The sequence below is a fragment of the Pseudophryne corroboree genome, chromosome 3 (genome assembly GCF_028390025.1).
Source record: "Pseudophryne corroboree isolate aPseCor3 chromosome 3, aPseCor3.hap2, whole genome shotgun sequence".
Taxonomy (NCBI): domain Eukaryota; kingdom Metazoa; phylum Chordata; class Amphibia; order Anura; family Myobatrachidae; genus Pseudophryne; species Pseudophryne corroboree.
Genome location: NC_086446.1, coordinates 21,915,937 through 21,988,025, shown reverse-complemented (window position 1 = coordinate 21,988,025; position 72,089 = coordinate 21,915,937). Strand labels below are relative to the sequence as shown.

At 45.7% G+C, this 72,089-nt stretch overlaps 1 protein-coding gene across 1 annotated transcript; it reads right to left on the bottom strand.

The window, feature by feature from the left end:
• Positions 1-28,506: 28,506 nt before the first annotated feature.
• On the bottom strand, positions 28,507-60,565 carry LOC135054554 (zinc finger protein 271-like). Its single transcript, XM_063957709.1, has 5 exons — positions 60,378-60,565; positions 59,659-59,737; positions 59,443-59,540; positions 58,335-58,911; positions 28,507-30,844 (listed from the first exon to the last, which is right to left on the bottom strand). The coding sequence occupies exons 1-5, from the start codon at positions 60,507-60,509 to the stop codon at positions 29,028-29,030; spliced, it is 2,703 nt and encodes a 900-aa protein (XP_063813779.1). The 5' UTR covers positions 60,510-60,565; the 3' UTR covers positions 28,507-29,027.
• Between the last annotated feature and the right edge of the window lie 11,524 nt (positions 60,566-72,089).

Sequence of the window (72,089 nt, the reverse complement as noted above, 5' to 3'; positions counted from 1 at the left end):
ATAAAGTGGGTCTTAAATGGTTGACAGCTAAAGTGCTCTTTCTACTGACTATGGCATCAGCTAGAAGAGTATCAGATTTAGGAGTGCTGTCATATCGTTCCCCATTTCTGATTTTTTTTATCCAGATAAAGCAGTTCTCAGAACTAGATCTGGGTATCTTCCTAAGGTGGTGTCTAAATTCCGCCTTAATGAAGAAATTGTAGTCCTGGCTTTTCAGGTACTGGGACTTTCTGCGGGAGATGCATCGCTGGACATGGTCCGGGCATTAAGGATCTACGTGGACCGTACCAGTGCCATCAGAAAGATAGATTCTCTCTTCATTCTCTACGGATTTCACAAGAGAGGATGGCCTGCTACTAAACAGACGCTGGCAAGATGGCTTCGAATTACGATTTCAGAAGCATACTCTAGAGCTGATCTCCCTGTTCCAGCTAATGTCTCTGCTCACTCTACTCATAAGGTAGGTCCTTTATGGGCAGCACAACATCGTGCTTCAGCAGAACAGATATGTAAGGCAGCCACATGGTCTTCCATTAACACATTCATTAGACATTATGCCTTGGATACCTTTGCCTCTCGTGACGATGAATTCGGGCGTAGGGTTCTCCTGTCCAATCAGGAGCGTCCCCACCACTAAGTTGCTTTGGGAAATCCCATTGTTATCCTGTGGATAACCTGTGGACCTGCCGGAGAAATATATGTTATGGTAAGAACTTACTGTTGATAACTGTATTTCTCCTAAGTCCACAGGATACTCACTAACCTCTTCCTTCTTGTATGGAAGGGTGTGCATGTGTGTTCTTATCGCCTGATTAGGATTCTACATGATGCTCCTCCCTTGTGCTTTGGAATACAACCCATTTGCCTGAGCTAGTAGGCGGGGATTTATGGAAGGGCCCATTGCATCCTGAGAGGCCAGAAAGCTTTGATCGATTGGTGCCAATCCACTGTCGCTCCATCATATCTCATTGTTATCCTGTGGACTTAGGAGAAATACCATTATCAACGGTAAGTTCTTACCATAACGTATATTTTTTCTTGCAGGTTGGTCTATAAATAGGTTAAAAAAAACTTTATTGAAAATACCAGAAATGCCCGGAACCAGGAGTTAAAATTGGTGGCAGCCTCATGTTTCTGATAATGTTGTGATATGCTTTTAAGGAAAGAAAAAAGTAGGTGGGAGAAATTAACTTAAAGAATGGAAATAAAGTGAGAAGAATGATGACACTGAGGAAACATATTTATCTTTCACTCATTTCAACCACCTATAGGCGTGGTGGTGAAAATGAGCCATATGTGGTGGAAATTAGTGAAAGATAAATAAAAATGAAAAAAGCAAAGTATAGAGAAGAAAAAAGTAAACATAAAAATGAAAAAATATAAACAAAGATAAAATAAAAATAATAAAAGATGAAAATAAAAAATAAAATTGAAGTAATGAATGAAAAAATAAGGTAGTGAAAATATGAATATGAAAATAAAATTTAAGTTCAAAATAAATAAAGACATGGGACAAAATATTGAAATAAGTAAACCAAAAATTTGGTGTTGCTGAGTGTAAAGGGCCCTACACACTATGCGATCCGCCGCCGAGCTGCCCGATGGCGGATACGGGCGACCCAGCGTTGGGGGGGAGGTGACAGGGGGAGTGAAGTTTCTTCACTGTCCCGTCACCCGGCTCCATAGCAGTACAGGCAAATATTAATAAAAGCGTCCATATTGGTCTGCATGCAAAAGCGACGGGGCACCAACGATGAACGAGCGCGGGGCCACGCATCGTTCATCGCTGGTGCCTCCACACTGAAAGATATGAATGGTATCTCGTTCATTAATGAACGAGATCGTTCATATCTTTCAGTAATATCGCCCAGTGTGTAGGGCCTATACGTGTTAAGGTTACATTTCTCAAATGATGTATGTGGGTTGCAGGATCCTTTAGTGGATTAAAGGAAAGTATTCGGCTTACTATCTATATTCAGGCCTTGTGTCGCCGTGAGACTCACACACCTGCGATTGAGTATGTAATGATATTTGCAATCTAGAAATGTTATACAAGAATGATAGAAACATCACTGTTAAACATCAAATCCACTTTACCAATGTTACTTCCCTAATTACACCCATATCAAACCAATTATCTAAACAACTGAAATTATTTTAATATCTAATCCCTTCTGTTTTTGTAAACCCAAATTGTATAAAAAAATTCATGTTGAAATATTTTTTTTTAATTTTGTAAAAACATTTTTAAACAACCCTAAGAAACACGTTACCTATGTACCTCCCCTATTAATACCATTAATGCTTTTTCTGTATACATTCTCACCTCTAATACCTTAACTAACAATGTAAATGTGTATATTATTTATGATGTCTCATGAAATGAGTAATGACTATGCATTGTAAAATGGAATAATAAATACTTTAACTTATAGGGAGGAATTCAATTAGCCACATAATTTACAATGATTTCTCTTCTCGCAGCTTTATTGCACCTTCTGCGATTCACCTATTGAATTGCAAATTCGCAAAAATGGGATTACTGCAAAATCGTTGGCGGCAGTGAAAAGTGAATATGGGTATATCTGCCTGTACCCCCCAATAAAGCTAAAGTAACATCAGATAACAGGATAGAAGTTTATTATTGGTTATATTAAAAGTCATTATGGTGCTTAAACTGGGTCACATGACTCTTGTATGCATTTTTGTGGCAGCAGAAATGGGGTGGTCATTATCATTGCCCCGCTTGCTTCTTCTACAGTGTGACTGTATACTGTATCTTATATTTTCTAGGTATAATGAGTGGTGGAGGCTGTGCCACTACCCACTGACATGCCGTGCAGTGCAGGCAGATCAGAAGTTATCTTCAATGGTTATGTGCAAATCGTGTAGTGTGTATGGCCAACCAGACATATATTGTTAATGATCAAATGACCAAACAATGCAAGATGTATCATTCGGTCATTTGAAGGATTGCACAGTGTGTACACACTGTAGGGGTCATTTCAAGTGCAAACACATAGATGCCGCCCACAGGGGAGTGTATTTTCGCTTTGCAAGTGTGTGAACGCCTGTGCAGCCGAGCGGGACAAAAACGTTTTTTGCAGTTTCTGAGTAGCTCTGAACTTACTCAGCCCTTGCGATCACTTCAGTCTTTTTGGTTCTGGAACTGACGCCCTGCAAACGCTTGGACACGCCTGCGATTTTACAAACACTCCCAGAAAACGGTCAGTTGCCACCCACAAACGCCTTCTTCCTGTCAATCTCCTTTCGATCGGCTGTACAAAAGGATTCTTCATTACATCTATCGCCCAGCAACGATCCATTTTGTACCCGTACGATGCACATGCGCAGTTTTGCAGAGTTTTGACCTGATCGCAGCAATGTTCTGAGGATGAAGGGAAATCAAGATGACCATAACGTCATTTGCACAATGTCTAGTGTGTTCCCACCTTAAAGGTCTGAATGATCCGAATAAAAGGAGGTCGGCCTTGCAATATATAAAGATAATCTCCTTACCTAGAAAAAAAACCACAGGTGCACTCTCCAAACATTACTAATCAGAATAATTGTAATACATTTTGCAATTTTACATCAAGTAAAAGTGAGGTTATTAGCATAATTTTGGCCAAAAGTATGAGCCTATCCACTGCGTCCAGGAAACCTCATCAGGTAGGTCCCGAACATTATAAAGGTTCAAGTCAAGGTGCAAGCCGCTCAGCCAAACCATACTAAGGCACCACACTAGAGAAAGATATCAAGTAAAGTGTTAGAGGGTGCAGATAATATGACATGGGTGACAGATAATAATAAATGTGTTAAAAATGATTAAAAAAACAAATCATTTTGCTGTAAAGTGCTAAATTAAGGGTTACATTGTGATGCCATGAAGCAGCATGGCCACACCAACCCAGAGGGTCCCACACCCCAAACTCATCCTCATTACTAACACTATATAAATGTATACAGGCCTTACCATTATTAATGACTTGTTCAATATCCATTCTGCAAATGCAAGGGTTCATAATTAAAATCACCCAGCGGTAGGTGGGAGGGGTCCCAATCCCGACTGAAGGAGTCTCCACCTTCAACTGTAGAATATTAAGGGCAGGGGGCCCTGAACTGCACACCCTAACTAAATATGAGGTGCTACCATGCTGAAACTTGTAGTGCCACACAGAAAAAAAGAATGCAGGTGCACTCTCCAAACATTACTAAAATAAAAATAATTTAAAAAAATTTGGCAATTGAACATTAGTAAAAGTAAGGCTCTTTAAATTCTTTTTTTCTGTGTGTGGCATGGTAGCCACTTTTATTATGTTTAGTTAGGGTGTGCAGGCCAGACCCCCCCTATATAATCTCCATACCTAAACTGAAGGCTTGTTTTGTTGCTGTACAGGAAATCCATCTGAATGCTGACTCTCCTATATTGCTATGAATACCACTGCTATGATGCTAGTGGACCCCATAAACATTTTGCATTTGCCATTTTGAGTGACTGTGATTGGCCTTTCACTTTGGTTACATTTTCTGATAGCAATGATCCCAGTGGGCTCTGTAGATAATCCAAGTACCTAAATCTCCATATATGCTCCAAACAAACCTCTCTTTTTCCATACCGGGACTAAGAATCAGTACCTGCATAGATACAGGCACAATTCCAGTGGACTGGAAATGAGCAAATGTAGTTCCACTGCACAAAAGTGGAAGCAAGGAAGAAGCAAGTAACTACAGACCAATAAGCCTTACATCAGTAGTAAGAAAAGTAATGGAAAAACTATTAAAAGAAAGAGTTTTTGACTCTGACTAAAATAATAGATTAACGGGGGCTATAGATGTAGCATAATCTAGACTTCAGTAAGACATTTGACACTGTCCTACATCGCAGACTGCTAACTAAACTCGAAAGTTTGGGGTTGGATTATAAAACAAATGGATAAGAACCAGGTTGCAGGAAAGGAAACAGACGGGATACATATGATATCCTGGCAGATGGGATGCCGGCTGTCATTATACCGTCTGCAGAACCCCGGCTCTGATGCATTGAGTGCACTCGCTGCGTTCACCATAGGTTATATTACCACTCGGTTGGTGGTGTGGACTCACCAACCGAGTGGGAATATCTGGCAGTTGGTAAAATGCAAGCTGTCGGGATTCCGGCATCGGTCTCCTAAACGCCGAGATCCCGACAGCCTGTAAATTGGCTGCATCCTGAAACAGACAGTTGTAGTAAATGGAGTCCATTTTATGAAGGGAAATGTTACCCGTGGAGTACCCGAAGAATCTGTACTTGGACCATTGCTGTTTAATATATTTATTAAAATTTGCCTTTTTCAGATGATACAAAGATATTATTATCCTTTATTTATATTGCGCCACAAGGGTTCCACAGCGCTCAATTACAGAGTACATAAACAAATAATCAAAACAGGAAAACAGTGACTTACAGTTGAAGACAATATTGGACAAGTACAGAGTAAATAAACATCAGCAGATGACACTGAAATAAGTATCAGGTGGCAGAAGACTGCTGGATTTTGTGCAGTTGAAGATTATTAAAGTAGGAAAAAGGATAAGCACATGAGGGAAGAGGGCCCTGCTCGTGAGAGCTTACATTCCAAAGGATTCTAATATGCAACAGGGTAGACACACCAGGAGGGGTAGAACAAATGATTGAAGATCTAGGTAGACTAGAGGAATGTCAAGAGTGTGGCAATTAAAGTTTAATGTAAAATCATGCACTTTGGTATAAAAAACCAAAAGGCTAAATATAGTAATGGCAATATACTGCAAACTACTGAGGAAAGTGATCTAGGAGTCACTATTTCATGTGACTTATATGCAGGTAAGCAATGTAACAAAGCAATGAGGAAGGCTAGTCAGATGCTTGGCTGCACTGGGAGAGGAATCAGCAGCAGAAAGAAGTAATAATGCCACTGTATAGGTCATTGGTACGGCCTCATCTGGAATACTGGGCCTAATTCAGACCTTATCGCACGATAGCTTTTTTTGCAGTGCTGCGATCAGATCAGAATTGCGCATGCGTATGCGCGTCGCATGAGTACAAAGCGGATTGTTGCTGTGCGATGGGTTTTATGAAGAATCCATTCACACAGCCGATCACAAGGTAAAAGGGTGTTTGTGGGTGGCAACTGACCATTTTCTGGGAGTGGTTGGGGAAGCACAGGCGTGTCCAAGCGTTTGCAGGGCGGGTGTCTGACATCAATTCCGGCCCCGGACAGGCTGAAGTGATCGCAGCGGCTGAGTAAGTTCTGGGCTACTCAAGAGACTGGACAAAGTTTTTTTGTACCGCTCGGCTGAACATGCGTTCGCACACTTGCAAAGCGAAAATACTCTCCTTTGTAGGCGGTGACTATCTGATCGCTGGACTGCAAAAAACTGCTAGTGCGCGATCTGGTCTGAATTAGGCTCACTGTGTCCAGTTCTGGAGGCCATATCTCCAGAAGGATATTAATACATTAGAGACTGTACAAAGAAGGGCAACTAACATGGTGCATGGCCTATATCACACAACATACCCAGAAAGACTAAAAAATCTTAACATGTATAGTTTGGAGCAGAGAAGGGAAAGGGGGGACGTGATAGAAACTTTCACATATACCAAGGGTTTTAGCAAAGTACAGGAGGAAAGAGAAGTATTAGAACATGAGGACATGCACTGAAAATATAATAGATTTTCCTAATTCTATATACATGCTTATTTTGTAGGTATACAGGTATGCCTATCATATAATATACAGTACCTTACATGAAAAGTGAGCATATTCCATAAAGGTCCCCTTGAATACACGTTGCACTAAAACATCTCATATCTGTGTAAAAGAATTGGAATTAAACCCAAATAAGGCTATATCTCACCAAGCCCAAAGTCCTAATATATATATATATATATATATATAAAAAGAAATATTCTAGAACGAATGATGTCAGGGTTACACATAACATAAGAGTATAAATTCAGGGACACACCCAGATTTGCTGTTGCTGTACTGTACCTGTTAGTTCTGTATATAACACTAAGAGATATACTTTCTCTTAGCACAAGGGTGAGTCTTTAAATAAATAAGTATTAAGCTGAATCTGATGCAATCTTTTACCTCATGCAACATGGAACAAACAGTATTTCACAAATTATACCAAACGTTTTATTTTTCAAGATTATTTTATTTTTCAAGAATATTCAGTGGGGGTTACTAAAGCCCATAAAGAATTCTCTCCCATTTGTTCCCGTCATATCAAATCAATTCTATAAAGGTGACATTTTGCGTTGCTGCATCCAGCATATCTGTGTATATATGATGGCTCGTCTTATAAAGATTTCCCCAGAGCAGTAGATGCGGAAGATTTTCTGAAGGAAGAACTGGCAGTTGGAGGTCAAGATACCACCTCTACATCTAATGAGGGTCCTGCTTCTTCATAACTTCTGGATATTTCCATGGCTATTTATGTGACTTTGTCAGCTTATGTTTAAATCACATTCTTCAATGCGATATTGTATTATTTATCAATGACTTGCTTGACTGCTTTTTATTGATCGTGTTTTTTTATTTTTTATAATTATACATTTTATTGAATAAAATTGAAGTTGACAGCAAATACAGAGTCTTTGCAAAAGTAAAGTCACAACAAAAACAATCAAAATCTGCAGTGACAAAGTTATAAAGAACAACAACATTTAGTTTTTTTTAAGTACAGGTATAGTAGCTGAGAGAATATATATGAGATGCGTACATAAGACCTACGTAAGAATGCAGCGGGATTTCCAGAGGACCAGCCAGTGGTACCCTAGGAAAAGCTATAGTGAACTACAAACATTATGAGGGAGGAGAGTGAGTGAGAACCGGATGTAGACTTGAACAGTAGAATCAACACTGAGGGGTAGAAAAGCATCAGAAGAGTGGTGAAGAAAAAAGGAAAAGAGTAGAAGAGTGTGTGTGTGGGGGGGGGGGGGGGGAGGGGCAGAGCTGGATTAAGGCCTCGGGGGGCATGGGGTACTTAAGACAGGGTGGCCCTAAGATCTAATATATCATATCAACTCCTGTATGCTTCTTCAAATTATTCAAATTGTCGTCAGGAAACATTTTTTTTTTCTGACAACAATTTGAATAATAAATTGAAACATTGAAGAAGCATACAGGACAGCTGTCCTTTTTTTTCATGAGACAAGCATGAGTGCCGCACCTATGGGACATTTTATATATATATATATATATAAAATATATATAGATAGACACACACATACACCCAAATGCTTGTTCCGGTATAAAAACCATGAAATGTCAATCATAACCTGTGGATTACAGTGTTATTTGCAAGATGCCTTGGAGTGCCACTTCAGAAGCAAATATATATATATATATATATATTACACATAATACCGTATATACTCGAGTATTAGTCGACCCGAATATAAGCCGAGGCACCTAATTTTAACACAAAAACCTGGGAAAACTTATTGACTCGAGTATAAGCCTAGGGTGGGAAAAGCAGCTCTAGCCGTACACAGCCCTCAGTGCCAGATATGCCCTCATACTACCAGATATGCCCCACAGTGCCAGATACGCTTTCATGCTGCCAGATATGCCCCACAATGCCAGATATGCCCTCATGCTGCCAGATATGCCCCCACAGTGCCAGATATGCCCTCATGCTGCCAGATATGCCCCACAGTGCCAGACATGCCCTCATGCTGCCAGATATGCCCTCATGCTGCCAGATATGTCCCATAATGCCAGATATGCCCCACAATGCCAGATATGCCCTCATGCTGCCAGATATGCCCCACAGTGCCAGATGTGCCCTCATGCTGCCAGATATGCTCTCATGCTGCCAGATATGCCCCACAATGGCAGATGTGCCAGATATGCCCCACAGTGCCAGATATGCTTTCATGCTGCCAGATATGTCCCACAATGCCAGATATGCCCTCATGCTGCCAGATATGCCCCACAATGCCAGATATGCCCTTATGCTGCCAGATATGTCCCACAATGCCAGATATGCCCCACAGTGCCAGATGTGCCCTCATGCTGCCAGATATGCCCCACAGTGCCAGTTTGTTACTTACCCTCCGTCGCTCCTGCGCTGTCTTCTGAAGGAGGGACACGGAGGGCACAGCGCTCGGCTCTCCTCTGTCCCTCCTGCGTGTGTGTGTTAAAGGAAGTGCCGGTTCGTGAACTTCGTTTAACACACACACGCCGGAGACGCAGGAGGGACACAGGAGGGCCGAGCGCTGTGCTCTCTGTGTCCCTCCTAAATACTCACACCTAAGCTGGGATGGGTGCAAGCTGGCTCCACAAGCCACGTCTTCCTTGTTCTCGTCGCTCAGCTGTCCTGCCTCCCTGCAGGCGGTGGCGGGAGCCGCCGGGACAGGCATCACTCAGCTGCCCCTGCGTGTGGCACTGCCGGCGGTGTTTGCCAGCACAGTGGGGAGCCAGGACCGGGAGCGCAGCCAGTACAGTGGGGAGTCGGGACCTATCTGTGGAGGTGGTGCCGGCAGGGGGCCCTTTTAAAAAAGGGGGCCCGGGGTACTTAACCCCAGGGCCCCCCTTAATCCGGCTCTGGGGGGGGGGGCAGAAGGAAAATGTAGAGTGAGAAAGGGAGGGAGCGAGCCGGAGAAAGGGGAAGGGAAAAAATAGGAAAATTGCTTCAATGAAGTCCTGGAAGCCGAGTTGTACTTTGCATACCAGGGAATCCAAGTGTTATGAAATTTGTCCACTGTGTTGTTCACTAGAGAAGACAGATATTCCATATTTGCCACGAACCAGATGCGGTTCACAAGTTCAGTGCTGGTAGGAGGGTGTATTTGTTTCCACGATTTGACGATTTGGAATTTAGCTGCACAGGCTATATGTAAAATTATTTTGTTCTCATATATAGATAACTGGCAAGCAGATACACACAGAAGAAGCAACGCCAGGGTTAGAGGAGGGCAATCAGATACAACTGAGCGTATGAGAATTTTGACCAGGGACCAAAAGGGGATAATCATAGGACAGCTCCACCAAATATGAAAAAAAGAGCCTATTTGGCCGCACTGGCGCCAACAGAGAGTCGAAGTGGCTTGGTAAATCTGATGCAATCATTCCGAGACTAGATACCAACGTGTGTAGACTTTATAGGAATTTCTGCAGCAGGGTACACTGTGTTCCACAGGGAAACATTGGGGTGTAGAGTAAATCTTGATCCAGAGGCACCAACAGGCTAAAGTTTTAGGCTGTCCCAGGATGCATTGGGGCCTCCTCCTATAACCCCGCCTCCAGGCACTCTGAGCTCAGTTTCGATGTTGGTGCCTGCAGCAACAGGTCACTTAATGGGGGCTGCACTGGGCAGTCCTGAAAAAGCTTTCTAAGAAGACTTCAAGAGCCGCAGCACTATGTCAGTGTGACATTCAGAGCTGCGGCTCCATCACCTCCCAAGCGGCATCGCATACTCCCGCGGCCTGTTCCCAGGTACTTGTGGTGGAGACGTTGCGGCTTTAGGAACACGGTCGCAGGTGCTCTCCTGGTTTGCGTGGCTGCTACAGGGAGGAGGTAAGAGTGTCTACCAGGCTGGATCCACCATTAAATCACGTTCCTGTCACGGTCTGGGGAGACGGACAGCGACGCTGGTGTTTACACGGTCACCAAGCAGGGACCCCACTAGACCAGCGGGGCATATTGAGTACAAGTCGGGTGTACTAACACCCCATTTAATAAGGCTCACAGTACCCGGGGTGGAAGTCCAGCATAGGGGAGTCAGCTCTTGACCTGTAGCCACTCCCCGGCCCATGGCACCATCTACTGCAGATTTTCCTGCCCTAGAGCTGCCTCACACTCTCCCTCACGCTGGACGCCATCTTCTAAGCATAGCTGTGGCTGGTCTCCAGGACTGCAGGGCTCGGTCTCCTTGTAAAGCCGCCTGTATACAGCGCTGTGACTTTACAAACATGTCTTTACAGAGATAGTGTTAGTTAAGAAAAAGTGTACCTAATACATGATATATTTGTACGAGCATTCTGATATATACCTCCGGTCTAGGACCGCGCTGTTATTTCCAACATATACTAGTCCAGTACAGTTTTATTGTCATACTAATAACTGTCTGCATTGCCAATGTTACTGTGTGTACCTGTATCTGCTGTGTGGTTTCACTTTTCAGTGTTTCCCAGATATCACTATAACTATATTCTGTACCCTAAAGGACTAGGTGCGTCAGGGTCATTATATAGTGCATCACAGTATTTACCAATTACGTGTAATCTACTGTGTACTCAGTCACATACCAGAATTAATCGCTGGTGTTGTGTACTGTGCATACAGTCACATACTATCTGATTTATTTGCAGGTATTATACTCTGTCTGGCTTAATCGTACTAAATCGCTCTATGTTACATTTGTACAATGTCTAACAAGAAGGGCAGTAAATCTGTGGATGCTCCTGCATCATGCAGAGTATGTGCCAAGGATTTACCAGAAGGAAACTGTGTATGATGGTCTGTGTACTGTGTCATACACCTAGTCAGTCCGTAGAACTGTACCCAATCAGGAGCCACCCTGGGCCACGTTCTCAAACCTACTTGGTACTCTGGTAGAACGCCTAACGCCCCCTATGGGACCACCTGTGCTATTACAGCCACAAATAGTCCCTATGGTTAATCCACCTTGGGCGGAAAACTTGTCTAACCAGTTGCAGCAGTTAAATCATTCCTTGGTCAGACAAAAATCTACTCCAGGTCACTCCCATGTCTCTGGGTCATCTAAGCAGGCTTCTTCCTCCTCACAATCCACGAACCTCTCAGATGTTTCATCTGAAGAGAAGGGGGAGCATACGGTCCTGTCAGACACTAATCAAGTGTTTCTGATGAGGATTCTCCATTGCAAATTGATGTCCCTGCTCTAGTGGTTGCTATTAAGCAGATCCTATAAATAACTGATGATAAGGAATCCACTACTGTAGCTAAAAAAACTGATATGTTTAAATGGCAGAAGGTGGTTAAAAATCTATTACCCCAATCTGACCATTTGGTGAACCCTGGTCTAATCCAGGGAAGAAATTCTCTGTCTAAACGGGCCTTGGCTCGCTATCCTCTCCTTGCAGAGTTATGTAGCAAGTGGGAAAGTTCACCGCAGGTGGATTCTCATGTCACCTGCCTAGTGGTGTCATCTACTCTGCCGGTCACCACTGTCACTTCACTGAAAGAATTGACAGATAAGTGTGGAGGGATGCCTGAAATGCATCTACTCCCTTATAGGTGCTGTACATAAACCCACTATTGCAGCCTCTTGGGCTGCTAAAGGTATTGAAGATTGGGCTCAGGCATTAGAGGAAGAGCTGCCCGAGGATATATCTGACAATACCAGCAAATACCTGTCTCACATTACCACCGCCGCCCATTACATTCAGAAGGCGTCCTCTGAGGCAGGTGTGTTGGCGGCCAAGGCGTCGACTACGTCTGTCCTGGCTCGCCATATTCTGTGGTTGAGGTCATGGAAGGTGGACCTAGACTGCAAAAATAAGGGGGACATTTTGTGTGGGCGGGCCCCCCCTAGGGTGGGAGGCCAACTTTTGCAGTTCACCCAGGTCTGGTTAAAGACCACTTCAGACGCATGAGTGCGATAAGTTGTCTCTCACGGGTACGCAGTTTCTTTCAAGAGACGTCCCCCTCGTCAGTTTTGCACCACGGAAACCCAATGGGTCTTTCCGGCCAATTCTCAACCTCAAATCACTATACAAGTTTGTGAGAGTGTCCAAGTTCTGCGCTCAATTGTACTGGCTATGGAACCTGGAGACTATATGGTATCCCTGGATATTCAGAATGCGTACCTGCATATACCTATTGCTAAGTCACATCAGCCCTACCTGTGGTTTGTTATTGGCAACCTACACTATCAATTCCAGGCTCTGCCATTTGGACTGGCTATGGCTCCTCAGATCTTCACCAAGGTCATGGCCGTAATGACGGCCCATGTCCGTCGCCAGGGAGTCAGGATCCTGCTGTATCTGGACGACTTGCCGATTCTGGTAAACTCCCACGATGTCCTCCTTAGTCATCTGCAACTGACGGTAAGCTTCCTACAAGCCTACGGGTGGCATATCAATTGGAAGAAATTCTCGCTGGTCCCAGCTCAGAGCATGGTGCACCTGGGGACACTCCTGGACACACAGAGTCAAAGTCTGTTTCTGTCTCCGGAGAAAGTCCTGAAGCTTCAGGACAGGATACAATACTTCCTTTGTCACCCCTGTGTCAATACACTCGACGATGCAAATACTTGGCCTAATGGTATCAGCATTCGACATGGTAGAGTACGCTCAATTTAATTGCTGCCCTATGCAGAGGTCAATCCTTTCAAAGTGGGAAGGCTTACCTCATCGGATCTGATCGCACATAATCACTTTGACTCCGGAGGTTTGTCTGTCACTGACCCGGTGGCTACAGGACCAGCAATTGAGCAGGGGCCGTCCCTTCTGGATCCCCGACTGGGTCCTGCTGACAACGGATGACAGTCTGTGGGGATGGGGTGCTGTGTTGGTCCAGCAACCCTGGAAAGATTGTTGCTCCAAGGAGGAATCACTCCTCCCGATAAACATTCTGAAGTTGAGGGCAGTGTTCAATGCATTAACTCTCTCCCTGTCTTTAATACAGAACAGGCATGTTCAAGTACGGTGAGACAACGCCACCACAGTGACATACATAGACCATCAAGGCAGCTCTCAAAGCCCAATGGCAATGATGGAAGTGTCAAGAATGCTTCATTGGGCGGAATGCCATCTGCCAGCAATATCAGGAGTGTTCATTCCAGGCATCCGAAACTGGGAAGCGGACTTCCAGATGTAGACCTGATGGCGTCTTGACACATTCACAAGGTTCCGATCTTCGGATCAAGGACCAGGGATTCTCAAGCAGTGTTCGTGGACTCACTAGCCATTCTACGGAACTTTCAGCTGCTTTACGTGTTCCCTCCAGTGTCACTCCTGCCCAGGGTCCTGGCCAGACTGGCTTTGACAGTGTGGCTCTTGAAACATCACTCCTGAGGGCCAAAGGATTTTCCAAGGTGGTTATACAAACTATGTTGAAAGCCCGTAAGCCAGCATCTGCCCGGATCTATTACATGGTCTGGAATTCTTACTTCACCCAGTGTGCTGATAAGAATTATGATGCATACAGAGTCAGAACTTCCAGAATTCTGGCTTTTCTGCAACAAGGCCTGGACTTAGGCCTTCGTCTGGCCTCCCTCAAGGTTCACATATCTGCCTTGGTATGATTTCAGAGAGAAATTGCATCTATACCGGACGTTCATGCATTCACTCAGTGTGTTATGGATTCAGCCTCCCTATGTCCCTCCTGTGGCTCCATGGGATCTATATATTGTCCTGAATGCCCTGCAAGAGTCTTCATTTGAACCTCTTGAGTCGATGGACCTTAAATGGCTCATGGCCAAGGTCCTGTTTCTACTGGCTATTGCCTCTGCTAGAAGGGTGTTGGACTTGGGCGCATTGTCCTGTCGTCCACCCTTTCTGATATTTCATCGTGACCGGGAAGTTCTTAGAACTTGTCCAGGTTATTTACCTAAGGTGGTGTCATCTTTTCACCTCAACCAACAGATTGTGTTCCCGGCCTTTATCTCTTCTGACTTGTCCCCCAAAGAGCAGTCTTTGGATGTGGTAGGGGCTCTCCGTGTATATATATATATATATATATATAAATATATATATATATATGGAGGACTGCCTCCATCAGGAGGTCAGATACACTTTTTGTCCTGTTTGGTTTCCGCAAACGTGGCTGGCCTGCGAATAAGCAAACCTTGGCCAGATGGATTAGAATGGTGATTGCACAAGCTTATGCGCAGGCTGGTCTCCCAGCTCCTGTTGCTATTAAAGCCCATTCTACTCGGTCTGTTGGATCTTCTTGGGCGGTCCACCGTGTCGCATCTGCAGAACAATTGTGCAAGGCGGCTACATGGTCCTCAGTGAACACTTTCATTAGGTTCTATGCCTTTGATATTTCCGCCTCCCAGGATGCTTCCTTTGGATGCCGGGTTCTCATACCCGCTAGGGCGCATCCCCTCCCTTGAGGAACTGCTTTAGGACATCCCGGATGTTTCCCTGTGGAACACAATATACCCTGCTGCAGAAAAGGAGAAATATGGTAGACTTACCATGGTTAACTCTTTCTGCGAGGAACATTGGGTTCCACAGGGCACCCACCCTTACGCACCTAGCCTCTATGGGTTTGTATGGCATTAGCCCCTGGTCCCTTCTCCTGTCATGAGAATGTGGTTCTATGTGACTAACATCTACCTTCTCTTTTGCCTGTTCCTGCATTGGACTGGTTATCAAAATTAAGCTCACAGTGCCTGGAGGCGGGGTTATAGAGGAGGCCCCAATGAATCCTGGGACAGCCTAAAGCTTTAGCCTGTTGGTGTCTCTGGATCAAGATCCACTCTACACCCCGATGTTTCCCTGTGGAGCCCAATGTACCTTGCAGAGAGTTAAACATGGTAAGTCTTCCATAACTTTCCATTTTTCCTCCTTTATGAGAAATCTCACATACCTAAACAAGACTTTTATAAGTACCTCAAATTGTGACACTGGCTCCAAGGTTGCCATCCCAAATGTCCCTGCCACATTGGTCTCCGTAAAATATTGATATCTCTTCTAACGTCCAGAACCAATAGAGGTGGGATTATGGGATCTCGAAGTGAGGTGTTTACTTCACAGACCAAAAGGGCAAAAGACATTCCTAATGTGTTTACACATGCTATTTAGAAAGACATTTAATGCCTGTTTTAAAATCTCCAAATGTGTGAATCATTCCGAAATGTACTACAAGTTGGAGCGACTACATAGGATTTGGCCTGATGTCTCTTCTAGCTGTTGGAGGAATTGTGGGATGGTAGGCGATATCCTACATATCTACTGGTTGTGTCCGGTGATACAGCCACGTTGGCGAGATGTATTTCTTTTTATTACCAAAGTATTAGGAGTGGTTATTTTAGCTGATCCCATCTTAGCGAGTTTCCATTACTACCCTGGTGAGATGTCTCGTGGGGATAAATACCTTCTGGGCCATATTCTGCTGGACTCTAAGGCCGCTATCGGCCAAATGTGGAAGTTTGCCCTAATTCTTACTATATTGATCATTGAAAATAAGGTCCATCAACATTTTGTTTTTGAAACGGCGGAATGTAAATATTCTTCGCTGGCTTCCGCTATTCACATGCAATGGTAGAAATGGACCCTATATAAAGAGAGATCAGGCCAATCCTATATTTATAGTGCTTTTGTGGACTTGTGTGCTAAGGCCTCCAAGGTCAGACTCGACCTTGAATCCTTAAATGTTGTAGACTTAATGTTATTTTAACTTACTATGGGTCTAATTCAGTCCTGATCGTAGCCGCGCGGCTACGTTTAGCTACTCAGGCATGCGGGGGGACGCCCAGCACAGGGCTAGTCCTCCCCCTGCACAAGTACAAAAGCAATGCACAGCGGCAATGCATCTGTACTTGAGTAGCTCCGTACCCGAGCAGCTCCTGTGCGCTGGCAGGGAGATACCTATCGCTGTCCGGGTCACATTGGCTGCGTGTGACGTCACGTAGCCGCCATGGCCCGCCTCCCACAGGGTTCGGTCACGCCTGCATTGCGCCCCCTCCCGCCGGGCTGAGATGGCCATCAGCTGTCTGGCATGCACCGGCGCATGCGCAGTTCAGACCTGATCAGCTGCTCTGTGAAAATGCACAGCAGCTGATCAGGTCTGAATTAGGCCCCATGTCCTAACTCTGTTAATGTATTCTTCCTTACCCGATATGTCCCCATCCCCCATGTCCCTATTGGTTTCCTTTTTTTTCTGCACCCCCCCCCCCCCCTTCTTGTTATGTAATTTGGTGTTTATGTAAAACCTCAATTAAAATGTAATATAAAAAAAAAAAAAAGAAGGAAAGTCTTCCGTCCAGCCATCTAGAGCACCCGTATGTACAGCAAATGCCTTGGTGTTTTACTTATTTATCAGAAATCCTGAAATACTCTGTAAAAGCTGCCGGAAGCCCGGGAATGCTTCTTGGGGTTTAATAAAATATAACAATAGATCGTCTGCATATGGTGAGACTTTCAGAGTATTTGGGCCCACCGATATTCCTCGCCAAGGAGTATGTAGATAAAAGTGCCTAATTAGGGGATCTAGTGCCAGGTTGAAGAGTAGAGGGGATAGTGGACAGCCCTGTCTGGTGCCACGATAGAGTGTGAGGTTAGTGGTGTTCAAAATTTGGTGTGTGTAAATGGGTCCAGGACACGGTCAAACGCTTCATCTGCGTCTCAGCTGACTTAGAGTGATGTGCCTGAGGGTTCATTCAGAGATTGAGTCAGCACCACCATTACCTGTCGAATATTATGCACAGACGATCGGCATTTCACAAAGCAGGTTTGAGAGAGATGGAGCTATTTTGGCAAGATGACCTGTAAACGCTGTGCCGCTATAATTGTTAGTAATTTAAGATTCATTAAGGAAATGGGTCGATATGATTGGACCTGTGTGGGGTCTTTCACAGATTTTGGCGGCATAATGATCCTGGCCTGGTTAAATTTCACCTGACAATATGGAAATTAAATTTTTTAGTGGATGCGGTAATAGATGAGGGGACAGCAGTTTACAGTATTCAGCACCTAGTCCATCAGGACCTGGGACTTTACAGTTAGCTAATCAACCAATAGTAGAACAAATTTCCTGCTCTGAACTAAGGCGTCATGTCCATCCTCTGTTAATGTCGGCGCTGCCGCCTCCCTAATAAATTCCATACCTGGAGACGGGTTAACAGGGGGAGCAGTATATAAACGTGTATAATAATATAAAAACAAATTATCAATGTCAGGAGCAGAGGTCAGTTGTCCTGTGTCTGAGGTGATTTTCAGGATGTTTACCGGGGGTTGTGGACTGTGAACCACGGAGGCTACTAACTTGCCAGCTTTATTGCCCCATGTAAAGTATCAGGGTTTTTGGTAGTCCAAGGAGTATTGGCTTTCTCTGTGCATAAAGTATCATACAGTGATTTAGTGTCTGTGTACACCTGATGGGTCTCCAGGGTGTTGCTATTCAGCAGGTCGGAGTAAGAATTTGAGACAGCTAAACTAAGTTCCTGCAGCCTCTTATTTAGTGTTATAGCGGTGACATATGCAATAACGTGACCCCGGAGTACCGGCTCGGATGCAGCTCAAAACAAATGTATGTCCTCTGTATGTTGGATATTGTCATCTGTATAAATTAAAAAGCGATGCTCCAAAGTCTGGTGAGTTTACTAAATAAGACGGAATCCTCCAATTAAAGGAGAGCAATCCTAGGGGAAGAGAGCGTCAGTGTGAACCTTGTTGGCGCATGGTCCGGGATAACAAAATTTTCTATCTTTGAACAATGTACTCTGGACATATTTGTGTATCTTATTATATCACTTTTGATGAGACTAAATAGAACATTGATGCACTTTCCATATTATTTGTGCTATTACATATCTTGTTACACCAGGAGTATTCTCCATAACATTGGCTTTAGAGAGGCTATAGGCTATAGGTCAGGGAGGAACAAGTTCCATTTTATTTGACCATACTTGTAAAGAACATATGGAGTTATAGCAATAGGTAGATCTACAAGGTCATGTGGTATTCCATATATTTCATTTGGGCACCACTATCTCCAATAAGACACACAACTTATGTGTTATTTCTGTAGCATCCATTAGGGATACTGGGTCTTAATACGATGGTGTATAGATGGTGTCCAAAGGAGCCGGTGCACTTTAAATTTCTTCAACTAGTTGTGCTGGCTCCTCCCCTATGCCCCCTCCCAGAGCCAGTTTAGAAAAATGTGCCTTTAGGGGAGGATACACACAGCAACAGCATACCTGCACCGTGGGAGTTAGGGGGGTCAGATGGTCACTGGCCTCTGTAAGGTGTCAGAGCCGCTTCCGCACTGCAGGACCACCATCCTGAGAGGTTGTGGTACCGCGTGCATGGCGCCTTAAAGAACACAATCACAGCACGCCGCACACACCTAACATTGCCTGAAGGTGAGAAGAGTGGTGATTACAAACCTCAGGCCCCGCTAGGGGGGGGTCTCCCAGTTCTTGGTGCAGTGCAATCACAAGGACGGCATCCAGACCCCCCCACCCCTGCGTAAACTGGGATCTAGAGACTTGCCAGTATAAATAAATCCACTGCACCGGTGCCATTACAGGGGGCAAAGCTAACTCAGAGCAGGACCAGCGTCTTCTTGGCATCTCCCTCTGCTTACAGCTGCAGCAGCAAGGTACACAGCTCCTCCAGAACACCCAGGATACGCAGGAAACGGCTACAGGTGTGTAAATAAGGGGGGGGGGGGAGCCGCTATTATACATAATATAGTGTCCTGAAAAAGACAAACTCTGGTGTTACACCATATAAATACAGCCTGCAGTCTTACGGAGTCTGCTAGGTTTGGGTGTGCTGGTCTTTCTCTCTCGGTCTCCTCCTCACATACCAGTCTGAGCAGGCTTGCTATATATACTTGTCTGTTTGTGTGTGAGTGTTTTGTCTCCTGTAAACATGGTTAAAACACCAATTATGTAAAGTATGTAATACCAGATTCTCTCCCTTCGTGGCTGGTTCCCTCTCATGTGAACAATGCAACCAGTCCTCCCAAGTTAGTGAGGAAGCTGGAGGTGGTGGTGGGGGGGGGGGGGGGGGGTTCAGGAGCCATCCTGGTTAGGTATGAAAAATCCATGATGGCTGATATGTCTTCTCAGGTCACTGCAAATAGTCAAAAGACACAGCAGTTGCAGCAGGCTGTAGCAGACCTGGCTGCAAAAGCTTCTGACAGACATACCCCTTTCCCTAAGCTCAGGGACACAAACATGGGATCCCTGACTTATTTTCTGAAGCTGAAGAGGGACTGGAGGAGGGGGAAGAGCTGGACCCTATTACAGAGGATTCATATCCAGCATAAGTGATTGAACCCCTCATGTTATCAGGGATGTTTTCAAAATCCAAGTGGAAGACGATGCAGCACAGCAGCCATTCTTCTCCCAGAAAAAGGTTAGCATCACTTTCCCTGAATCTAAGGAATTAGATGACATGTTCAAGTTCACCTGGACAAATCCCAGTAGGAAATTCCAGGTAACAAGGCGTTTTCCAAGCACTTTCCCATTTACTCCGGATGGCATGAAAAATTGGGAAGATCTCCCGGCTGTGGACGTGTCAGTCTCATACCTATCTAAAAAGGTATTACCAGTCCCTTGCCCCTCTGCCTTAAAGGGCCCTGGGGTTAGTAAAATAGAGACATTAAAGTCTATTTACACAGCGGCTGGTGTATCACAAAGACCTGTGATAGCGGGTTGCTGGATGACACATGCCATTTATACCTAGGTGGGCCAGATTCAAGAGGGCCTTGCTGGGGATATGTCTCTGGTGAATATGGTTACACTGATCAAACACATTCAGGAAACTGCACATGTCTTGTGTGATTCTATCAAGGAGATAACCGCTATTAATGCTAGGACTACTGCCATGGCAAAGTCTGTGCGTAGAGCTTTGTGGCTGCATCAGTGGATAGCTGATGCAGATTCCAAGCGCAGTGTGGAGTCTCTTCCTTTCTCAGGAGAGTGGCTATTCAGGGTTGAGTTGGATACATGGATTTCGAAAGCTACTTCGGGGAAATACACATTTCTCCCCTATGGGGGCCCACCGGCCAGGTGCTCTTACCCGGGGCCATGTACACAGTCCTTTCAGACCAATGGATTTAGGTCAAGAGCCAGAGGCACCTCAAACGCTTCAAGAGGCACCAGGGGCAAGACAAGAAAACCAGCCGCCGCTGGTTCTCAGGAACAAAGCTCCAGCTCTGCTTCCACCAAGACCTCAGCATGACGGTGTTCCCCCACCCCGAGGGAATCTCGAGGTGGGAGTTTGGTTATGTCACTTCAGCTGCATCTGGGAAAGCTCCTGCCAGGATGCCTGGGTAAAGGAGCAAATTTCTCATGGGTACAAGCTGGAGTTCGACAGTGCTCCTCCCCACCGATTTTTCAAATCAAGCTTACCAATTTTGGAGGATACGCGAGTTACACTGCAACATGCCATCCTGAAATTGGTCCAGTCCCAAGTCATTGTTCCAGTGCCACTACAACAACAGGGAAAGGGTTACTACTCCATCCTGTTTGTAGTACCAAAACCGGACGGTTCGGTAAGGCCCATTTTGAATCTAAAATCCTTGAACCTTTACCTAAAGGTTTTCAAGTTCAGGATGGAATCCTTGCGAGCAGTGATTGCAGGTCTGGAAGAATGTTCATGGTTTTGCTGGATAAAAAGGCAGCTTATCTCCATATCGCGAATTGGCTGCCTTGCCAGGCTTACCTACGGTTTTTCATGTTACATAGAAACATAGAATTTGTCGGCAGATAAGAACCACTTGGCCCATCTAGTCTGCCCCTTTTTTTTTTATATATTTTTTTTTTTATCACTAACCTTATTTGATCCTTATTTCTTTGTAAGGATATCCTTATGTCTATCCCATGCATGTTTAAATTGCTCTACTGTCTTAGCCTCTACCACCTCTGATGGGAGGCTATTCCACTTGTCCACTACCCTTTCTGTGAAATAATTTTTCCGCAAATTTCCCCTGAACCTCCCCCCCTCCAGTCTCAGTGCATGTCCTCGTGTCCTATTGCTTCTCTTCATTTGGAGAATGTTTCCCTCCTGGACTTTGTTAAAACCCTTCATATATTTGAAAGTTTCTATCATGTCCCCCCTTTCTCTTCTCTGCTCCAAACTATACATATTGAGATTTCTTAGTCTTTCTGGGTATGTTTTGTGATGTAGGCCATGCACCATTTTAGTTGCCCTCCTTTGTACAGTTTCTAATGTATTAATATCCTTTTGAAGATATGGCCTCCAGAACTGAATACAGTATTCTAGATGAGGCCGTACCAATGACCTATACAGTGGCATTATTACTTCTTTCTTTCTGCTGCTGATTCCTCTCCCAATGCAGCCAAGCATCTGACTAGCCTTCCTCATTGCCTTGTTACATTGCTTACCTGCCTTTAAGTCATCTGAAATAGTGACTCCTAGATCCCTTTCCTCCTCAGTAGTTTCCAGTATTGTGCCATTAATACTGTATTTAGCTTTAGGATTTTTGAGACCCAAGTGCATGATTTTGCATTTTTTGGCATTAAACTGTAATTGCCAGACTCTTGACCATTCCTCTAGTCTACCTAGATCCTCAATCATTTGTTTTACCCCACCTGGTGTGTCTACCCTGTTGCATACCTTTGTGTCATCTGCAAAAAGGCATACTTTCCCTTTAATCCCATTTGCAATGTCACCAATAAAGATATTAAAAAGCACTGGTCCAAGTACAGATCCCTGGGGTACTCCACTGGTAACATTTCCCTCCTGTGAATGCACTCCATTTACCACAACTCTCTGTTTTCTATCCTTCAACCAAGATCTTATCCATTCAATAATCCTAATATCCAATCCCAAACTTTCAAGTTTATTTAGCAGTCTGCGATGTGGAACTGTGTCAAAAGCCTTACTAAAGTCAAGATAAGCTATATCCATGGCTCCACCTTTATCCATCACTTTAGTCACACAATCAAAAAAGTCAATAAGATTTGTTTGACATGATCTTCCCCCAGTGAATCCATGCTGTTTGGGATCCAGTAAATTGCCGGATTTGAGATGATCTACAACTCTTTCTTTTAAGAGTGTTTCCATCAATTTCCCTACTACTGATGTAAGACTCACTGGTCTGTAGTTGTTTGCCTCTTCCTTGCTTCCACTTTTGTGCAGTGGGACTACGTTTGCTCTTTTCCAGTCCCCTGGAATTTCTCCTGTAGCTAATGACTGGTTGAATAATTCTGTCAATGGTGCTACCAGCACCTCTTTAAGTTCTTTTAGTATCCTTGGATGTATCCCATCTGGCCCCATAGATTTGTCCACTTTCAGCTTTGAGAGTTCTGTTAGGACCTTCTCCTCTGTAAATGTACTTGTTTCATTTTCCTGAATATCCCTGCAACTTAACTGTGGCCCCTTCCCCTCTCTTTCAGTAGTAAATACTGAGCAAAAATAATCATTAAGATGATCTGCTATTAAATTGTCTCCTTCAACAAGATTCCCAGTGTCCATCTTTAGTTTTATAATTCCGCCTTTTGTTTTTCTCTTTTCGCTTATATACCTAAAAAAAGTTTTGCCTCCTTTACCCACTGACTGGGCCATTTTCTCCTCAGCTTGTGCCTTTGCACATCTGATTACCTTCTTTGTCTCCTTCTGTCTAACAAGATATATCTTTTTGTCATCATTATTTTGTGTCTGCTTATATTTCCTAAAAGCCATCTTTTTTGCTCTCACAATATTTGCTACTTCTTTTGCAAACCACACTGGCTTCCTTTTCCTTGTGTTTTTCCTAACAGTTTTGATACAAAGGTCTGTTGCCTTCAATATTGCACATTTGAATGTTTTCCACCTCTCCTGCACTGTTTCCAAGTTCCTCCACTCTGCCAAAGAATCGCTTACACATTTTCCCATCCCTACAAAATCAGCCTTCCTAAAATCCAACACCTTTGTTTTTGTATGGGACGAGTCAGTCTCTGTCTTAATGCTGAACCATACTGCTTGATGATCACTGGATCCGAGGTTTTCACCCACTTTTACGTCTGATAATCTGTCTCCATTTGTAAGTATTAAGTCTAATATTGCGTCTTTCCGAGTGGGCTCCCTCACCAATTGGTGGAGGGATGCTCCCTGAAGGGAATTTAAAATGTTCCTACTTCTAGTGGAACTAGCAACAGACACCTCCCAGTTTACATCAGGAAGATTAAAGTCTCCCATGATTATTACCTCTCCTTTTAATGCCATTTTAGTTATGTCCTGCAATAGGTTCTTGTCAAGTTCCTCTTCCTGACCTGGTGGCCTGTATATCACGCCAATACGAATAATCAACTTTTCCCCTGTTTCTATGGTCACCCAAAGGGCCTCAGTTTTTTCTTCAATACTTTGTATTAATGTAGTATTTATGGCATTTTTTACATACATTGCTACCCCTCCTCCGATTTTTCCAATTCTGTCCTTCCTAAACAAAGTATATCCCGGTATAGCTACGTCCCAGTCATGATTTTCATTGTACCATGACTCTGTAATTGCCACAATGTCTAGATCATCCCTTGTCATTATTGCAGTTAGTTCTGGGATTTTATTTCCTAAGCTCCTAGCATTTGCACACATAGCTTTTAGAGTTTTGTTTGTGCTTTTTCTGTTCCTAGCTATGTTCTTCTCTCTGCCTATTTTTATTTGGTTTTGATCTGAATTATCTTCTGTTGCTGTGGATATGCTTCCTATTCCCTTTGCCTGCAGAAACAATACCTCTGTGTTGGGGGAGCAGATTTCTTTATTCCTATTTGGTTCACTGCCCCCCTTTGTTAGTTTAAATAGCTCTTGATGAAGCATCCAAACTGTTCAGTTAGTATTTTCGTTCCCCTTGAAGATGGGTGCAGGCCGTCACTTTTGTATAAGCTCCTATCTTGCCAGATGGTGTGACTATGGCCTATAAATCCAAATCTCTCCTCATTGCACCATGTCCTTAGCCAAACATTGAAGTTTCTGATGCAATGAGTTCTGTCTTCCCCTCTGTGTACTGGCAATACTTCTGAAAAAGATACAGTGGTTGCCACCTGCTTCAGAGCAGTCCCTAACTTCCTAAATTCATCTTTTACAGCCATGAGTTCTGCATTTGCCAGGTCATTTGTCCCTAGGTGGACAATGACATCCACCTCCCCATCTTTTCTTGCTGCCTTCACAATTCTTAGCATGCGCTCTTTATCCCTTGGAGCTGTGGCTCCAGGTAAGAACCTTACTTGTTTCTCTACTTCATTTGCATTTCCCAGATGTATTCCTCTAATAATGGAATCTCCCAAAAGAAGTGCAGTCCTTTTTGGAGATTCAATTTTCCTGTTCCATTTCCTGTTCCTATGGTTGGTAGATGTCCCCATATCCTCCTGTTCTGTAGTGCCTCTATTAGTTGTATCTTCCAGCCCTGCAAGAGTAGCATACGAGTTTTGCAGTGTCACCGCTTGCGGGAGGTGTCTGTGTCCCTCTGGAAACCTCTGCCCTTGAGAGCCCACAGTAGTCCAGGCAGAATGTCTTCTGGTGGCTCTCTGAGGCAGTGGAGGCTTCAAAGACACAGACATCTTACAAATCTCAGCATGCAGTTTTGCTATCTCCTCCTTCAGCAGAGAAAATTGCTCACAGATTGGACAGCAGCTGAGTCTCCACGCTGCCTCTTTCCAAACAAATGCTTTACATCCATTGCACTGCACAAGGCCAAACATTGTATCAGATGTGAATGGTATTGCAAATTTGTGTGTTACTTGGTGTATTTTAAAACTCACCTGTTGCTGTATTCTAACTCACCTGCTGCTGTTACAAACTCACTTAATAAGCCAAGCCTCACTTTATAATGCACGCCTCTCACAAAGAGCACGCTCACAGAGTCTGGTCACTGTTTATATAGTTTCTCAGGTAGCTGTTCTATTCAGCCCCTCCTCCTAATCACTTCACACCTAGATTCAGCCACTCCTCCTCCTAGTTTCTCTTCACACTCTGCTGCTGTTACAAACTCACTTAATAAGCCAAGCCTCACTTTATAATTGAACGATCACTACCAGTTCCGGGCACTGCCCTTCGGCCTGTCCACAGATCCGAGGGTCTTCACGAAGATGATGGTGGAAATGATGTTCCAACTCCAAGGGGTTAATATTGTCCTTTACCTAGACGATCTAAAGACCGCACTATTCAGCTTCTGTCACATCATGGCTGGATCCTCAATTTACAGAAGTCTCACCTGGAGCCTACTCAGCGGCTCCTGTTCCTGGGAATGTTTCTGGATACAGTGGCCCAGAAAGTATTCCTCTCAGAGGACAAAGAAAGGACGCTCCAAGAGATGGTCTGAGCGGTTCTACGACCGAATCGGATCTCCATCCATCTTTGCATAAGATTGGGAAAGATGGTAGCCTTATACAAGGCGATCCAGTACGGAAGGTTCCATACCAGAACTTTTCAATTGGATCTCCTGAGCAAGTGGTCCGGATCACATCTTCAGATGCATCGGATCATACGTCTATCACCTCAGGATTTCCCTCCTATGGTGGCTACAGTCCTCAAACCTGCTGGAAGGTCACAGTTTCGGGATTCAAGATTGGATACTCCTCACAATGGACACAAGTCTGAGAGGATGGGGAGCTGTCACCCGAGTGGCTCAGTTCCAAGGCAGGTGATCAGCCCACAAAGCCCTACAAAGATCAACATTCTGGAACGTCGGGCGATCTACAACGCTCTGCTTCAGGCCTATCCTCTACTCCGAGATCAGGACATTCAAGTTCAGTTGGACAATGCCACGGCCGGGGCATACATCAATCGACAAGGGGGAACAAAGAGCAGAGCCTGCATGCGAGACGTGTCAAGGATACTCCTCTAGGCAGAAAGAAATGCAAGAGCAATGTTGGCCATCTTTATTCCGGAAGTGGACAACTGGGAAGCAGACCTCCTCAGTCGTCACGACTTACACCCGCAGGAGTGGAGCCTCCTCCCACAGGTATTTTGTCAGATCACTGATCTGAGGGGCTGCCCGCAGATCGACTTAATGGCATCTCGGCTCAACAAGAAACTTCACCAGTATTGTTCGAGGACCAGGGACCCTCAGGCGGTAGCAGTGGATGCACTGACAACCCTGTGGCGTTACAGGTTGGTCTACCTGTTTCCTCCGATTCCGTTGCTTCCGAAGGTGCTAAAGAGAATCAGGCATCAAGGAGTCCAGGCAATTCTGATTGCCCCAGACTGGCCTCAGAGGGTATGGTATGTAGATCTTCTGGACATGTCCGTCGAAGACCCTTGGCTTTTGCCAATGAGAAGAGATCTTCTGCAACAAGGACCGTTCATCTACCCGGACTTACAGTGGCTTCGTTTGACGGCATGGCGGTTGAGCAGAACATCCTAGCTCGCAAAGGCCTTTCTAAGAAGGTTATTGCAACCATGGTTCAGGCCAGATAACCTGTGACGTCAAAGCACTATCATCATATCTGGAGGAGATATGTCTCTTGGTGTGAGGAGTGCAAGTATCCTCTGGCGGATTTTCACTTGAGACGTTTCTTACGTTTCCTCCTGGCTGGAGCGGATATGGGTTTACATCTGGGTTCGCTTAAGGTCCAGATTTCAGCCCTCTCAATTTTCTTCCAGAAGAAGTTGGCAGTGTTGCCAAAAGTTCAGACCTTCTTGCAAGGGATTCTTCGCATACAGCCTCCCTTTGTGTCACCAACGGCAACCTTGGATCTGAATGTGGTATTGGAATTTCTACAGTCCTCCTGGTTTGAACCGTTGAGGATAGTAGAAGACAAATACGTCACGTGGAACACAGTGATGTTACTGGCCATGGCTTCTGCTAGGCATGTCTCAGAATTGGAGGCCTTATTGTGTAAAAGACCATACTTGGTCTTTTATGAAGACAGAGCAGAGCTCAGGACTAGGCAGCAGTTCCTGCTGAAGGTTGTCTCTGCATTCCACTTGAACCAACCTATTGTGGTTCCATCAGGTCCTGGCACTTCTGCCCCTCCAGAGGCGCTGGATGTTGTGCGAGCCTTGAAGACCTATGTCAAGAGAACGGCTTGGTTCGGATTCCCTGTTTGTGCTTTATGATGTGCAGAAAAAGCGTTACCATGCTTCTAAGCGGTCCACTGGTCGATGGATTAGGTTGACTACCCAACAGGCCTATGTGTCGGCAGCCTTAGTTATTCCAGTCTTTGAAGGCCCACTCTACGAAATCGGTGGGGTCTTCCTGGGCAGCTGCCCATGGAGTCTCGGCCTTACAACTATGCTGTGCTGCTACCTGGTTGGCGAAGAACACCTTTGTGAAGTTCTACAGGTTTGATACCCTTGACAAAGAGGATACCCAGTTTGGGCAGGCAGTGCTGCAGATGTCTCTGCACATTCCTGCCCATTATGGAAGCTTTGGGACGTCCCCATCATGCTAAGACCCCGGTATCCCTTATGGATGCTAGAGAAAATAGGATTTTAATTACCTACCGGTAAATCCTTTTCTCGTAGTCCATAAGGGATATTGGGCACCCGCCTCAGTCCGTTTACTTGTCTGCAGGGTTCTCTTTTATAAAAGCTTACCTGTTCAACTGTTGCTACCAGCTGTTGCTGGTCAGTTACATTGTTGTGTGCTGGTGTAAATCTCACCACTCATTATTGTTCTGTTCCTTCTCTCAAGTATGTCCATTCTCCTTCGGGCACAGTTTTACCTAGACTGGCTTTAGGAGGGGTCATAGAGGGGAGGAGCCAGCACATCCAGTTGAAGAAATTTAAAGTGCATCGGCTCCTTTGGACCCCATCTATACCCCCATTGTACTAGGACTCCAGTATAATCCTATTTTTAATCTCTGCTATATTGAGACTTTTTATGCAAATGACATTTTCTAATATTGAAAGTTACTTTTATTATTAAATGTTTTATACAAAGTCTCATCATTTTTCTATATCTACACAGAGTCTGCATAGCGCCAGTAACATGCAACAAATTGCCCGTACTATATTGTTTGTAAAGTATTAATAAAAATAATATTAAAACAAGAACAAAATACAATCATAAAAATAATGGTACAATTGTACATGAGCATAGTGTGATATGCTTGTTAAATCTTTGTATATTTCTCAAATATATTTATACATTTTAATTAGGTCACCTCAATGGGGTTTGCTTTTTTTATACAAATTAAACAAATTTTTGTAAACTCTCTTTATAATTTTTCCATTCCCTTTATTAATGAAGTTGTATTTTGTTCTTTTATGTGAAAGCCAACTCTAGAATATCCTCTCTAAAAATATTGAGTGGATTTGTGTGTAAACATTTCCCACACTCGGAGCATGGAAATGGCCTCTCACCTGTGTGACTTCTCTGATAACAAGCGGTGATTTGTGTATAAAACATTTTCAACATTCAGAAAATAGAAATGGCCTCTCACTTGTGAATTCTCTGATGTCTAACAAGATATGATTTGTGTGTAAAACATTTTCTACACTCAGAACATGGAAATGGTTTCTCACCAGGGTGAGTTCTCTTATGTTCAATTACAGCTGATTTTTGTGCAAAACATTTCCCACACTCAGAACATGGAAATGGTTTCTCACCTGTGTGAATTCTCAAATGTTCAACAAGCAGTGATTTTCGAGTAAAACATTTCCCACACTCAGAACATGGAAATGGCCGCTTACCTGTGTGACATCTCTGATGTGTAACAAGATGTGATTTCTGTGTGAAACATTTCCCACACTCAGAGCATGGAAATGGTTTCTCACCTGTGTGAATTCTCAAATGTTCAACAAGCAGTGATTTTCTAGTAAAACATTTCCCACACTCAGAACATGGAAACGGTTTCTCACCTGTGTGACTTCTCTGATGTGTAACAAGATGTGATTTGTCTTTGAAACATTTTCTACACTCAGAGCATGGAAATGGTTTCTCACCTGTGTGACTTCTCTGATGTGTAACAAGTTGTGATTTGTGTTTGAAACTTCTCCCACACTCAGAACATGGAAATGGCCGCTTACCTGTGTGATTTCTCTGATGTGTAACAAGATGTGATTTCTGTGTGAAACATTTCCCACACTCAGAGCATGGAAATGGTTTCTCACCTGTGTGAATTCTCAAATGTTCAACAAGCAGTGATTTTCGAGTAAAACATTTCCCACACTCAGAACATGGAAACGGTTTCTCACCTGTGTGACTTCTCTGATGTGTAACAAGATATGATTTGTCATTGAAACATTTTCTACACTCAGAGCATGGAAATGGTTTCTCACCTGTGTGACTTATCTGATGTGTAACAAGATGTGATTTGCGTTTGAAACATTTTCTACACTCAGAGCATGGAAATGGCTTCTCACCTGTGTGACTTCTCTCATGTATAACAAGATCTACTTTGAAACTAAAACATTTCCCACACTCAGAACATGTAAATGGCCTCTCACCTGTATGACATCTCGCATGTTGAACAAGCTGCGACTTCTGAGTAAAACATTTTGCACACTCAGAGCATGGAAATGGTCTCTCACCTGTATGATGTCTCTCATGCACAACAAGATATGATTTGCGTGTAAAACATTTCCCACACTCAGAGCATGAAAATGGCTTTTCACCTGTGTGAGTTCTCTCATGTCTAACAAGATCTACTTTGAAACTAAAACATTTCCCACACTCAGAACATGTAAATCGCCTCTCACCTGTATGACATCTCGCATGTTGAACAAGCTGCGATTTCTGAGTAAAACATTTTGCACACTCAGAGCATGGAAATGGCTTTTCACCTGTGTGACTTCTCTCATGTCTAACAAGATCTAATTTCAGTCTAAAACATTTCCCACACTCAGAGCATGGAAATGGTGTCTCACCTGTATGACATCTCACATGTTTAACAAGCTGTGATTTGTATGTAAAACATTTCCCACACTCAGAGCATGGAAATGGTCTCTCACCTGTCTTAGGTGGCTGATGGGTAATAATCTTTGTGCTCTGAGTAAAACATAGGTCATGTACAGCATTGGGAAATGGTGTATCTACTCTAAGAGATGTGATAGATTGACCAATATCTGAGGTATCAGGTGAAAATTCCTCATGATTAAAGGTAACAGATGATATATCTGCACTGTGAGGTACTGGATGTATAATTGGGATCACATGGTCTTCCAGAGAATCTCGCATGATGTCTTTAGCTTCAATTTCACAATCTGGAGATATAATGGGACGTTCAGCCAATATATTTCTTCTGTTACATTCATCTACAGAGAATAAAATATATATATATATATAAGAAAATTATGTTAATGGAAGAACTATACAGCAGCCATAACTAGGGGGATAAAGCCTCTTCCCCATGAGATACAGGTAAAAGTTCACATCCCCAGAAGGTCTATCCCTGACCTCTCTACCATCCTTGTCTGAAGTGACTTCCACAGCTTTTTCTACAAAATATAAACACATAGAAGGAAGGGATATATGGGGCTACCATGGAGTTCTACAGAGTAACAAAATTATCAGGTAACAACTAATGAGATGTACCAAAGCAGGTTCTATATTGGGGGAAACATGTGAAATATACATTATGGTAAGAACTTACCGTTGATAATGGTATTTCTCCTAAGTCTAGAGGATCACAATGAGATATGATGAAGCGACAGCGGATTTGCACCAATCGGTCAAAGCTTTCTGGCCTCCCAGCATGCAATGGGCCCTTCCATATATATCCCCGCCTCCTGGCTCAGGCAAATCAGTTGTATTCCAAAGCTCAAGGCAGGAGCATCATAGATAGTCCTAATCAGGCGATAAGAACACACATGCACACCCTTCCGTACAAGAATGAAGAGGTTAGTGAGTAAAAGGATCCACAAATCAGGTGCTTCAGGGTGGGACCCCTGTGGATCCTGTGGACTTAGGAGAAATACAGTTATCAACGGTAAGTTCTTACCATAACGTATATTTCTCCGGGAAGGGTCCACAGGTTATCCACAGGATAACAATGGGATTTACCAAAGCAATTTAGTGGTGGGAACGCTCCTGATTGGAAAGGAGAATCCTTCGCCCGAATTCAGCGTCATGAGAGGCAAAGGTATCCATGGCATAATGTCTAATGAATGTGTTAATGGAAGACCATGTGGCTGCCTTACATATCTGCTCTGAAGAACCACGTTGTGCTGCCCATGATGGACCTACCTTACAAGCAGAGTGAGCAGAGACATTAGCCAGAACAGGGAGATCAGCTTGAGAATATGCTTCTGAAATCGTCATCCGAAGCCATCTTGCCAGTGTCTGCTTATCAGCAGGCCATCCTCTCTTGTGAAATCCATAGAGAATGAAGAGAGAATCTGTCTTTCCGATGGCACTGGTACGATTCACGTAGATCCTTAATGCACAGACCACGTCCAGCAATGCATCTCCCGCAGAGAGGCCCGGTACCTGGAATGCCAGGACTACAATTTCTTCATTAAGGTGGAATTTACACACCACCTTCGGAAGATACCCATATCTAGTTCCTAGAACTGCTTTATCTAGATAAAAAAAATCAGAACTGGGGAACGACCTGACAATGCCCCTAAATCTGACACTCTTCTAGCTTACGCCATAGCCAGTAGAAAGAGAACTTTAGCTGTCAAGCATTTAAGATCCACTTTATTAAGTGGTTCAAATGGGGCAACTTGAAGGGCTTTCAGGACTAGATGTAAGTCCCAAGGAACTGTAGGAGGAACAAAAGGAGGTTGAATGCGCAGCATTCCCTGGAAAAAAGTATGCACATCCTGTAAGTTGGCAATTTTCTTTTGGAACCATACAGTCAATGCCAACACTTGCACTCTGAAGGAAGCCACCTTCAAACCTTTATCCATTCCTGCCTGAAGGAATGCTAAGACCCTGGAAACTCTGAAAGACTTGAGGTCCATTTTCCGTTCACTACACCAATGAAAATAGGTTTGCCATATTCTGTGATAAATGCGAGCCGAGGAAGGTTTCCTTGCTCTAAGCATAGTTTGAATTACCTGCTGTGAGAATCCTCTTGACATCAATATAGAGGTTTCAAGAGCCACGCCATCAAAGAAAGCCGATCCAGATGTCTGTGATAACAAGGACCTCGCATCAGTAGATCTGGATGTTGAGGGAGCAGAAATGGAGCATCCATCGACATTCTCTGCAGATCTGTGTACCAATGCCTTCTGGGCCAGGCTGGAGCGATTAGTATCACGGCACCTTTCCCTTGCTTTATCTTTCTCACCACCCTTGGTAATAGGCTGATTGGAAGAAACACATAAGCCTGATGAAAGTCCCATCTCACCGACAGGGCATCCACAAAGATCGCTCTGGGATCCTTTGTTCTTGACCCATATGCGAGCACTTTGTTGTTCAGACGGGATGCCATGAGATCTATCTCTGGCAACCCCCACTTGTCTACTAGAGTCTGGAAGACCTGTGGGTGCAGAGCCCATTCGCTTGCCCGAATGGCGTGTCGACTGAGAAAGTCCGCTTCCCAGTTTAGGACTCTCGGAACGAATACTGCGGACAAGGCTGGAAGATGAAGTTCTGCCCACTTTAGTATGTGACTTACCTCCTGATGGTTAAGGTACGCTACTGCCGTCACATTGTCCGAGCGGATCTGGACTGGTTTTCCCCAAAGACTGTCCTTTGACTGAATCAGTGAAATGTATATGGCCCGAAGTTCCAATATGTTTATTGGCAGGCAACCTTCTTCCTTGGTCCATTGCCCCTGGAAACACAACCTTCCTGACACTCCTCCCCAGCCCTGGAGACTGGCATTCGTTGTCAGAATTTCCCAATCTGATATCCACAAGGGTCTCCCCTTGTCCAGGTGGGATGTCTGTAACCACCAGGCTAATGACCTACCTTACTTCTATCGAAAGAACCATAGTCTGTGATTTTATCATGTAATGCAGGCCATTCCATTTGGCAAGACTCAGGCACTGCAGAGGCCTCGAGTGGAATTGTGCATACTCCACCATGTCGATTGTTGACACCATCAAACCCATCACACGCATTGCTGCGTGAATGGATACCTTTTGACTGTGTAGCAAGTCCTGAATCCTTGACTGAACCTTGGATATCTTGTTCAGAGGTAACATTACTCTATGAAGACTTGATCCAGTACAGCACCCAAGTGAGTCATCCGCTGTGACGGAACCAAAGATGATTTTGCCCAATTTATGAGCCACCCATGTTTCTGCAGATACATTACTGTCTGTTGCAGATGACATAGGAGCAATTCCTTCAACTGTACCAGGATTAAAAGATCGTTGAGGTATGGAAAAATTCTTATCCCCTGCTGTCAGAGATAAGTTACCATTACCACCATAATCTTGGTAAATACTCTGGGGGCTGTGGCTAACCCAAAAGGTAGGGCCTGGAACTGAAAATGCTGTTGGAGGATAGCGAACCTGAGATAGCACTGATGGGACAGTGCTATAGGAACATGTAGGTAATCGTAATCCCCAGGATCTATGGCCAAAATGATGGAATGTAAGGTGTCCATGTGAAACCGAGGTACCCAAATGTATTTGTTCAGCAGTTTCAGATTGAGAATGGGCCGAAATGACCCATTTGGCTTCTGAACTTTAAACAGGTTGGAGTAAAAACCCTGTCCTCGTTGTGCAGGAGGAACTGGAATGACTACTCCTGACTGAAGCAATTTCTGAACTCATTGAATCTGGCCCAGCATTTAATACAGAACAGACATGTTCAAGTACAGTCGGACAACGCCACCACAATGGCATACATAAATCATCAAGGCGGCACTCGAAGCCGCATGGCAATGAGGGAAGTATCACGGATTCTCCAGTGGGCGGAACGTCATCTACCAGCCATATCGGCAATATTCATTCTTGGGGTCCTGAACTGGGAAGTGGACTTTCTCAGTCGTCAGGACGTACACGCTGGAGAGTGGGGCCTCCATCCAGAAGTGTTTCAACTCCTTGTGGACAGGTGGGGCCTTCCAGACGTGGATCTGATGGCGTCTCGACACAATCACAAGGTTCCGGTCTTCGGAGCAAGAACAAGGGGATCCTCAAGCAACATTAATGGACGCACTGGCAATTCAGCAGGACCCATTTGGAGATCCAGAAAGGGACCACCCCTGTTCAATCGTTGGTCCTGGAGCCACCAGCTCAGTGACAGACGGACCTCCAGATTAAAGGACATCATGTGAGACCTGATCCGGTGAGGCAGGCCATCCAACCTTGCAAGAATCAGCTACTGCAGAGGGTGAGAATGGAATTGATCATACTCCACCATGTCAAATGCAGACACCATGAGACCTAGCACTTGCATTGCCGCATGTATCGACACTTGCGGATGAGATAGGAAGCATCGAATCCTGTCCTGAACCTTCAGGACTTTCTCCTGAGACAAGAACAACCACTGGTTGTGAGTGTACAACAATGCCCCCAGGTGCACCATGCTCTGAGCAGGGACCAGGGAGGATTTCTTCCAGTTTATGGGCTACCCGTGGGTTTGCCGAAACTGGACAGTCAGATGTAGATGACATAGGACAGGCTTTTTCAACTAGTGTGCCGTGGCACACTAGTGTGCCGCGACCAGTTGCAAGGTGTGCCGCGGAGCCAGAGCAGCTTCCAGCACCTTTAGAGTGAACTGTTGGCTCAGGCTCTTCTTAGAGAATCAGTCGTGCTCCGGCCATGACCTATGCCTTGAAAACGGTGTAATATCATAGGTCACGGCCGCCGTGTCTCACCACCCAGCCAGCCCACCTGCCTGCATACACATCTTCCAGTTCCCGCCTGCATACACAGCTTTCCTTGCCAACCCACATCCACACCTGACCGACCGCCCGCTGCTCAGTATTCACAGAACTGCACTATGAACAACCCCCGCCACTGAGGGACAGGGAGGACAGCTGATAATATTTGTTATTTTATTTCTCCTGTGGGGAACAATAGGATTTCAATGGGATTTATGTGGGGAGAATAAGAATTTATGGATTTATGGGGGGAACAATGTGAATAATTCATGTGGGGAGCAATGTGATTGTATTTTCTGTGTAAGCCAATGTATGTGTGGATTTTTTTATTTACTGTGTGTGTTTTGTTTTTTCTGTGGGGAACTGATGGTGTGCCTTGGCAATTTTAAAATGTTGTTCGGTGTGCCACGAGTAAAAAAAGGTTGAAAATCACTGACATAGGAGAATATCTGGGGAATTTGCAAGGATCAACAAATCATCCAGGTACGGTAGGATCCTGACCCCTTGAAGGCGTAGTACAGTCATCATTACCACCATGACTTTGGTGAAGACTAGTGGAGCCGTGGTCAAACCAAAAGGTAAAGCCCGAAATTGGTAATGGAGGTTGCCAACCGCAAACCTCAGGTATTGCTGATGCGACATTGCAATGGGAATATGCAGGTAAGCATCCTGAATGTCCAGGGAGACCATATAATCCCCAGGTTACAATGCCAGAACAATAGAGCGAAGAGTTTCCATACGAAACTTGGAGACCCTCACAAAATTGTTCAATGCCTTGATGTTGAGAATGGGCAGGGAGGACCCATTCGGTTTCGGGACTAGGAACAGCGGTGAATAGTACCCCTGGCCTCTCTGAGCTAGAGGCACCTGTACCACCACTCCTGTATCCAGGAGGGTCTGTACCACCGAATGAAGAGTTTTTGCCTTCACCTGATACGAAGGGACGTCTGTCAGGCAAAATCAATGAGGCAGACAATTTTTGAAGCACATGGCGTAACCTCGAGTAATGACTTCCCGTACCCAGGCATCGAAAGTGGCCTTCAATCATTCCTGGGTATACCCTAGAAGTCGGCCCCCCCACCCTGGGATACCCCAGGGGGAGGCCCGCCCCATCATGCGGCAGGCTTATCAGTTTTGGAAGCAGGCTGACTGGCAGCCCAGGCCCGTTTGGGTTTGGGCTTACCGGGTTTGGAAGTGTGACCCTGTTTGGGGTACGCCTGACCCTTTGCTTTCCCTGAAGGACGACAGGAGCGAAAGGAAGTACTTTTAGCCTTCGGCACCGAAGGGGCAGTACTAGGCAGACTGGCTGTTTTAGCAGAAGCCAAGTCAGCCACAATCTTGTTGAGGTCTTCTCCGAAAAGGATGTCTCCCTTAAAAGGGAGAACCTCCAGGGTTTTCTTAGAGTCTAGATCCACAGACCAGGACCGCAGGCATAGAATCCGGCGGGCCAGAATGGACGTAGTAGAAGCCTTGGTAGCCAGAATACCGGCATCAGAAGCCGTCTCTTTAACATAATGAGAAGCTGTGACAATATACGACAAGTATTGTTTAACATGATCAGAAGCATCGGAAGAGATTTCAGCTTCCAACTCCTGGGCCCACGCTTCAATAGCTTCTGCAGCCCATGTCGCTGCAATAGTGGGCCGATGCGCAGCACCTGCTAGGGTGTAAATCGCCTTTAGACAACCCTTCACACGCTTATCCGTTGGCTCTTTCAGAGACGTGACGGTAGTGACAGGTAGAGCTGAGGAAACCACCATCCGCACCACATGTGAATCCACCGGCGGGGTGTCTCCCAATTTTTATTCAGCTCCAGGATGAGGGGATAGTGAGCTAGCATCTTGTGAGGCGTGAACTTCTTTCCTTGATTTTCACAGGACTCCTGACGTATGTCAACCAGATGGTCAGAATGAGGTAAAACTTGTTTAACCACCTTCTGACGTTTGAATCTATCAGGTTTCTTAGAAGCAACGGTAGGCTCCGGGTCATCAGTAATCTGAAGAATGAGCCCGATAGCCTCCAATAAATCAGGAACATCCACCCGTGAAACAACTTCCCCATCAGAAGCATCAGAACCTGTGGGGTCAGTATAAACGCCGTCCTCATCAGACTGGTGTCAGGGACAGTGGTGGATTGTGAGGAAGTAATGGCTCGCTTAGAGGACCCCTTGGTCTTAGGCGGGCAAGGGTTAGACTTCTTAGCAGTCAGTGAGTCATTCAATTGCTGTAACTGAGTGGACAGTTGATCTGCCCATGGCGGATTAACAGCGGGGACCATGAACGGTTGTACCAACACAGGAGGTCCCATAGGGGGCGTCAGTTTAGTTACCAGCGTATTAAGTAGCATGGAGAAGGTAGCCCAAGGTGGGTCATTCTGAACCCCCATTGCTACAGTCCCACTGGGGGGCAAGGAACCCCCAGAACCCATAGCGGCTATATTTTCCTCAAACGTGTCTGCAGCGTCACCACCACTCACTGTGGGATCAGCTCCAGCACAGTTGCCCTTTGTAGCATATTATAGAGTGCAATATAAGGCAACACAGTACAAAAACAGCAGCACAATACCTGACCAGAACCCCTGCGCAGTGTATCAGCACAAACAGGAATTCAGGAGAGATATGGTGACTAAATATCACAGAGAAAAATACAGAGTATATCCTGTGAACCCTATATATATATATATATATATATATATATATATATATATAAAGACAAACCTGACGCACCTAGCCCCCACAGGTTATAGAATATAGAGATAGCAATCTGAGTGAGATACACGAAATGGAGGTCACACAGCAGCTAGATGCACACACACATAGTCACATTGTACAATGCAGAAGTTATGACTGGCAATAATACTGCAATGGACTAGCCATTCAATATAGCTATATATAAGATATATATAACAATGCACAGTAAAGACTGGATGTATATCACAGGGTACTTGTACTAGATAACCCTGACTAAATGCACTTTTTCTAAACACTGTCAGCAGACATGTAGAATACTTAAGTGTCCTGTAAAATGCACAGCGCTGACATGCAGGCGGCTCTGCAGAGGAGGATATTCCCAAACAATCCCAGGAATAGTGCTGCTCTGTGTAATGGCGCCCAAACACTGACAGGGAGTGAGGGGGAAAGAGATGCAGCTCCAGGGCGGGAACATTTACTCTAAATGGCGCCCTGGGGCTGGGGGAGGGGCTACAGGTTAAAGCCTTATCCCCCTGCTGGACTTCACCATCGGGTACTGTGGGCTTAAATAAATGGTTTTATAAGAGAAAACCGACCTGCGCCCATGCCCTGGTGTATATAAACTAACAAGAAAGAAAGTATTCCATGTAAGGGCACACTCTAAGCAAATACACTAATATATTCTAAAAGCCCACGCCCCATTAGGGGAGAGGACCACAAGTTTATTAAAATCTAACTTTTATTGGTATAGTAAAAGCTTACGAAATATGTGCAAGTGAAAGAATAATAAATGAAAACAAAAACAATTTCTTAATATAAATAATGAAAAATAATGAAAAATAAAAAATAAAAAACAGTTGTGCAAATTAATGTGATATTAAAAAGCTGAGCCACTGTGTTGGTGTGTGTATTGTTACTTCTTCCAATAAGAAAGGTATGTGTCTTTTTATCCTGTGGTTACATTAAACATTGCTACAGTTGTTACAATATTGTAGCTGTTTATGATAGAAATTATTTTTGTATCAATTTCAACGTGAAGGTCTTGTTTTTTAGTTTTTTTATATTATTTTTTCTTCAAACCTTCCACATAAATGTTAATCTATCTGATAATGTACCATATTCCAATATTATATTGATAAATGCATGGAGACACACACACATATAGCAATATCCCTAATATATTGCTGAATAAATCTCTTCCTAGGAAGTGATATAATTACTATACACAATAGTCCTTTATGTATATCTCTCTCTCATTTTATGTACTCCCCTCAGTATTCATGATTCATATCTATGCAGGAGGTATATAAGCATTAACCCTATATGTGCACTTATCCCGTGAGCAAATTATCCTGTGTGCACATAGCGGGTAATAAAGGTCTCATTGAGCATAATGAATATAGATCTTACACCCACGCTTTGAAACTGTATTAATATGCCCGGACCAATGGTCTAATGGTGAAGCCGCAATGTTAAGCATCCAATAAATAGTGTGTTTAAATATCAGATGTTAATAAATAATATCCGGCATCTCAGGGCATTAATAGTTTCAATATGTCACAGTGCCCAATACCAGATTAAATTGTGGCAATCATTTCCCTACTATATCCGTGGTGTATATACGTGACAAAGGGTTATGTGATACCGTTATCTACGTTTGCCAATATGCACGGTCAGACCAATAAGTTATGGCTGACAATAATCAGGATCTCTGATTTCCTATCAGTGTTTTAAACGAGAGGTGTATACATTAACCCTATGTTATGCACTTGTCTCATGGGCTGAATCGTCTTGTGTACATATAGTGGGTGGCAGTGGTCTCATAGGCATAATGAATATTAATCTTACACCCACGTTTCTAAGTGAATCTATATTAATATGCCCAGACTGGGCATTAAGATTCACTTAGAAACGTGGGTGTAAGATTAATATTCATTATGCCTATGAGACCACTGCCACCCGCTATATGTACACAAGACGATTCAGCCCATGAGACAAGTGCATAACATAGGGTTAATGTATACACCTCTCGTTTAAAACACTGATAGGAAATCAGAGATCCTGATTATTGTCAGCCATAACTTATTGGTCTGACCGTGCATATTGGCAAACGTAGATAACGGTATCACATAACCCTTTGTCACGTATATACACCACGGATATAGTAGGGAAATGATTGCCACAATTTAATCTGGTATTGGGCACTGTGACATATTGAAACTATTAATGCCCTGAGATGCCGGATATTATTTATTAACATCTGATATTTAAACACACTATTTATTGGATGCTTAACATTGCGGCTTCACCATTAGACCATTGGTCCGGGCATATTAATACAGTTTCAAAGCGTGGGTGTAAGATCTATATTCATTATGCTCAATGAGACCTTTATTACCCGCTATGTGCACACAGGATAATTTGCTCACGGGATAAGTGCACATATAGGGTTAATGCTTATATACCTCCTGCATAGATATGAATCATGAATACTGAGGGGAGTACATAAAATGAGAGAGAGATATACATAAAGGACTATTGTGTATAGTAATTATATCACTTCCTAGGAAGAGATTTATTCAGCAATATATTAGGGATATTGCTATATGTGTGTGTGTCTCCATGCATTTATCAATATAATATTGGAATATGGTACATTATCAGATAGATTAACATTTATGTGGAAGGTTTGAAGAAAAAATAATATAAAAAAACTAAAAAACAAGACCTTCACGTTGAAATTGATACAAAAATAATTTCTATCATAAACAGCTACAATATTGTAACAACTGTAGCAATGTTTAATGTAACCACAGGATAAAAAGACACTTACCTTTCTTATTGGAAGAAGTAACAATACACACACCAACACAGTGGCTCAGCTTTTTAATATCACATTAATTTGCACAACTGTTTTTTATTTTTTATTTTTCATTATTTTTCATTATTTATATTAAGAAATTGTTTTTGTTTTCATTTATTATTCTTTCACTTGCACATATTTCGTAAGCTTTTACTATACCAATAAAAGTTAGATTTTAATAAACTTGTGGTCCTCTCCCCTAATGGGGCGTGGGCTTTTAGAATATATTAGTGTATTTGCTTAGAGTGTGCCCTTACATGGAATACTTTCTTTCTTGTTAGTTTATATATGCCAAACCTTATTCCAGGAGCACCTCCCCCGATTTATAATATTGCAATATTTAAAGCTGATTGATAAGCGGGGTATTATCAAATACACACAACTGATGTATAAATAAAGTTACTTAGTCTGTGCGACCTTTTCCTTTTCGTCCCATGCCCTGGTGGTCTAGTGGGGTCCCTGTACTGCCACAGTGTCCACGCCAGCGCGCACGGCCCGCCTCCAACCGGCCGCGCTGGACCGCGACAAAGAGCGTGTCCCGCCGGGGAAACCCACTTACCTCCTCCCTATGTGTGGCCACGCAATCCAGGAGAGCAGCGGTCGTGTGTGCGACTATCCAGAAGAAAATCCGGAGCCTCCGCTATAAGTACCCGGTAACCAGGGTGCGGGAGTGTACAGCGCCGCTGGGGGAGTGATGGAGCTGCAGCAGGAGATGTCTTCTGACATCTAGCACAGACAGTGCCTCTGCTGCAGCCCTTGAGGTCTTCTTCTTCTTCAAAAAGCTTCTTCTCAGGGCTGCTGGAGCAGCCCCCCTGTTGTATGCCTGCTCACTGCAAGCACCAACTACAAAACTGAGCTTCTGTGCACGGAGGCCGTGCTGTACATTCTGGGAACAGTCAAAGCTTTGAGCCTGTTGGTGCTTCAGATCAAGATCCTACTCTACATCCCAATGTCAATCCTTGTGGAGCCCAGTGTACCCCGCAGAAGAAATACATATTTGGACAATCAAAAAGTTTAACTCAATACTTTGAAATATAACCTCGGTTGGCAATTACTGAGGTCAAACGTTTCCTGTAGTTCTTGACCAGGTTTGCACACACTGTAGCAGGCATTTTGGCCCGCTCTTCCATGCAGATCTTCTCTAGATCTGTCATGTTTTGGGGCTATCGCCAGGCAACACAGACTTTCAACTCTATCCACAGATTTTATATTGGGTTGAGGTCTGGAGACTGGCTAGACCACTCCAGGACCTTGAAATGTTTCTTACGGAGCCACTTCTTAGTTGCCCGGGCAGTGTGTTTGGGGTCATTGTCATGCTGGAAGACCCAACCACGTTCCATCTTCAATGCTCTTACTGAGGGAAGGAGGTTTTTGCCCAAAATCTCACGATACATGGCCCCATTCATCCTCTCCTTAATATGGATCAGTCGTCCTGTCCCCTTTGCAGAAAAGCAGCCCCAAAGCATGATGTTTACACCCCCATGCTTCTTGGGATGCCATTCATCATTCTTCTCCCTCCAAACACGGCAAGTGGAGTTTATACCAAAAAGTTAGATTTTGTTCTCATCTGACATTCTCCCAATCCTCCTCTGGATCATCCAGATGGTCACTGGCAAACTTTAGGCGGGCCTGGACATGTGCTGGCTTAAGCAGAGGGACCTTTCGGGTGCTGCAGGATTTCAATCCATGACGAAGTGTGTTACTAATGGTAACCTTTGTGACAGTGGTCCCAGCTCTCTTGAGGTCATTGACCAGGTCCCCCCGTGTAGTTCTGGGCTGATTCCTCACCGTTCTCAAGATCATTGAAACCCCACGAGGTGAGATCTTGCATGGAGCCCCGGATCGAGGGAGACTGTCCGTGATCTTGTATTTCTTCCATTTTTAAATAATTGCGCCAATAGTTGATCTCTTCTCAGCAAGCTGCTTGCCTATTGTCGAGTAGCTCATCCCACCCTTGTGCAGATCTACAATTTTGTCCCTGGTGTACTTAGACAGCTCTCTGGTCTTGGCCACGGTGGAGAGGTAGCAGTCTGACTGTTTGAGGGTGTGGACAGGTGTCTTTTATACAGATAACCAGTTCAAACAGGTGCCATTAATACAGGTAATGAGTGGAGGATAGAAGAGCTTGTTAAAGAAGAAGTAACAGGTCTATGAGAGCCAGATATCTTGCTGCTTGGTAGGTGTCCAAATATTTATTTTCCACAAGAATATACAAGTAAATTGTTTAAAAATCATACAATGTGATTTCCTGGGGGTTTTTTTTCTTCAGATTTTGTCTCTCACAGTTGAAGTGTACCTATGATAGAAATTACAGACCTCTCTCAGCTTTTTAAGTGGGTCAACTTGCACAATAGATGGCTGTCCAAATACTTTTTTGCCCCACTGTATGTTAGTACAGCTTAAAACGAGTTTGCTCGTTAGAGAAGCTATAAAACTTCCTTAGAGCTACTTGAGTATCTGGAGCGTCAAATTTGTGGGTTACATTGTACTCTCAAAATAGCAAGAAAAAGAGAACTTTCATGTGAAACGCGACAGTCTATTCTTGTACTTAGAAATGAAGACTATTCCAAGCGAGAAATTGCCATCAAGCTGAACATTTCCTACAACGGTGTGTACTCCTCCATTCAGAGAACAGCACAAACAGGCTCTAACCAGAGTAGAAAGAGAAGTAGGAGGCCCTGGTGCACAACTGAGCAAGAAGACAGGTACATTAGAGTTTCTAGTTGGAAAAATAGACTCCTCACAGGTCCTCAACTGGCAGCATCATTAAATGGTACCCGCAAAACGCCAGTGTCAACGTCTACAGCCAGCATCCCGGCTGCCGGTAAATCATACCCAACCCATCAGAACAGCCAGAATGGGAAGGTCCACATAATTAGAAATCTCATGCAGCTGCACTGCTGCACGTACCCTAAGCATCCAGACTCTTAGGTAACCACAGTCGCCATAGCTGTCTGGCATCCTGGTTGCATAGCAACCAGCGGGACCTATGGTGTCCCGGATGCCTATCAACAACTGGGACTTGTCAGGGAGACAAGCCGCCAGCAGTGGCTTTTAACACTTACAAGTCTGAGCAATTGCATGTCTTCTCCACCTTTGGGAAACATATTTCAACTTGGACTCCCTGGTGCTCTTAGATCCTCTATTACTGTGCTTGGCAATCCCTGTGATCAGTGTGACGGAGGGAAACATATCTCAGCTTGGGCTGCATTGCTGCTGTTAGACCATCTATTGCTGCTGCTTGGCAATCCCTGTGATAAGTGTGATGGCGGGAAACATATCTCAGCTTGGGCTCTCCTGGTGCTGTTAGACCCTCTATTGCTGTTGCTTGGCAATCCCTGTGATCAGTGTGACAGAGGGAAACATCTCAGCTTGGGCTCCTCTGGTGCTGTTAGATCCTCTATTACTGTGCTTGGCAATCCCTGTGATCAGTGTGACGGAGGGAAACATATCTCAGCTTGGGCTCTCCTGGTGCTGTTAGACCCTCTATTGCTGCTGCTTGGCAATCCCTGTGATCAGTGTGACAGAGGGAAACATCTCAGCTTGGGCTCCTCTGGTGCTGTTAGACCCTCTATTGCTGCTGCTTGGCAATCCCTGTGATCAGTGTGACGGAGGGAAACATCTCAGCTTGGGCTCCTCTGGTGCTGTTAGACCCTCTATTGCTGCTGCTTGGCAATCCCTGTGATCAGTGTGACGGAGGGAAACATCTCAGCTTGGGCTCCTCTGGTGCTGTTAGATCCTCTATTACTGTGCTTGGCAATCCCTGTGATCAGTGTGACGGAGGGAAACATATCTCAGCTTGGGCTCTCCTGGTGCTGTTAGACCCTCTATTGCTGCCGCTTGGCAATGCCTGTGATCAGTGTGACGGAGGGAAACATATCTCTGTCCGCAGCAATCGTGGATCGGGCGTCTGAGGCCGCCAGGCAAAGTGACATCATCATGTGGGTTCAGGTGCTTGAAGCGGACCTGACTTCTTGCCCGCCGCTGGCATCACAGATAAAGAAGACACCCTTATTTAAGGTAACATTGTAACACTTCTTGTTTCTTAACAGTTCTGAGCAGACATTATGCCTGCACATTTAATTTAAGAACTAAATACACATTATCTTGAGTGATAAATCCGACGAGTGCCGCCTAGTTCTTGTGTTTTGTCTGTTTCAGGAACCTTATTCTCATATGGTATGAGAGGAAGGCACAGCGGTTGGTGTATTGCATTGGAGTGAATATTACCAACATGGTGACATGATGTGAGGGGAGAGCAGAAGAATAAATAAGAATTTACTCACCGGTAATTCTATTTCTCGTAGTCCGTAGTGGATGCTGGGACTCCGTAAGGACCATGGGGAATAGAAGCTCCGCAGGAGACTGGGCACAACTATAAAGAAAGCTTTAGGTCTAACTGGTGTGCACTGGCTCCTCCCACTATGACCCTCCTCCAGACTTCAGTTAGGATACTGTGCCCGGAAGAGCTGACACAAGAAGGAAGGATTTTGAATCCCGGGTAAGACTCATACCAGCCACACCAATCACACCATATAACTCGTGATACAATACCCAGTTAACAGTATGATAACAACTGAGCCTCTCAACAATAACCCTTTAGTTAAGCAATAACTATATATAAGTATTGCAGTCAATCCGCACTTGGGATGGGCGCCCAGCATCCACAACGGACTACGAGAAATAGAATTACCGGTGAGTAGATTCTTATTTTCTCTGACGTCCTAAGTGGATGCTGGGATTCCGTAAGGACCATGGGGATTATACCAAAGCTCCCAAACGGGCGGGAGAGTGCGGATGACTCTGCAGCACCGAATGGGCAAACTCTAGGTCCTACTCAGCCAGGGTGTCAAACTTGTAGAATTTAGCAAACGTGTTTGACCCGACCAAGTAGCTGCCCGGCAAAGTTGAAGAGCCGAGACCCCTCGGGCAGCCGCCCAAGAAGAGCCCACCTTCCTCGTGGAATGGGTTTTCACTGATATAGGATGCGGCAGTCCAGCCGCAGAATATGCAAGCTGAATCGTACTACAGATCCAGCGAGCAATAGTCTGCTTTGAAGCAGGTGCACCCAACTTGTTGGGCGCATACAGGATAAATAGCAAGTCAGTCTTTCTGACTCCAGCTGTCCTGGAAACATATATTTTCAGGGCCCTGACTACGTCCAACAACTTGGAAGCCTCCAAGTCTTTTGTAGCCGCAGGCACCACAATAGGTACGTTCAGATGAAACGCCGATACCACTTTAGGGAGAAACTGGGGACGAGTCCTCAATTCTGCCCTATCCATATGGAAAATCAGATAAGGGCTTTTACATGACAAAGCTGCCAATTCTGATACACGCCTGGCCGAAGCCAAGGCCAACAACATGACCACTTTCCACGTGAGATATTTCAAATCCACGGTTTTCAGTGGCTCAAACCAATGTGACTTTAGGAAATCCAACACCACGTTGAGATCCCAAGGTGCCACAAAAGGGGGCTGAATATGCAGAACTCCCTTGACAAAAGTCTGAACTTCAGGTAGTGAAGCCAGTTCTCTATGGAAGAAAATCGATAGAGCCGAAATCTGGACCTTAATGGAACCCAATTTAAGGCCCATAGTCACCCCTGACTGTAGGAAGTGCAGTAAACGGCCCAGCTGAAATTCTTCCGTTGGGGCCTTCCTGGCCTCACACCACGCAACATATTTTCGCCATATGCGGTGATAATGGTTTGCGGTTACTTCTTTCCTAGCCTTAATCAGCGTAGGAATGACTTCCTCCGGAATGCCCTTTTCCTTCAGGATCCGGTGTTCAACCGCCATGCCATCAAACGCAGCCGCGGTAAGTCTTGGAACAGACAGGGCCCCTGCAGCAGCAGGTCTTGTCTGAGGGGTAGAGGCCATGGGTCCTCTGAGATCATTTCTTGAAGTTCCGGGTACCAAGCTCTTCTTGGCCAATCCGGAACAATGAGTATAGTTCTTACTCCTCTTCTCCGTATTTTCCTCAGTGCCTTTGGTATGAGAGGAAGAGGAGGGAACACATAAACCGACCAGTACACCCACGGTGTCACTAGAGCGTCCACAGCCATCGCCTGCGGGTCCCTTGACCTGGCGCAATACTTTTCTAGCTTTTTGTTGAGGCGGGACGCCATCATGTCCACCTGTGGCCTTTCCCAATGGTTTACAATCATTTGGAAGACTTCTGGATGAAGTCCCCACTCTCCCGGGTGGAGGTCGTGCCTGCTGAGGAAGTCTGCTTCCCAGTTGTCCGCTGACAGTGATAACACGTGATTTTCCGCCCATCGGAGAATCCTTGTGGCTTCTGCCGTTGCCGTCCTGCTTCTCGTGCCGCCCTGTCGGTTTACATGGGCGACCGCCGTGATGTTGTCTGACTGGATCAGTACCGGCTGGTTTTGAAGCAGGGGTTTTGCCTGACTTAGGGCATTGTAAATGGCCCTTAGTTCCAGAATATTTATGTGCAGGGAAGTCTCCTGACTTGACCATAGTCCTTGGAAGTTTCTTCCCTGTGTGACTGCCCCCCCAGTCCTGTATGCCGAATCTGTGGCCCTCTTGAAGATGAGCACTCTGCAGCCACCACAGCAGAGACACCCTTGTCCTTGGAGACAGGGTTATCAGTCGATGCATCTGAAGATGCGATCCGGACCACTTGTCCAACAGGTCCCACTGAAAGGTTCTTGCATGAAACCTGCTGAATGGAATCGCTTCGTAGGAAGCTACCATTTTTCCCAGGATCCGCGTGCAGTGATGCGCCGACACCTGTTTTGGTTTTAGGAGGCCTCTGACTAGAGATGACAGCTCCTTGGCCTTCTCCTCCGGGAGAAACACTTTTTTCTGTTCTGTGTCCAGAACCATCCCCAGGAACAGTAGACGTGTCGTAGGTGTCACAACTGAGGGCCTGAGCTGACGGGAGGCAGCCTCAGTTGTAGGGGCTGAGATGTACCGGAACCTGGGAGGTTGTATCAGACCCCTGGACATGTAAGTAACATGAATAATAACTGCCCGAAGGCGTGACCACGACAACTTAGATAAAAGTCAATGATGTTTATTATGACAACTCCGCATCACAGCAGCAATAAAAGAAAACGTAAAAGTCAGCAAAGAATAAATACAGTTCCTGAGTACTACAGCATGGCAGGAGCCACAGGGCACTGGTAGTGTGAGATAGTTCTTATGATCTTCTAGATGGAAAGTCCTTACCAGGCCCGGCTGTAGCAATGGAGATAACCCAGGATTGTACCAGCTGGTGTTCCAGGAAGAGCTGGGTTGCTGAAGGTAAAACAGCTGCTGTGGATACTGGCTGGAACCAGACTGTTGTTAGCACGGAGTGGATACTGGCTGGAACCAGTTAAATAATAAATGAACTTTGGGAGCGATGAAATGTGAACTGAAATGTAGAACTTGAGAGCGGAGAAATAATAATTCCGGTGGAGAGTGGTAAAGTGTAGAAAGGACACCGGCCCTTTAAGGGAAGCTGTACTCTGCTGGAAGCTGAGGCTGGAAGCAGGTAGTGTTGTAGCTGGAAACAGATGAATCCACAATGGATTGGAGAGTCAGGCTACACCGCAGGTGGAATGCTGGTGCGGGTCTCTATGGTGGAAGTCTTGAGACAGGAGCTGGAACCTGGAAGACAATCATAGAAGAGAGACAAACAGGAACTAGGTTTGACAACCAAAGCACTGACGTCTTCCTTGCTCAGGTACAGCTTACTTATACCTGCAGCAAGGAAGGGGTTGGCTAGGCAATTATGCAAATCAACAACACAGACAGCAGATTGGTGGAAATGATCAGATGACAGAATCCAAGATGGCTGCGCCCATGCAGACACTTGGAGGGAAGTTAGGTTTGTAATCCATGTGGTCTGGGAAACAGCAATGGCGGCGCCGGCCACCGGAGACAGAAGACGCCAGGCTGATAGATGCACATTTAACCACGCGGGCACAGCGGAGGCCGCGGCTGATGAAAAGACCACTCTGCATGTGGAAACTCAGGAACAGCGGAATCCGGTCCTGGAACGCCGAGCCCGCCCCAGGAGGCATCTGAAGGGTAAGTAATGGCGTCCAGATACCCGGATCGTGACAGCACCCCCCCCTTTAGGAGTGGCCCCAGGACACTTCTTAGGCTTTAAAGGAAACTTTGCGTGGAAATTTCGGACCAAGGCAGGAGCATGGACGTCAGAGGCATTGGTCCAAGAGCGTTCTTCAGGACCATAGCCCTTCCAGTCAATGAGATACTGAAGTTGACCGTAACGGTGACGTGAGTCCAGGATCTTGGCCACTTCATACTCAACGCCTCGTTGAGTTTGGACTTTCGGAGTTGGTGGAAGTGAGGAATGAAACCGATTCAAGATTAGCGGTTTCAACAGGGAAACATGGAATGTCCTGGGTATTTTTAAGAAGGGAGGTAACTGGAGTCTGTAAGCAACAGGATTGATGACTTGATCAATTTTAAAAGGACCGATGTAGCGAGGTGCAAACTTCATACTGGGAACTCTTAACCTCAAATTCTTCGTGGATAACCATACCCGATCACCCACCTTAAGAGCAGGAACTGCTCGACGCTTCTTATCCGCAAACTTCTTGTACCTGAACGATGCCTTGAGCAGAGCTGATCGTACGCTCTTCCAGATATTGGCAAACTGATGCAAGGTGATATCCACTGCGGGAACAGAAGTTGCTGGAAGCGGTTGGAACTCAGGGACTTTAGGGTGGAATCCAAAGTTGGTGAAGAATGGTGTTGAGGAAGATGAAGAATGATACTGGTTGTTATGACAGAACTCGGCCCAGGGAAGTAATTGAACCCAGTCATCTTGAGAGGAGGACACATAGATGCGGAGGAAGGCCTCCAAGTCCTGATTCACCCTCTCAGTTTGACCATTGGTCTGAGGATGGTAAGCCGTGGAAAACTTTAACTTGACTTGGAGGACTTGACATAAACTTCGCCAGAATTTGGCTGTGAATTGAACTCCTCGATCTGAGATAATTTCTTCTGGAAGACCGTGGAGTCGGAAGATCTCTTGTATGAATACTTGAGCCAACTTGGAAGCTGACGGAAGACCGGTGAGAGGAATGAAGTGTGCCATCTTGGTGAACCGGTCAACTACCACCCAGATGGTATTGAACTTGTTGCACATGGGCAAATCTGTAATAAAATCCATCGACAAATGGGTCCATGGTCGACGGGGAACGGATAGTGGAACCAGTTGCCCCGCAGGCGACTGGCGGGATACTTTATGTTGAGCACACTTTGGGCAAGATGCAATAAACTCCAAAACGTCCTTTTTCAGAGTTGGCCACCAATAGGACCTAGAGATAAACTCCAGGGTTTTTTGGATACCTGTATGTCCGGCAAAACGGGAAGCATGGGCCCAATGCATGAGCTTCTTCCTTAGTGTCGGCTTCACAAAACTTTTCCCTGATGGGGGCGTAGAGTCCATCCCTACCGTGGAGAATGCCAACGGATTTATAATAGGATGCTTGTCTGAAGACTCTGACTCATTTTCTTGCTCCCATGAGCGGGAAAGGGCATCGGCCTTGCGATTCTGAGAGCCCGGACAGAACTGGAGTTTAAAGTCGAACCTGGAAAAGAAAAGTGCCCATCTGGCCTGACGAGGGTTGAGACATTGTGCGCCTTTTAGATATAGAAGGTTCTTGTGGTCTGTAAGGATGGTGATTGAATGAGAAGCTCCCTCCAACAGATATCTCCACTCCTCTAGAGCGAGCTTGATGGCTAGCAACTCCTGGTCGCCAATGGCATAGTTGCGCTCCGCTGGGGAGAACTTCCGTGAGAAGAAACTGCAAGGATGTAAATGACCATCTTTAGCCCTCTGAGATAACACCGCTCCTACTCCAACGGAGGAGGCATCCACCTCTAAGATGAAAGGAGAGTCGATGTCAGGCTGTTTCAGGACAGGTGCAGAGATGAACCTCTGTTTTAAAAGATGAAAAGCTTGCATGGCTTCTTCAGACCACTTGGACGGGTTAGCACCCTTCTTGGTGAAAGCAGTAATAGGCGCCACAATGGTGGAAAAGTCTCGTATAAACTTTCGGTAATAATTGGCGAACCCTAAGAACCTCTGGACCCCTTTGAGGGTTAAGGGTACCGGCCAATTCTGGATTGCTTGTAGTTTCTCAGGATCCATCTCTAGTCCGGAACCGGACACAATGTACCCTAGAAACGGAATGGACTTGACTTCAAAGACGCATTTCTCTAATTTGCAGTAGAGATGATTGACACGGAGACGGGACAGAACCTCCTTTACCCAGAAACGATGTTCCTCTAAATCGTTGGCAAAAATGAGGATATCATCTAGATAGACCACGACATGACGGTATAGAATGTCTCTGAAGATCTCATTGATGAAATGCTGGAAGACAGCTGGAGCATTGCTCAATCCGAAGGGCATGACGAGGTACTCATAATGTCCGTCACGGGTGTTAAATGCGGTCTTCCACTCGTCACCCTCACGGATCCGGATGAGATTGTATGCACCTCTCAGGTCCAGCTTTGTAAAGATGGTAGCTCCGCTAACTCTGTCAAAGAGCTCAGTAATCAGGGGTAAAGGATAGCGGTTCTTGATGGTAATGTCGTTCAAACCTCTGTAGTCGATGCACGGCCGCAGACCACCATCTTTCTTCTTTACAAAAAAGAAGCCTGCGCCGGCTGGAGAAGAAGAAGGTCGAATGAACCCCTTTGCTAGGTTCTCTTTAATGTATTCCTCCATAGAATGTGTCTCGGGGAGAGACAACGGATAAGTTCGGCCTCGAGGTGGAACCTTCCCTGGAACGAGATCAATCGGGCAGTCCCATTCTCTATGAGGAGGAAGGATATCAGCAGAAGCTTTACTGAACACATCCGTGAAATCTTGATATGGAGGAGGTGGAACATCAGACGACCTGGGGGAGGAAGAACAGACAGGCAACACTTTAAACAAACATGTCTTAGTACAGGAGGAACCCCATGCCAGGATTTGCGTAGTCGTCCAATTAATTGTAGGATTGTGAAGACGGAGCCATGGAAGGCCCAGGACCACAGGATGTGTGGCTCTTGGAATCACTAAAAATGAAATAAGTTCGGAATGAAGAACTCCCACTCTCAGACGAACTGGTAGAGTCCTTAGAGAAATAACTGTATCAAAAATTTTACTGCCATCCACAGCAGTTAAGGAAAAGGACGAAGGAAGTCTCTCGGTGGGTAGGGACCACCGTTTAACATAGGCTTCAGTAATAAAGTTCCCAGCTGCTCCGGAATCCAGGAGGGCAATGACGTTCTGATAACGTTGAGCAACTTGAAGCGAGACTGGGAGGTTACAATCTTGAGGAGATGGAGAGGAGATCATTACTCCTAGCCGGCCCTCTCCTTGGCGAGCTAGGATTTGGAGTTTCCCGGACGTTTGGGACAGGCATTAATGGTGTGAGACGGAGCTGCACAATACAGACAGAGAAACTCGGAGAGACGTCTTCGGCGCTCAGCAGGAGTTAAACGGGAACGGCCAATTTGCATGGGTTCATCTGTAGTTGGTGACAGTTGGCGAGGAGGAGGAGTAGAAGATTTTGGAGCAGATGATCTTCCACGCTCAGTTGCTCTCTCTCTGAAACGTAAGTCAACTTTCGTACAAAGTGAGATTAGCTCATCTAACTTGGAGGGTAAGTCTCTGGTAGCTAACTCATCTTTAATACGCTCGGATAAACCATGCCAGAATGCAGCATACAGGGCCTCGTCGTTCCATGCCAGTTCGGATGCCAGGATCTGGAACTGTATAAGATATTGTCCTACAGTACGTGATTCCTGGCGTAAACGGAGAATCTCAGACGAAGCTGAAGTTACCCGGCCTGGCTCGTCGAAGATGCGCCGGAATGTTGACACAAATGCAGTGTAAGAAGATAGCAGGGTGTCGGACCTCTCCCATAACGGTGATGCCCAATCAAGGGCTGAGCCACTGAGAAGAGAAATAATGTAGGCAATTTTTGTACGGTCACTGGGAAAATTGCCAGGTTGTAGCTCAAACTGAATCTCACACTGGTTGAGAAATCCCCTGCAGAATCTTGGAGATCCGTCAAATTTTGCTGGCGTTGGAAGATGAAGACGTGGAGCAGAAATGGGTAAGGTGGGTGGGGTTATAGCTGGAGTCACTGTGGTTGACGCACCAGACGCGCCTGATCCACGGAGAGTTGTCTGAATCCCATCCAGCCGAGTAGAGAGATCCTGGAGACAGTGGATGATGTGGCCCTGTGCAGCCTCCTGATGTTCTAGTCGGGCTGCCAGTTCTTGCATCGGCCTGGCCGCTTGATCCTGGTCTCCGGCTGGATTCATTAGGTCAGTGCTTACTGTCACAACTGAGGGCCTGAGCTGACGGGAGGCAGCCTCAGTTGTAGGGGCTGAGATGTACCGGAACCTGGGAGGTTGTATCAGACCCCTGGACATGTAAGTAACATGAATAATAACTGCCCGAAGGCGTGACCACGACAACTTAGATAAAAGTCAATGATGTTTATTATGACAACTCCGCATCACAGCAGCAATAAAAGAAAATGTAAAAGTCAGCAAAGAATAAATACAGTTCCTGAGTACTACAGCATGGCAGGAGCCACAGGGCACTGGTAGTGTGAGATAGTTCTTATGATCTTCTAGATGGAAAGTCCTTACCAGGCCCGGCTGTAGCAATGGAGATAACCCAGGATTGTACCAGCTGGTGTTCCAGGAAGAGCTGGGTTGCTGAAGGTAAAACAGCTGCTGTGGATACTGGCTGGAACCAGACTGTTGTTAGCACGGAGTGGATACTGGCTGGAACCAGTTAAATAATAAATGAACTTTGGGAGCGATGAAATGTGAACTGAAATGTAGAACTTGAGAGCGGAGAAATAATAATTCCGGTGGAGAGTGGTAAAGTGTAGAAAGGACACCGGCCCTTTAAGGGAAGCTGTACTCTGCTGGAAGCTGAGGCTGGAAGCAGGTAGTGTTGTAGCTGGAAACAGATGAATCCACAATGGATTGGAGAGTCAGGCTACACCGCAGGTGGAATGCTGGTGCGGGTCTCTATGGTGGAAGTCTTGAGACAGGAGCTGGAACCTGGAAGACAATCATAGAAGAGAGACAAACAGGAACTAGGTTTGACAACCAAAGCACTGACGTCTTCCTTGCTCAGGTACAGCTTACTTATACCTGCAGCAAGGAAGGGGTTGGCTAGGCAATTATGCAAATCAACAACACAGACAGCAGATTGGTGGAAATGATCAGATGACAGAATCCAAGATGGCTGCGCCCATGCAGACACTTGGAGGGAAGTTAGGTTTGTAATCCATGTGGTCTGGGAAACAGCAATGGCGGCGCCGGCCACCGGAGACAGAAGACGCCAGGCTGATAGATGCACATTTAACCACGCGGGCACAGCGGAGGCCGCGGCTGATGAAAAGACCACTCTGCATGTGGAAACTCAGGAACAGCGGAATCCGGTCCTGGAACGCCGAGCCCGCCCCAGGAGGCATCTGAAGGGTAAGTAATGGCGTCCAGATACCCGGATCGTGACAGTAGGGACCAGCTGTGACTTTGGAATGTTTAGAATCCAGCCGTGCTGTTGGAGCACTTCCCGAGATAGTGCTACCCCGACCAACAACTGCTCTCTGGACCTCGCCTTTATCAGATCGTCCAAGTATGGGATAATTAAAACTCCCTTCTTTCGAAGGAGTATGATCATTTCGGACATTACCTTGGTAAAGACCCTCAGAGCCGTGGATAGACCGAACGGCAACGTCTGGAATTGGTGAGGGTGGTAAATGGGGACATGCAGGTAAGCATCCTTGATGTCCAGTGATACCATGTAATCCCCCTCGTCCAGGCTTGCAATAACCGCCCTGAGCGATTCCATCTTGAACTTGAATTTTTTTATATATGTGTTCAAGGATTTCAAATTTAAAATGGGTCTCACCGAACCGTCCGGTTTCGGTACCACAAACATTGTGGAATAGTAACCCCTTCCTTGTTGAAGTAGGGGTACCTTTACTATCACCTGTTGTGAATACAGCTTGTGAATTGCCTGTAACACTGCCTCCCTGCCTGAGGGAGTGGTTGGCAAGGCAGATTTGAGGAAACAGCGGGGGGGAGACATGTCGAATTCCAGCTTGTACCGCTGAGATACTATCTGAAAAATCCAGGGATCCACCCGTGAGCGAGCCCACTGATTGCTGAAATATTTGAGACGGGCCCCCACCGTACCTGGCTCCGCCTGTGGAGCCCCAGGGTCATGCTGTGGACTTAGAGGAAGCGGGGGAGGACTTTTGCTCCTGGGAACTGGCTGTATGCTGCAGCTTCTTTCCTCTGCCTCTGGGCAGAAAGGACGCGCCTTTAACCTGCTTGCCCCTATTGGGCCGAAAGGACTGTACCTGATAATACGGTGCTTTCTTTGGTTGTGAGGGAACATGGGGTAAAAATGTAGACTTCCCAGCTGTTGCTGTGGAATTGAGGTCCGAGAGACCATCCCCGAACAACTCCTCACCCTTATAAGGCAGAACTTCCATGTGTCTTTTGGAATCTGCATCTCCTGTCCACTGCCGAGTCCATAACCCTCTCCTGGCAGAAATGGACATTGCACTAATTTTGGATGCCAGCCGGCAAATATCCCTCTGTGTATCCCTCATGTATAAAAGTGCGTCTTTTATATGCTCTACGGTTAGCAATATAGTGTCCCTGTCTAGGGTATCTATATTTTCTGACAGGGAATCTGACCATGCAGCAGCAGCACTGCACATCCAGGCTGAAGCAATAGCCGGTCTCAGTATAACACCTGTGTGTGTATATATAGATTTCAGGATAGCCTCCTGCTTTCTATCAGCAGATTCCTTCAGGGCGGCCGTATCCGGAGACGGTAGTGCCACCTTCTTTGACAAGCGTGTGAGCGCTTTATCCACCCTAGGGGATGTTTCCCAGCGTGACCTATCCTCTGGAGGGAAAGGGTACGCCATTAGTAACCTCTTAGAAATTAACAGCTTTTTAACAGGGGAAGCCCACGCTTCTTCACACACTTCATTTAACTCCTCAGATGGAGGAAAAGCTACTGGTAGTTTTTTGTCTCCAAAAATAATACCCTTTTTTGTGGTACCGGGGGTAACATCAGAAATGTGCAACACATTTTTCATTGCCTCAATCATGTAACGTGTGGCCCTACTGGAAGTTACATTAGTCTCATCGTCGTCGACACTGGAGTCAGTATCCGCGTCAACATCTGTGTCTGCCATCTGAGGTAGCGGGCGTTTTAGAGCCCCTGATAGCTTTTGAGACGCCTGGGCAGGCACAGGCTGAGAAGCCGGCTGTCCCACATTAGGTATGTCGTCAAACCTTTTATGCAAGGAGTCGACACTGTCGCGTAATTCCTTCCACAGCACCATCCACTCAGGTGTCGACCCCGCAGGGGGTGACATCACATTTACAGGCATCTGCTCCGCCTCCACATAAGCCTCCTCATCAAACATGTCGACACAGCCGTACCAACACACCGCAAACACACAGGGAATGTTCTGACAGAGGACAGGACCCCACAAAGCCCTTTGGGGAGACAGAGAGAGAGTATGCCAGCACACACCAGAGCGCTATATAACACAGGGATCCCACTATAATGAGTGTTTTCCCTTATAGCTGCTTTTTATATATATCTATCCTGCGCCTAAATTTAGTGCCCCCCCTCTCTTTTTTACCCTTCTGTAGTGTTCAGACTGCAGGGTAGAGCCAGGGAGCTTCCTTCCAGCGGAGCTGTGAGGGAAAAATGGCGCCAGTGTGCTGAGGGAGATGGCCCCGCCCCTTTTCCGGCGGACTTCTCCCGCTTTTTCTGGAATACTGGCAGGGGTATTTTTACATCTATATAGCCTCTAGGACTATATATGATGTAGATTTGCCAGCCAAGGTGTCATATATTGCCCTCAGGGCGCGCCCCCCCCCCCCCCCCTGCGCCCTGCACCCATCAGTGATCGGAGTGTGAGGTGTACATGAGGAACAATGGCGCACAGCTGCAGTGCTGTGCGCTACCTTGGTGAAGACCGAAGTCTTCTGCCGACGATTTTCCGGACCTCTTCATGCTTCTGGCTCTGTAAGGGGGACGGCGGCGCGGCTCCGGGAACGAACACCAAGGTCGGGTCCTGCGGTCGATCCATCTGGAGCTAATGGTGTCCAGTAGCCTAAGAAGCCCAAACTACCACCTGTTAGGTAGGTTCGCTTCTTCTCCCCTTAGTCCCTCGCTGCAGTGAGTCTGTTGCCAGCAGATCTCACTGTAAAATAAAAAACCTAAATATACTTTCTTTCTAGGAGCTCAGGAGAGCCCCTAGTGTGCATCCAGCTCAGTCGGGCACAAGATTCTAACAGAAGTCTGGAGGAGGGTCATAGTGGGAGGAGCCAGTGCACACCAGTTAGACCTAAAGCTTTCTTTATAGTTGTGCCCAGTCTCCTGCGGAGCTGCTATTCCCCATGGTCCTTACGGAGTCCCAGCATCCACTTAGGACGTCAGAGAAATAGGGGCTGATGGCTCCTGATGTATGAGATACACCAGAGAGTGTGGGGAGGAGACTAGTCAGATCTCTGGGCTGGTAACACACAGTGACATGATGTGAGGGGGAGAGCAGGAGTATAATAGGGGCTGATGGCTCCTGATGTATGAGATACACCAGAGAGTGTGGGGAGGAGACTGGTCAGATCTCTCGGCTGGTAACACACAGTGACATGATGTGAGGGGGAGAGCAGGAGTATAGTAGGTGCTGATGGCTCCTGATGTATGAGCTACACCAGAGAGTGTGGGGAGGAGACTGGTCAGATCTCTGGGCTGGTAACACACAGTGACATGATGTGAGGAGGAGAGCAGGAGTATAATAGGGGCTGATGGCTCCTGGTGTATGAGATAAACCAGAGTGTGTGAGGAGGAGACTGGTCAGATCTCTGGGCTGGTAACACACAGTGACATGATGTGAGGGGGAGAGCAGGAGTATAATAGGGGCTGATGGCTCCTGATGTATGAGATACACCAGAGAGTGTGGGGAGGAGACTGGTCAGATCTCTGGGCTGGTAACACACAGTGACATGATGTGAGGTGGAGAGCAGGAGTATAATAGGGGCTGATGGCTCCTGATGTATGAGCTACACCAGAGAGTGTGGGGAGGAAACTGGTCAGATCTCTGGGCTGGTAACACACAGTGACATGATGTGAATGGGAGAGCAGGAGTATAATAGGGGCTGATGGATCCTGATGTATGAGATACACCAGAGAGTGTTGGCAGGAGACTGGTCAGATCTCTGGGCTGGAACACACAGTGACATGATGTGAGGGGGAGAGCAGGAATACAATAGGTGCTGATGGCTCCTGATTCCCCCACTTTACAGATACATTTCCCTCATTAGTATGAAATGACAGGGGAGGGTGAAGTATGGGAGATTTTGTAGTAACTGGTCAAGAAGAATATGTGACTATTTCCTGTAATAAGTGCTTATTACTCACCTGTGCTGATATCTGTAGGGATTTTCTCCTCCTTACACTGCTGATCACCCGTCACGTATGTCTCTTCTTCTCCCTCTGTATCTTCTGCCTTCATATCAGTCACATACGTCTCTTCTTCTCCCTCTATATCTTCTGCCCTTATATCTGCCACATACGTCTCTTCTTCTCCCTCTGTATCCTCTGCCTTCATATCAGTCACATATGTCTCTTCTTCTTCTCCCTCTATATCTACTGGCTTCATATCAGTCACATACGTCTCTTCTTCTCCCTCTATATCTCCTGCCTTCATATCAATCACATACATCTCTTCTTCTCCCTCTGTATCTTCTGCCTTCATATCAGTCACATACGTCTCTTCTTCTCCCTCTATAACTTCTGCCTTCATATCAGTCACATACGTCTCTTCTTCTCCCTCTATATCTTCTGCCTTCATATCAGCCACATACGTCTCTTCTTCTCCCTCTATATCTTCTGCCTTCATATCAGTCACATACGTCTCTTCTCCCTCTATATCTTCTGCCCTCATATCAGCCACATACATCTCTTCTTCTCCCTTTATATTAGTCAGATCTTCACCCTGAATAACCCATATATAAATGAATGCGTTATTAATGCCGGACATCATTACTCAGTGTAATCAGGAGACTATCAGAGTATTAGACACACAGATCTGTACAGACCATACAGTGTAATGGTTCTCAGTCATATCCCGCTGGGTTCCCCCTTCCAGTCCATTTGACTTATTTGTACCCCTGACATTTGCAAAGCAATACATTTGTAAGGAATATAATTGCTATCAGATAAAATGTTTAGGTGCCGTTATATAGAAATGATATAAACATTTAAGAAAAATAACACAATAGAACTAATTGCCCAGATTTCTCACATATTACACTTTATGACATATGTAAAATATACAATAAATCTGTGATCCCCATCTGCTTTCTTATACAGGGATAGATGTTTTCATGTTATCAGGGTCCTACTGTGGTGCATGGGGCTAGAGACCCCCAATTACTCTGCTTTCCCTGTGTCTCATTATCACCTGGAATGACTGATACAGTGACCGTCACTTTGGTATATTGGCGAGATCCTAAATCCCACCTACCTGATCCTCCTGTGGGGTCCTGTGATTCTCCTCTGTACAATCCTGGGAATACAGAGGACGGGGACATCTCTCTGGGGTATCTCTGTTACTGGGCCCATCTGTAGGAGACACACAGTGACTGAGTACAGTGTATATATGTGATTACCAGGTGATGTGTGTATATAGGGGCCCCCATACCTGCTCTCCCCTGTACAATACATGACAGTCTCCTCTTACCCAGTGATGTGATGGGCCGGTGATTCTCCATCATCACGTCCTTGTACAGACCCCTGTGTTCCTCTATATACTCCCCCTCCTGCATGGAGACATAGACAGTGACATCCTGACACCTTATAGGCACCTGACACACACAATGATACAGTCATCACCCAGACACATCCCCTGGTGTTACTGTATAATGTCCCATTCCCAGCAGTCACCTCTCCAGTCATCACCCAGACACATTCCCTGGTGTTACTGTATAATGCCCCATTCCCAGCAGTTACCTCTCCAGTCATCACCCAGACACATTCCCTGGTGTTACTGTATAATGCCCCATTCCCAGCAGTTACCTCTCCAGTCATCACCCAGACACATCCCCTGGTGTTACTGTATAATGTCCCATTCCCAGCAGTCACCTCTCCAGTCATCACCCAGACACGTCCCCTGGTGTTACTGTATAATGTCCCATTCCCAGCAGTCATCACCCAGACACATCCCCTGGTGTTACTGTATAATGCCCCATTCCCAGCAGTCACCTCTCCAGTCATCACCCAGACACATTCCCTGGTGTTACTGTATAATGCCCCATTCCCAGCAGTCACCTCTCCAGTCATCACCCAGACACATCCCCTGGTGTTACTGTATAATGTCCCATTCCCAGCAGTTACCTCTCCAGTCATCACCCAGACACGTCCCCTGGTGTTACTGTATAATGCCCCACTCCCAGCAGTCACCTCTCCAGTCAGCAGCTGAATGATCTTGTTGGTGAGTTCCAGGATCTTCTGGTCATTGTCTCTCTCATGTATCAGTGAGTGAGGTTGAGGCACCGTGATGGGGCTCTGGGTCCTGCTCAGTTCTCCTGACATGATAGAACTGCTGCTTGATAATTCACACTCAACAGATATCTTCCTCACTATGGTGTAATCCTTTATATTGTGAAAGACACCAAATATTACTGCATACACTCCCAGATCCCCTCACCTCCCCAGTAACATAGTAACTAAGGTTGAAAAAAGACAATTGTCCTTCGAGTTCAACATATTTGTGGTCTCCTATGCAGTCTTATTATAGGACTAGTTATTTTTATGTTAGGACTAGTTCAACACCTTTAAGAATGGGTTAGATAAATTCCTATTGGATAAAGATATTCAGGGTTATGGTGCGTAGGCACGCATTATAGTTACTATAACTAGTCCAACCCTGAATATCTTTATCCAATAGGAATTTATCGAACCCATTCTTAAAGGTGTTGACTGAGTCTGCCATTACAACTCCCTCAGGCAGGGAATTCCAAACACGTATTGTCCTTACTGTGAAAAAACCTTTTCGCCTCAATGTGCGGAAACTCCTCTCCTCTAACCTAAGTGAGTGACCACGTGTCCTCTGTGCTGATCTTATTGAAAACAGGTCCCTCCCATGCTCTGTGTATTGACCCCTTATATAGTTGTAGATGTTGATCATGTCCCCTCTTAATCTCCTCTTTTCCAATGTAAACATGCCTAACCTTGCAAGCCTTTCCTTGTATTCCAGCGTCTCCATGCCCTTGATTAGTTTGGTCGCCCGCCTCTGAACCTTTTCTAGCTCCAGGATATCCTTTTTGTAATATGGTGCCCAAAATTGCACAGAGTATTCAAGATGTGGCCTCACTAGTGATTTATATAATGAGAGTATAATACTCTTTTCTTTTGCATCAATTCTTCGTTTTATGCATGATAATATCTTATTAGCCTTCTTTGCTACAATCCTACTTTGGGTACTGCTGCTTAATTTATCTATGTGAACACCCAAGTATTTTTTCCAGTACAGTATCCCCTAATATTACCCCATTTAGTATGTAGGTGTAATTTTTGGTCTTGCCCCCACAGTGCATTACCTTACACTTGTCTGTGTTTAATCTCACTCTCCATTTTGCTGTCCATGTTTCCAGTTTAGTTAATTTGTTCTGAAGAGACTCAGCATCCCCCTCCGTATTTATAACCTTACACAATTTGGTATCGTCTGCGAAAATTGACACCATACTCTCTAGACCTACTGTTAGGTCGTTGATGAAAATGTTGAACGAAAGTGGTCCAAGTACAGACCCTTGTGGCACACCACTTAGTACTTTAGTCCAAATTGAAAATGATCCATTGACCACAATGCGCTGCTCCCTGTTAACTAACCAATTACTGACCCAAGTGCATATTGTGCTCCCTAGCCCTATTTTTTGTAGTTTATAGATACGACGCATGTGTGGTACAGTGTCGAAAGCTTTGGCAAAGTCTAAAAAGATTATATCCACCTCCTTACCCTGATCCAGGTTCGCACTTACTGTTTCATAAAAGCCAAGTTGGTCTGACATGATCTGTCCTTCACAAATCCATGTTGGTTCCTTTTAATGACCTTATTTGCTTAAACAAACTTTTTAATACTGTCCCTTAGAATACCTTCCAATACTTTCCCCACTATAGATGTAAGACTAACTGGTCTAGAATTACCTGGTTCAGCTATGCTCCCCTTTTTGAATATCGGCACTACCTCCGCTATACGCCACTCTTTGGGAATCATACCCGATTTAACCGAATCCACGAAGATCAAAAATAGCGGTCTTGCTAGTTCAGCGTGCAGCTCCATAAAAACCCAGGGGTGAATTCCATCGGGACCAGGTGACTTATTAATCTTTAACTTTTTTAATCGGTCACAGACTACCTCCTCACACAAATAAGCATTTAGCAGTGGGAAATTATCTTTGTTGAGATTTTGTGTTAGACCCAGCATTTGGTTCTCTCTGGTAAATACCGTTGAAAAAAACTTGTTTAGTTTGTTTGCTATGTCATTATCATTTTTGATTAAGACTCCCCCTCCAGTCATGTCCCTGTATTATTACTATAGATATGTGATGTCACTGTGACACTCCCATATCCCCTCACCTCCCTAGTCATGTCCCTGTATTATTACTATAGATATATGATGTTACTGTGACACTCCCATATCCCCTCACCTCCAGTCATGTCCCTGTATTACTACTATAGATATGTGATGTCACTGTGACACTCCCAGATGCCCTCATCTCCCCAGTCATGTCCCTGTATTATTACTATAGATATAAATGATGTCACTGTGACACTAACACATCCCTTCACCTCCCTAGTCATGTCCCTGTATTATTACTATAGATATATGTTACTGCATACACTCCCAGATCCCCTCACCTCCCCAGTCATGTCCCTGTATTATTACTATAGATATGTGATGTCACTGTGACACTCCCAGATCCTCACCTCCCCAGTCATGTCCCTGTATTATTACTATAGATATAAATGATGTCACTGTGACACTCACAGATCCCTTCACCTCCCCAGTCATGTCCCTGTATTATTATTATAGATATGTGATGTCACAGTGACAGTCCCAGATCCCCTCACCTCCCCAGTCAGCAGGTAGATGATCTCCAGGGTGAGTTTTAGGATCCTCTCAGACATGTGACTCCTGTCGTGCTCCATCCTCAGGGAATCAGTGATGCATCTCATCCTCACGTCTAGTAAACACTCTGGTTCCTCACAGGTCAGTGGTCTAGGAGTAAGTATAATAATCATAGTAAACACCACAGAGCACACATGTAATATCCTGTAAATATAAAGCACACATGTAATAAAGTAAAAAAATAACCACTGAGTGACCGTTAAATTCTCCTCATATAGCCCTGGGCACACATAAGACTCCCCAGTGACTGACACACAATGCTGTATTGCTAAATGGTTACACCGCACACCTCATGGCCAGGAGTCTGACACACATCTGCTTCACACTGCTCCAACTATCATCTGTTACACATGTCTGACACGGGGACATTAGGGATATTATGGGCACTGTTTTAATATATCCTAGAAAATGAGCAATAAGGAGAGTTATGGTAGACTTACCATGGTTAACTCTCTTTCTGCGAGGAACATTGGGTTCCACAGGAAAACATCAGGGGTATAGAGTGGATCTTGATCCAGAGACACCAACAGGCTAAAGCTTTAGGCTGTCCCAGGATGCATTGGGGCCTCCTCTATAAGCCTGGCTCCAGGCACTGTGAGCTCAGTTTTGTTACCCAGTCCAATGAAGGAGCAGGCAAGAGAGAAGGCAGATGTTAGTCACAGAGAACCACATTCTCACAACAGGAGAAGGGACCAGCGGCTAATGCCATACAAACCCATAGATGCTAGGTGCGTCAGGGTGGGCGCCCTGTGGAACCCAATGTACCTCGCAGAAAGAGAGTTAATCATGGTAAGTCTACCATAACTTTCCTTTTCTGCAGCAGGGTACATTGTGTTCCACAGGGAAACATCAGGGATGTCCTACAGCAGTTCTCAAGGGAGGGGACGCGCCTTAGCGGATTTGAGAACCCGGCGTCCAATGGAAGCATCCTGGGAGGCGGAAGTATCAAAGGCATAGAACCTAATGAACGTGTTCACTGAGGACCACGTAGCCGCCTTGTACAATTGTTCTGCGGACGCGCCACGGTGGGCCGCCTAAGAAGGTCCAACAGACCGAGTAGAATGGGCTTTAGAAATAGCAGGAGCTGGGGGACAACCCTGCGCATAAGCTTGTGCAATCACCATTCTAATCCTATTGGCCAAGGATTGCTTATTCGCATGCCAGCCACGTTTGCGGAAACCAAACAGGACAAAAAGGGTATCTGACCTCCTGATAGAGGCAGTCCTCTCCACATATATGCGGAGAGCCCTTACCGCACCCAAAACCCGCTCTTTGGAGGACAAATCAGGAGAGATAAAGGCCGGGACCACAATCTTTTGTTTAAGGTGAAAAGATGACACCACTTTAGACAAAAAACCTGGGTGAGTTCTAAGAACTGCCCGTTCATGATGAAATATCAGAAAGGGTGGACGAAAGGACAACACACCTAGTCCGACACCCTTCTAGCAGAGGCAATAGCCAGTAAAAACAGGACCTTGGCCGTGAGCTATTTAAGGTCCACCGACTCAAGAGGTTCAAATGGAGACTCTTGCAGGGCATTCAGGACAACATATAGATCCCATGGAGCCACAGGAGGGACATAGGGAGGCTGAATCCGTAACATACCCTGAGTGAATGTCAGGTATAGACGCAATCTTTCTCTGAAACCATACCGACAAGGCAGATATGTGAACCTTGAGGGAGGCTAGACGAAGGCCTAAGTCCAGACCTTGTTGCAGAAAAGCCAGAATTCTGGAAGTTCTGAATCTGTATGCATCTTAATTCTTATCAGCACACCAGGTGAAATAAGAATTCCAGACCCTATAATAAATACGGGCAGATGCTGGTTTGCGGGCTTTCAACATAGTTTGTATAACAGCCTCGGAAAATCCTTTGGCCCTCAGGAGTGATGCTTCAAGAGTCACGCCATCAAAGGCAGTCTGGCCAGGTCTGGGCAGAGACAAGAGCCCTTTACGAGGAGGTCTGGGTGCTGAGGAAGTAGCAGAGGACGCTCTGTCAATAGACTCTGTAGGTCTGAGAACCAATGCCGTCTGGGCCACGCTGGAGCGACTAGAAGTAGTATTGCTCCTTCTTGCTTGAACTTCCGCAGGACCCTGGGCAGGAGTGACACTGGAGGGAATACGTAGGGCAGCCGAAAGTTCCATGGAACGGCTAGTGCGTCCACAAATGCTTCTTGAGGATCCCTGGTCCTTGATCCGAAGACCAGAACCTTGTGATTGTGTCAAGACGCCATCAGGTCTACATCAGGTAGGCCCCACGTCCACTAGTAGTTGAAAGACTTCTGGATGAAGACTCAACTCTCATGCGTGCACGTCCTGACGACTGAGGAAGTTCGCTTCCCAGTTCAGGACACCCGGAATTAACACTACCGATATTGTTGGCAGATGGCGCTCCACTCAACAAAGGAATTTTGACACTTCCATCATTGCCATGTGGCTTCGAGTGCCGACTTGATGGTTAATGTATGCCACCATGGTGGCGTTGTCTGACCGTACTTGAACAGGCCTGTTCTGTACCAGAGGCAGGGCGAGAGTTAATGCGTTAAACACTGCCCGCAACTCCAGAATGTTTATTGGGAGGAGTGATTCCTCCTGGTTCAGCAACCCTGAAAAGTGTTGCTCCAAAACCGCATCCCATTCCCGCAGACTGGCATATGTTGTCAGGATCCCCAGTCAGGGATCCAGAAGGGACGGCCCCTGCTCAATTGCTGATCCTGTAGAAACCAGGTCAGCGACAGACGAACCCCCGGAGTCAAAGTGATCATGTGAGATCTGATCTGATGAGGTAGGCAGTCCCACTTGGAACGGATTAACCTCGGTAAAGGGCGACAATGAAATCGAGCGTACGCCAACATGTCGAATGCCGACACTATTAGGCTATGTACTAGCATCGCCGAGTGCTTTAACACTCCGGGACAACAAAGGAAGCATCGTATCCTGTCCTGAAGCTTCAGGACTTTCTCCAGAGACAAGAACAGACGTTGACTGTGTGTCTAGGAGTGCCACCATGTGCACCATGCTCTGACCTGGGACCAGCAAGGATTTCTTCCAATTAATGAGCAACCCGTGGGCTTGTAGGAAGTTTATCGTCAGTTGTAGATGACAGAGGGGGACATCGTGGAAGTCTGCCAGAATCAGCAAGTCGTCCATATACGGCAGGATAATTACTCCCTGGCAATGCAGATGGGCCGTTTTTACGGCCATTACCTTGGTGAAGATCCGAGGAGCCATAGACAGTCCAAATGGCAGAGCCTGGAACGGATAATGGAGGTTGCCAATAGCAAACCGCAGATACTGCTGATGTGACATGGCAATAGGTATATGCAGGTAAGCATCCTAGATATTCAGGGATAGCACATAGTCTCCGGGTTCCATCACCAGTACAATAGAGCACAGCATTTCCATACGGAACTTGGACACTCTCACAAACCTGTTCAGTGATTTGAGGTGGAGTATAGGCCGGAAAGACCCATTGGGTTTCTGAACTAGAAACAGGGTCGAGTAGTAACCTCTGCCTCTCTGGGCCAGAGGTACCGGCACTACCACTCCTGTATTCAGGAGAGAACTCGCAACCTTTTGCAGAGCTTGCATCTTTAACGGATCCGAGGGAATAACCGTGGCACAAAACTGGCGAGGGGGACCTCTCTTGAAAGAGACTGCATACCCGTGAGAGACAACTTCTCGCACCCATGCGTCTGAAGTGGTATTTAACCAGACCTGGGTGAACTGCCAAAGTCGGCCTTCCACCTTGGGGTTCCCCAGGGGAAGGCCCGGCCCGCAATGCGGCAGGCTTGTCTTGTTTGGAAGCAGGCTGACGGGTCGCCCAGGACTGCTTTGTCTTGAGCTAAGTGGTTTTGGTAGCACGAGATTGTCTTGGGTATGCCTGATGATTTGCTTTACCTTGAGGCCGAAAGGAACAAAATGTGGTACTTTTAGCCTTCTGTGCAGAAGGATTAGTATTTGGGAGAAAAGCAATCTTAGCAGCCGCCAGTTTAGACACAATTTTATTAAGGTCTTCCCCACACAAAATGTCCCCCTTAAAGAGGAGTATCTCCAAGGTCTTTTGGAGTCTAGGCCCACCTTCCATGACCTCAACCACAGAATACGGCAAGCCAGGACAGACGTAGCTGACGCCTTGGCAGCCAACACAACCGCCTCAGAGGACGCCTCCTGAATTTAATAAGCGGCATTGGTAATGTGAGACAGGTATTGTCAGATATATCCTCGGGCAGCTCTCCCTCTAATGCCTGAACTCAATACCTTTAGCAGCCCAGGGGGCAGCCATAGTGGGTCCAGTGATCGCACTGAGCAAAAAAATGTGTGTGTCCCAGGGACCCCTCACTTCCAAAAAATGGGGTCCTACTCCAATATTTCTGGGTCCCATCACATATTATGGGGAGTAAGGGCAGGCAAGGAGGGAGGTAGGTACAAGCAGTACTGGGGGTTTGGAGGCGGTACGGGTAAATAGAAGTTTGGGCAGTACTAGGGGAAAGGTTTATAATACACACAATAATAACTATCTATGTACACACACACACACACACACACACACACACACACACACACACGTAGAAGGGCACTCCGAGATATGGGGTAAAGCTCTCGGGGTGCCTTCCCAAAGGAATCATTTGCAAATACAGGTGTCCCCCAATGGAAGGAAGAGGCGGCACTCAGTCTCGGAGAAAAAGTGAAGCTATGGTTTTATTGAAGCAACGTGAGAAGGCCAACGGGCCTTTACATACTTTATACTAAATAAAGTAGCATATGGTCTGGCACTCCATTCAACAGAAAAACTATGCCGGTTGCCTCCAGAAACTGTAGCATATCCACACCGGCGGTGACTTTTTCCACTTGTTAAATAACTCTGCCGGGAGAGGATAGCGAGCCAAGGCCGGTAGACCAGGGTTCCTGTCTGATGTCCACCAAATGGTCAGATTGGGGTAATAGATTTTATAGCCACCTTCTGCCGTTTAAACATGTCCGTTTTCTTGGTGACAGTAGTGGAATCCTGATCAGCAGTGATTTGTAGGATCTGCTTAATAGCAACCACAGGGACATCAATTTGCAATGGAGAATCCTCGTCAGAAACACCTGATTCAGTGTGTGACAGGACAGTATGCTCCACCTCCTCTTCAGATGAAACATCTGAGAGATTAGTGGATTGTCAGGAGGAAGCAGCCGCTTAGATGACCCAGAGACACGGGAGTAACCTGGAGTAGATTTTTGTCTGACCAAGGAATGATTTAACTGCTGCAACTGGGTAGACAAATTTTCCGCCAAAATCGGATTAACCATAGGGGCAATTTGTGGCTGTAGTGGCACAGGTGGTCCCATAGGGGGAGTAAGGCGTTCCACCAGAGTACCCAGTAGGTTTGAGAATGCAGCCAAGGGTGGCTCCTGATTAGTTATAGGAGCTGCGGACTGACTGGGAGATGTATGACACACAGTACACAGACCATCATGCAGAACTTCCCCCTCTGGTAAATCCTTGGCGCCTGCTCTGCATGATGCAGGAGCGTCCCCAGACTTACTGCCCTTCTTGTTAGACATTGTACACAAATGCAACAGAGCAGTTTAGTATGATTAAGCCAGACAGAGTAAAATACCTGTGAATAAATCAGTTAGGATATGACTGAATATCCAGTACACAACACCTGCAAATAAATCCGGTATTACGTGACTGAGTATTTGGTAAATACTGTGACGCATTATAAACAGCATTTGTTTCCCTGTTTCCATGGCAGCATGATCACTTGGTGGGGGTGTGCACTTTGTTTGCTTCTGATGATGTCATCAGATACGGCCGCCGGCCGGGCGTGTGGTCCCGTTCCCGGAAGCCGATCTCTTCACGTGGGTGTCACAGTGATAAAAGGTATGTTTGTTTTATTACTCTTCATAAACCTGACGACAATGCGGATGCATTGAAACGTTGTTCTGCACACTTGACTCCTTGCTGTGATCTTTCTGGCCGAGTGCCGCACGCCGTTCCAATATAAATATATATATATATATATATATATATATATATTTATGACCCTGACGCACCTAATCCCTTAGGGTACAGAATATAGTGATAGATATATCTGGGAAACATTGAAAGTGAAACCACACAGCAGATACAGGCACACACAGTCACAGGCAATGCAGATAATGATCATGACAATATCACTGCACTGGACTAGTATATGTACAGATTATATATATATATAGATAGATAGATAGATAGATAGATAGATAGATAGATATAGCATGGTTCTAGACCAGAGGTATATATCGGAATACTCGTACAATATATTCTGTAGTAGGTACACTTTTTCTTAACTACGGCTGTCTGTATAAAGACATGTAGAATACTCCAGTGTTTGTAAAGTCACAGCGCTGTATACAGGCGGCTTTACAAGGAGACCAAGCCCTGCAGTCCCGGAGACCAGCCACAGCTATGCTTAGAAGATGGCCACAGCTATGCTTAGAAGATGACGCCCAGCGTCTCTGTCAGGGAGTAAGGGAGAGTGTGAGGCAGCTCCACGGTGGGAAAATCTGCAGTAGATGGCGCCCTGGGCCGGGGCTACAAGTCAAGCGACCACTCCCCTATGCTGGACTTCCACCCCGGGTACAGTGAGCCTTATTAATGGGGTGTTAGTACACCCAACCTGTACGCAATACGTCCCGGTGGTCTAGTGGGGTCCCTGCACTGTGGCAGTGTAAACGCCAGCGGCTCGGTCATCACCCTAAACCGCGACAGGAACACGATTTAATGGCGGGTCCCGCCTGGGGGATCCTCTTACCTCCTCACCGTAGCAGCCACGCGAACCAGGAGAGCGTCTGTGACTATGTGACTAAATCCGGAGCATCTCCACCGTAAGTACCCGGGAACAAACCGCGGGAGTATGCGACACCGCTTGGGAGATGATGGCGCCGCAGTTCTGAATGTCACACTGAAATAACAGCGCTGCTGCCCATGAAGTCTTCTTAGAAAGCTTTTTCAAGGCTGCCTAGCGAAGCCCCCCTGTTAATTGACCTGCTAAAAACTGAGCTCACGGTGCCTGGAGGCGGGGTTCTAGAGGAGGCCCCAATGCATCCTGGGACAGCCTAAAGCTTTAGCCTGTTGGTGCCCCTTGATCAAGATCCACTCTACACCCCTGATGTTTCCCTGTGGAACACAATGTACCCTGCTGCAGAAATATTAAATCCCTACAATTACATATAATAATAATAATAATAATAATAATAGGACACTAAACGTTGCTCCCCGTGTATAAAAATAATAACAGGACACCACTGACCACTCTTCCTGTATAGTAGGACATAACCTACTACTCCCAAAGTATAACAATAGTAAGGACACCACAGGCTGCTCTCCCTGTATAATAATAACAGGACACCACAGGCTGCTCTCTTTGTATAATAATAACAGGACACCACAGGCTGCTCCCCCTGTGTAATAATAATGATAATAAATAAGATTTCACTCACCGGTAAATCTATTTCACGTAGTCCGTATTGGATGCTGGGACTCCGTAAGGACCATGGGGAATAGCGGCTCCGCAGGAGACTGGGCACAAACTAAAGAAAGCTTTAGGACTAACTCGTGTGCACTGGCTGCTCCCACTATGACCCTCATCCAGACCTCAGTTAGGAAACTGTGCCCGGAAGAGCTGACACAATAAGGAAAGGATTTTGAATCCCGGGTAAGACTCATACCAGCCACACCAATCACACCGTACAACTCGTGATACTATACCCAGTTAACAGTATGAAAATAAAGCCTCTCAACAGATGGCTTCTCAACAATAACCCATTAGTTTAACAATAACTATATACAAGTATTGCAGACAATCCGCACTAGGGATGGGCGCCCAGCATTCACTACGGACTACGAGAAATAGAATTACCGGTGAGTAAAATTTTATTTTCTCTGACGTCCTAAGTGGATGCTGGGACTCCGTAAGGACCATGGGGATTATACCAAAGCTCCCAAACGGGCGGGAGAGTGCGGATGACTTTGCAGCACCGAATGAGCGAACTCTAGGTCCTCCTCAGCCAGGGTGTCAAACTTGTAGAATCTTGCAAACGTATTTGACCCCGACCAAGTAGCTTGTTGGGTGCGTACAGGATAAATAGCGAGTCCGTTTTTCTGACTCCAGCCGTCCTGGAAACATATATTTTCAGGGCCCTGAATACGTCCAGTAACTTGGAGACGTCCAAGTCCCTAGTAGCCACAGGCACCACAATAGGTTGGTTCACATGAAACGCAGATACCACCTTAGGGAGAAACTGGGGACGAGTCCTCAATTCTGCCCTATCCATATGGAAAATCAGATAAGGGCTTTTACATGACAAAGCCGCCAATTCTGACACACGCCTGGCCGAAGCCAAGGCCAACAACATGACCACCTTCCACGTAAGATATTTCAAATCCACGGTCTTAAGTGGCTCGAACCAATGTGATTTTAGGAAACTCAACACCACGTTGAGATCCCAAGGTGCCACTGGGGGGCACAAAAGGGGGCTGAATATGCAGCACTCCCTTAACAAATGTCTGAACTTCAGGCAGTGAAGCCAGTTCTTTCTGGAAGAAAATCGACAGAGCCGAAATCTGGACTTTAATGGAACCCAATTTTAGGCCCATGGTCACCCCTGACTGTAGGAAGTGCAGGAATCGACCCAGCTGAAATTCCTCCGTTGGGGCCTTCCTGGCCTCACACCAGGCAACATATTTTCGCCATATGTGGTGATAATGTTTTACTGTAACATCTTTCCTAGCTTTAATCAGTGTAGGAATGACTTCCTCCGGAATGCCCTTTTCCTTTAGGATCCGGTGTTCAACCGCCATGCCGTCAAACGCAGCCGCCGTAAGTCTTGGAACAGACAGGGCCCCTGCTGCAGCAGGTCCTGTCTGAGCGGCATAGGCCATGGGTCCTCTGATACCATCTCTTGAAGTTCTGGGTACCAAGTCCTTCTTGGCCAATCCGGAACCACGAGTAT

Bases quoted from the DNA above. Each gene is read 5' to 3' on its own strand.
- LOC135054554 (XM_063957709.1), bottom strand. From the start codon at position 60,509: ATGTCAGGAGAACTGAGCAGGACCCAGAGCCCCATCACGGTGCCTCAA. The intron at 59,738-60,377 runs GTGACTGCTGGG...GTCTCCATGCAG, and splicing joins TTCAGCTGCTGACTGGAGAG to GAGGGGGAGTATATAGAGGA. The intron at 58,912-59,442 runs GTAGGTGGGATT...TGGGTTATTCAG, and splicing joins GGACCCCACAGGAGGATCAG to GGTGAAGATCTGACTAATAT.